The 72089-nt window shown below is 39.9% G+C and overlaps 2 protein-coding genes and 1 long non-coding RNA gene across 5 annotated transcripts; 1 reads left to right on the top strand and 2 right to left on the bottom strand.

Annotated features, from left to right (window-relative positions):
• Positions 1 to 19782: 19782 nt before the first annotated feature.
• Positions 19783 to 26701, bottom strand: ATP23 (ATP23 metallopeptidase and ATP synthase assembly factor homolog; the record flags this gene model as incomplete). Of its 3 annotated transcripts, none has more annotated exons than XM_080392318.1 (6): positions 19783 to 20332; positions 21303 to 21386; positions 25115 to 25252; positions 25542 to 25623; positions 25730 to 25817; positions 26506 to 26701. In XM_080392318.1, 6 exons carry the CDS (start codon positions 26699 to 26701, stop codon positions 20129 to 20131), a joined length of 792 nt encoding a protein of 263 aa, XP_080248444.1. In that variant the 3' UTR covers positions 19783 to 20128. The 3 variants fall into 3 exon arrangements, with proteins under 3 accessions (XP_080248444.1, XP_080248442.1, XP_080248443.1); XM_080392316.1 differs by having other exon boundaries at positions 25730 to 25775; XM_080392317.1 differs by having other exon boundaries at positions 25730 to 25828; positions 26506 to 26646.
• Positions 21681 to 25107, bottom strand: LOC308065819. The gene is made up of 2 exons (XR_013928935.1): positions 24225 to 25107; positions 21681 to 24193 (listed from the first exon to the last, which is right to left on the bottom strand). It is a non-coding gene; the product is annotated as an uncharacterized lncRNA (long non-coding RNA).
• RPAP3 (RNA polymerase II associated protein 3) lies at positions 26700 to 46420 on the top strand (the record flags this gene model as incomplete). The annotated part of the gene is given in 18 exon segments (XM_080392310.1): positions 26700 to 26923; positions 26925 to 27012; positions 29231 to 29389; positions 29981 to 30121; positions 30610 to 30732; positions 32594 to 32721; positions 33288 to 33409; positions 33771 to 33841; positions 34777 to 34908; positions 36260 to 36387; positions 38026 to 38147; positions 38582 to 38652; positions 38801 to 38917; positions 40957 to 41168; positions 42365 to 42560; positions 43222 to 43319; positions 44728 to 44828; positions 45931 to 46420. Coding segments are annotated over 18 exon segments (2325 nt in total). The 3' UTR covers positions 46023 to 46420.
• Between the last annotated feature and the right edge of the window lie 25669 nt (positions 46421 to 72089).

Below are 72089 nucleotides of genomic sequence, written 5' to 3'. Positions count from 1 at the left end.
AAGCTGGTAGGAGAGCAGGAGGTGAGACATGAAAGCAATCAGCTAATGCCAAAAGCAGTAACATTAGCAGGTGTGTATTCCCTCATCTGCTCCTGAGGTAACCTGGATAGGATCGTTGTAAAGTTGCAGACAGGACACACTATGAAGACGCCGCACAGTAATTATTGTGCAATACAAAATCTTGTATTCAGTCATGGTCTGAAGCTGCTGTGGTTCTCACTATAGAGTAAAAAAGTAGTTAGAAGTTGAAGTAGGTAGGAGAAACATTGCCATCAGTTCTGCTCTGTGGCAAAATTACCACATAACATCTAGCTAAAGCTCTTCATGGCTGTCTAAGAGAAGAATTTGGCCTATTATGGCTCTCACAAGTATTTGTCTTATGCTTTCCATGCTTATCGTTTCACCATTTCAGATTGATTTTATCATTTTATTTACTGTTCACTCTTAGTAACAAACAACCACCTGGCACAGTATGGCCATAAAATATTTCTCAGCATTTGCTTTGTTAGGTTAATCATTAAGATCATTATGATGATTCCTATTTTCTTTATCAGAAGCAGAACTGGGATGGCAAGCTCCATAACACAATAGTATACATGACCTAGGTATTTATGTGAAAATATACATGTTGTCCAAATAAATTACACATACTGAAAAGAATTAAAGAACACACAAAATATGGTAATATACTAAAAGACATAGTATCTGTTTTTTAAAGCATGCAAATTGCATGTTTGTCTCAATAGGTTACAAACAGATGGAGTGTTGTGTTCAGCACATTTCTTCAGTTTCTAAACCTGCCTGATGGGAATTGCAGTACCTGCACCAGCTGTACAGGTGACCTCTTTGACTTCCACTTGCCAGGCTCTGAATATATGAGGCAGTGCTGGCATGATTTTAAAACAAAGTATATGCAAATACGGACATATTTGACACATTGCTGTAGTGCTTATTTAAAATGTATGCCGTTTGGTTTAACCCTTGCACCCATAATTACAAAGTATTCCAAACTGTCTGTGCAATAAAATGTTTTTATATCTTTTTCTTGATTAATCTACTTTACTTTTTTTTCCTTAATCAGAAGCAATTAAGATTTCTTTTCACCTGTAATTGTGAGTCTTTTTTGTTTGATTTCACTGTGAAAAGTTACTACTGTATTCCTAAGAAGGCTGAATTTTCCAGACACTGAATGTCTACTTCCCACCCTAGGTGCAAATGCCTAGGAAAATCTTGAAAGCCTTCCCTATTGGGAGCCTTATTACACAGGAATTAGGATACATTTCTTGTTTTCATATAAACATAGCACATAAAATACTCCTCCTTTGGTTTCTGCCTCATTTATTCCAAAATACCAGAGTTAATGCATCCATTATAGAGTGTTTCAAAGGCATCCTAAAGCCAGTATTGAAAAATGACTAGTAGTTGTGTTGGTCTATAGTAATTTTCTGGCTGAGAGTGACCACACACTCAAGACATTCACCCTATTACACAAAAGGCAAAATACTGTTTTCCTAGGAGTATGAATAACCTGCATAAGACAATAAGCCTCATTCTAAGAAAGCATGCACCTAAATCCAGATATTTCCTTGAGCTTCAGGTGCTCGGATGAGTATGGTTTTGAATGAGGATGTATGGCCCCAGTGAGGTTATGGCTGATTAATACAGTACATGTTAATGAAAGTGTAGTGTGCCCCAGAAAATGGACCAACCCTCGAAAAAGATCTCTGTACCTCTACTTTGAGCTGGTCTGTAGAAGGGCTTCTGAAAGTTTAGCAAGCTATAGGAATACGGGGACAAAATCTCTTTAGTTCCTTGAATTCTGCCTATGATCTTTTTCCATTTCCAGCAATTAGTGTTGCAATGCTCAAAATTTTGTCTACAAGCAAAGGGAAAACATAACTTATATGTCAAGCCAAAAATTTACTCAAAACTGTAACAGTATAATCGAAGAAATACTATTGGATTTAGATCTAATTATTGCAGAAACAGAAAGACTTTTTTCTGTTGGGAAAATTAACTGTAATAAATAATAATAATAATAGTAATAGTAATAATATTAATAACAACAAAAACAACAACAACAATACTAACACTACTAATACTATACACAAAGTTTTTACTCCTTTTCCTAGTGGTATACACACTCTGTCACTCCTGCAGGTCCTGAGATCAGTGGTTTCAGCCTGGTGGCAGAAGTGGATGTTATGATAAATGTCAGTATCTGGAGTCCTTCACCAGGATGAATATGATGTTCACAGTGGTGGTGTCTTCTTCCTCACACTATGATATACCTGGGGACATTTTTATCATTTATTAAGACATTTTCATGCTTTGTTCTTTCTCCACTGATCTGAAGCTCCATGTTACAGCCAAATTTACTATACACAGTCCCTTTTACCTATATTAGATACTACTTATTTTTTCTCTTTGTTATCCCTAAAAGCAGTTTTGTCCAGCTCCAGTCCTTCCCTTCTTTAGCTGACCACTGGTGAGTTGTTTATAGGCCAGGGGTCTCCAGTGCCAGCCTGTGCCCATCACTTAACATCCCATGCCTGCCCTCTTCCATGGCACATCCTGTGTTCTCACTTCTCAATGCCGCTGGTGTTCTACCAGGCTGGTATTTCTGAATACTTCATCATTATGGCAGTCATAAATACCTCATTCTACATAGAAGAGCTGCTTGTTATTGTTATCTCAATAAAACTATGATCATACTCTACAAAGATAAAGAGGAAAAAGTCCAGTCTTGTTCAACTAATTTGTCAATGACTTGGATGAAGGGACAGAGTGTACCCTCAGCAAGTTTGCCAATGATGCAAAACTGGGAGCAGTGGCTGATACACCCAAAGGCTGCGCTGCCATTCAGCGAGACCTGGACAGGCTGGAGGGTTGGGCAGAGAAGAACCTAATGAAGTTCAACAAAGGCAACTGTAATGTCCTGCACCTGGGGAGGAACAGCCCCAGGCACCAGCACAGGCTGGGGGCTGACCTGCTGGGAGGCAGCTCTGCAGAGAAGGACCTGGGACTTCTGGTGGGCAGCAAATTGCCCACGAGCCAGCAGTGTGCCCTGTTGGCCAAGAAGGCCAATGGGATCCTGGGGTGCATTAGGGGAAGCATGGCCAGCAGGCTGGGGGAGGCGATCCTCCCTCTCTGTTCCACCCTGGTGAGGCCGCATCTGGAGTGCTGTGTCCAGTTCTGGGCTCCCACATTTAAGAGAGATAATGCATACAAATAGCATAAAGGCAGGTGTCAAGAGGATGGGACCAGGCTTTTTTCAGTGATGCCCAGCAACAGGACAAGGAGCAACAGGCTCAAATGGAAACACAGGAAGTTCCATCTGAATATGTAAAGTAAAAACTTTTTTACTTCGAGTGTGACAGAGCACTGAAACAGGCTGCCTGGAGAGATCGTGGAGTCTCCTTCTCTGCAGATATTCAAAACCCACGTGGATGTGACCCTGTACAACCTGCTCTGGGTGAACCTGCTCTAGGAGCAGGGGGGTTGGACTAGGTGATCTCCAAAGGTCCCTTCCAACCCCAACCATTCTAATGATACTGTGAAGGTAGAGCAGATTAGTGACAATCACAGCCATTAGGAAAATTGCTGTTAAAGCTAACCCAGGTAAAACAAAAACAGTTCAGACAGGGCAGGCCTGACACACCTCTGTCCTGGGCCTTGCAAACTCAGTTCAAAGCCTGCTGCCAGATAGTAGCAATGTCAATACCCTACTGCAGGTCTCAAGGTCACAGAGTTAAGTGTACATTTTGTAACCATAACCATATCTCATGAAAACCCACCAGAGCTTATTTTCATTTTGTGTCATTGCAGTTGCTTAAGATCGCTCTGCATTGTATCAAATTGACCTGCTGAATTGTCCCCTGGCAAACGTTCATGGTCTGGATTTTAACAGAGCTCTTCTGATCAGTGTGCAAAATGCATCCTGACCTAATACACCCCATTGCTACCCAGAGTCCTTTTCTATCTCCAATACACAGTCTGTGAGAGACCTTGCCTCCCTGCTGCGGCATCAGCTGGGACTAGAAATTTGCACAGTAAAGTGAAGACAGATACTCCAGGCAACCTTAGAAAAGAATTAAAAAGGAACTGATGTGGGGCATAAATATGACAGAAAAAGGGAGAAGGGATTAAACATGTTTTAGGAATGGGATGGTGGGAAGAACAAGAGGTGGCAGAGCCTGAGCTCTCAGGAGAGGAAGAGACATGATCAGCAAGAAAGCAGCTCGATGTCTGCTACATGCAAGGAACAGAACTCATAAATGCAGAATTAGCAGATGTTCACTTTCAGCTTCACAAACAACATTACTGTGAGAAGTATAGGGTTAATTCAAACACCAGGTGCCTAATAATCTCAATGAAATGACTAGGTGAAATGTCAGATTTATCATCTAAACTATACTGCAACAAGCTTTACAGATCCACCCAAGACCTGAAACATAATAGATTTCCTCTGGCTAGAACTAACCCTCTCTTTATATTTCTAAGCACCAGTGAACTTTAAAAATGTATTTGCTTTCAATCTTAAAGCTGTAAAGTAGTAATAATTCTAATCTAAATTTACAAGGATCAAATAAGTACTTATGGAAAGTGTTCTATAAGTATTGCAGAAACTATTCATAGTTTACAATGGTCCAACAAATGCAACAAGAGGCTACACTTGCAGACCATCAAAATGAAGTAAAAACTTAGATTGCTATTATGAATTTAAAATATTGATATAAAATCAATCTTTAGCCTAGCACCATCTAGGAAAGTGATTGTAACATTTTTGTTATGAAGTCTAGATATAGCAAGACTTTTGCAGTTTCTATAGTTTGATATCTGAAAGTGAAAACCATAATTCTTTAATTGCCTTTGGAAAATATTTTTATTTTCCATCAAAAAACAGCTGAAATGTGCAAGGATTTATCTGTCTTTAAAAGTAGCTTTGAGCAACAGCAGTAATCCCTTTTTGGAGAACATGGAAGCTACCTGTAAACCAAATTGCATTTTTCACAGATGACAAGGCAACTCAGTATAATGGAACGCAGGTGTTAGACTAATTTCTAATTTAACCATAAATGAAGAGAAGAGAAATATTAATCCTCAATGCAACTTGTTGTGGTATTACAGAATCCATCATAATGAAGAAATGACCCCACTTTGCACAAAGGTTAACTGTACAAATGGTACTGCATCGACAAAAATGTTAATGAGTTTGTGTGGCAGCAGGTAAGCAAGATCTGGCAGAGGAAGCTATTGTGATAGGCAGATAATTACAATGGAAGTCATGTCTTTGGTAATGACTAGGATTCACATCACATATCTTTTCAGTCACAGTACAATTTCGCTAGCTCTGTTTATGGTAATCTATGGGATTATTTGACAGCAAGGTGACACTTTGACTTTGGAACAAATTTCTTTCATAGACAGCACAATTACTGATACTGTGACATTCAATTAGATACATCACTGTTGTATAATTTTGATTTTAGGAACTATAGAAACATAAGGTATATTTTTCATTAGTACATGAAGTTTTTTGGTTCTCAGTTTGGGTTTCATCATGCTAAATGCTTTGACTTTACTAATGTGTGGGAATCAGGAGAAATGTAACAGCGCTGAGTTTCTAACCATCCAACTGCAGGATTAATAATGAAAAAGGAAAAATTATGCATTTCAAATATGTAATTGCCTTAAAAAAAAGGAAAACACATTTTCAGGCAAAGTTAATCTGTGTTATAAACTCTACAACATAACAAATATGTAATATGCTTTTCAAAAGGGATTTCTGACAGTTATACATATTACATTCTAGGCCAAATCCGCAGCTAATCTATTTACCTTAATCTCACAAAACAGCTACAAATAGGAAAATATTCAGATGAAAAGTCAAATCTGTGTTAACCATTCCTCCCTTTATGGAAGGAATGTGAAATAACAGGGAGAGGACAAGACTGACAACAAATGTGGTAAGCAGCTCCTGAAATTCCACCATATCTTTCATCCACAGCAATAAGCAGGGTCTTACTGTGAGTATTTCACTGCAAGACCAGAGACTAGTCAGTAGTCTCCCACCACTACCTGGATGTAAGTAAAAAGTGTTCTACCCTTACAAATGATAAAAAATGTACTTTGGCAAACAGTAGTTTTTAAGAAAAATATATTCTGTTTGAAATTCTTCAAGAAATGCTTTGTTCAAACAAACTCTGTTTTCTGGGATGCTCATCAATATTTTCTCCATGTGTTTCATGTGCATGTTTCAGTGCCTGAACCTGTGTGTCTGGTCACCTAAAGCACATTTTGTTACCTCAGTTCTTTCAGTAGCTGACCTAATATCCCACAACTTGCCTCACTTAAAATCTCTTGTTTCATAAAGTTATATCTCCACAGATACAGCATTATAAATATTAATTTTATGAAAAAAAAATAAAAAGGAGAATAGAAGAAGGTGTATGAATATATTAGAAGCAAAAACTTGCTTAGAAGACAAAAGAATTTCTACAAATACATTGCCTTACTGTTAGCATGGCTTTTGTCCTGCTACTGATTTCCCCCCTCTTTGATGTAGGTTTTACAATCTAAAGTCTATTTATCTGCCTTCTTTGTAACTGAATCTGTGTGAAATGTTTCTTATTTTAAGATACTTTAAGGTATGGGATCTAAGTACTAAACAAAGAACAGCATTAAGGAACAATAGCCACTCTTACTCTGCATGATGTCTGCATCATTCCTTCCATCAAACTTAGGTGTAAACTTTTATACTGAAATTGGATTGGATAAATTGGCTTAGGTAATTTGCTTATAGTCATGATGTGGAAAAAAACAATTTGCTATCAGTATCCTATTATTTCCACTTCTGCTTAGAAATTTGTGACTTCAATGAACAAACCCTAAGGCTTTATTGGGATGAGGATGCTGCTAAGATTTGTTAGAGCAGCTAAATTTTTTCTCTTTCCAAGGAGACAAGTCACAGTCATAATGATCTTAGATTTTTAGAGTGGTTTTCAGGACAAAGGATGCCCAAATGTTTTTAAAAATTGACAAATTACATATGTGAATCTTACCATTCACCACTGAATTTCAGCAGCCTCGGTTGTGAAAGGTTTTTAACAACACACAGTAAAGTCTAGTTCACTTTAGGACAAGATATGACTAGTATAAAGCAGGAAAAGTCTCAGCAGGCAGACAATAACCCTTCAAATGGAAATGCAAAGAGACCAGGGAAGTTAACATACTACTTGGGAAGTGTGTCACATCAATTTAACGACCTTCCTTTTGTGTATTGAGAGGACCATACATCCAATAACTCATTGAGTAAGTTCAAGTGCACTTGATGCACTTAAAGCACAGTTCTTCAAGGTGCTGAGTACTGTGGTTCACAAGACAACAAATGGTAAGTCTCTAAAAATGACATGATTAAATGTAAGTAAGTGCTTAAGTGCTTTACTGATCAGAACTTCCAGAGCTGTATAAAAGAGCCTGTGTCCCTGAGAGCCTGACATTCACATCTTGAAAGCAGGATTCCTGAAGGAGAGAAACAGAAGCAGTGAGAGGGGCTGGTATTTTTCACTGGCACAGTTTAAACAAACAGAAATAGATAATTCCCCTCAAAAACCTTTCTCTCACCCATTCCTTGAGAATTTGCTTTATAAGGCTAGAGTTGAAGAGAACAAGGATTCTGTTTAAAAAAAAAATAGGGTGGGATGGGGATGGGGACTAAAATATTTCAGAAGAAATTTAGACATAAACCTAGATCTCTAAAAAAACCCTATTTCTATAAACATCTCCAGTGCTGTGCTGCAGCAAAGACTGTGCAAGAGGGAGGTCTACCATATGCACTAGTTTGAGTTTCTTGGATGGAGGCAAATGTGCCTGAGGACTAATAACTTCTGAAGGTCCATGAGGATGGAAAGAGCAGGGAATGGTATGATGAGATGCCAGGAGATAAGGAGCACATCCAAGAGTCTTGAAGAAGCAAGAAGGAGGGCTGTCACATCGAAGGGTGATTTTGAATAGCAAAATCTATTATCCTAGTGTTTTCCTAAAGTTCATTCACAAATGCCTCAGTCATCCTTGGGCAACTTGAGACCACCCGTCCTCAGATAGCCAACCTCTGGGACCACAGCTGCTGTCTTTTATGTCAGCATTTGGATTGGAGTTAAGTTGCTTATATTAAACAAGTCACAAAAGGTGGTAGTTGTGTGTCCCAAAAAGTATCTACAGCACGACAAGACAAAAGAAACCTAAGCTCATAATACTTCCTAAAGTCAAATCTAAAAGAAATGTTAAAGGAAGTGTTGACTTTTTTTTTTTTTTTTTCAGGTAAACACACATTCTTTAAGACTGTAGCACTGCACATGCAGTAGATGCCTTACTTCACAGTGATCTATGCAATGTACAAATTACATGCCCAGCCTCTCTGGGAGAGGTTAGTGGATTTCTAGAAAACGTCTTCAGAAAAGCCCATTTTCGACATGAGACAAGCAATCAAAAAGGACTGTGAACAGTATGATTTGTAAAAACCTAACCACGTCAAGCACTCAGCTACCCTGGACTTATTGACTGAACCCAGGAAAGCTTCTTGAGCCCATATGTCTAAAATAGCGAGCGTTTTTTCCTTCCTAAGTAAAAGTCTGAAGGGGTTTGAACCCAGATTCTCACCGCTTGGGGAATGTCCTATTAGACTACTGGTACTCTGAAGAGAAGGCAGGGGACACTCTTGTTATCTTTTTTTGCATGGGGTAAGTGTATGAGAGCCAGAAAGAGTTGAAATAATAGCCAGTCCTCTTCAGTTAGTGGCTGGCAGTCAAATTCACTCTATTGGAGGCATCCAAAGAGCAGGAGGAGAGGACTGTTATATTAGAGCTGGCCTTTTAAGTCTGCTTTTACGCAGCATTTCTGAAAAAAATGCATGAAGATGGAAATGTGTACCTGTGACCTTCTTTTCTTGTATTCCCAGTCCTATGGGTAATTAGTCCCCTACTCCTCGTACCAGATCTAAAGCAGCAGGCATGAACCCTGAGGGTAATATATATTCTGTGATACCCAGGAACGCTTCTCAGTTCCCATGAATGAATATTCAGCCCTGCCATAAGTTCAGGTCAGTATCGGCATGAGGTCTGACTGATAATCCCCATTCCCTGCCATGGTTCCATGTGTAAAGAAACATATGCCCAGATGGTTTCCTGAATGAATTCCATTAAAGCATCAAATCAAGAGACTAAAGCCTGGTGGACCTTCAGCTAGCACCAACAACAGTTTAGCATGGGTGCAAGGAGCACGAGGGCAGCTGAGGAATAGAGGAGGACAGCTGCAGGAGCTGGGGCATGCGAGGAGTGGGCGATACGCAGTCGGGACGCATACACATAAGCATATGACCAGAGGTGAGAAAGAAGCTCTGTAAAAATAGCACTGTGGGGAAGGGGATTCACCTTCTCATTCACAGTCTTTTGCTGGGAATCCCCAGTTTGCTCCCACCAGACCAGACTGAAGCGATCAGAGTAAAATCCACTGCTATAGGATTAGGAGGTGGAAACTGAAAGAGGACACTGGCATGAAATACCCCTCATTCTCATACATGTAATATAGCAGATCAGTTCCCCAGTTATAATTTCATTTCCCTTTTCCCTTGTGCGTGTTTGAGATGCACAGTGGGAGGAGAAGGAGGTAAGTAGTAATGAAAGAAAAAGAAGAAAGGGCATGCTTTACTTGCACACACACGGGAGGAAGCTGAGAAGAGAGGGACAGTGTAATGTGTTCATTGAGAAGAAACTCCTTCAAACAAGGAGAAAACAGCAGGACAAAAATGGAGATGAAGGAAAACCATTCAGCTGTGAAGCATTTTGGGGAGAGGGAAAGGTGTCCCTGAAGCTGCTCCACTTTGCACTGAGAAGGAGGGAGAGGAAATAATCAAAGTTACTGGGTACCAAAGGCTTTCTGCTCCCTCTGCAGCCACCGCTCTGCCCAGCTGTCACCCAGCCCTGCCTTGGTTACAGCCTTTTCCCCAGCTGATGCCTGCGAGTGGGGAGCATAGGTGTAAATCCAGAGAGCACTTCAATACTTTTTGCTTAGTGCTCAATAGAGCAAGAGCTGAAACCAAGTTCCCTTTTCATATATTTGGTTAAACCATGACACTTACCCACCAGCACATAGAGTCATTTGTGCATGCCCTTCTCCTTTTTCTTCTTTCCATCGTCTTTTCAAGGAAACTGAGAACAATGGTTTCACTCCTCCCAAGCTCTGAATGAATTTCTCATATCCCATTAAAAGGCTACAACAAAAACCCCTATTGAATAAAAAGATGATGTCAATCTTTATTTCCTAGTTTTCTTTTTGATCAGGCTTACAGGCAAGCTAGAGGATGAATGCTTGTTAGTGAATTTGGGTGGAATTCTGATGGATAATAACCTCTTGGTGCTGAACTCTTCAGTTCTAGCAAAAGGTAAGACTCCCTGCACATGCCCTGAAAACTTCTGAACTTTTCATTATATCAGAGTTGGATTTTTCTGATTACTGATGATTTTTGTTGTTTGCACTTATAATTGCTACTGTTCTCTAAAACTGTTTTGTAAAACGACAATCAACACATGAAGGCTCCTGTGGTATTGGCATGCATCCAGGCAACTGAGAGCTAGGTACTACAAAATTTAAAAACACTTCAGCCAAGAAACTATTCAGTAAGGTATGTCATGGCTAGTGCTTCTTCTCTAGGAAAAAAGAAAATCCCTAAAGACTCTATATTAAATTACTCTTCTTTGTAAAATTATAGCTCTTGGATATATTGTTTGGACAATGATGCTCTTTTTTTCTTTCTATTTGGTTTCATCAAAGCTTCAATATCTTTCAGGTATAAGAGATAAAATGATAGACTAGTGGAAATTCAGGCACAAGGAATAAGGAATTGAGCTAATACAATCTGTATGATTCTGATTACTGATGATGGGGCTTTACAGCTGGATGTTTTGGTCTGCCACATGCACCCCAGCATTTACCTAACTGTTGCTGCAACCACAGTCACACTCCAAAACAGCACAGATGTCAAAAACATTTCCATAAATGTTTTGGGGTGGTCTTCTAAAGGAAGCAAATATTATGCAGAATCAGAATAATGCAATTGAAATATGATTAATTTTTACCCTATTTTAACATTGGAGTTATGCAAATTTGATTAAAACAGAGATTTAAACCAAACTGAAGTGCACATAGAGCAACAGCTGTGCACGGTCTGCAGCTGGCTTTCCAAGCAGCACGCTGTTCCACAGTCCTGCAGCTCCCTCTGCTGCTTAATCAATTCCCATATTTTTCATATTTGCAGTTAGCTTTTACTCATTTTTTTTAACCTCTGTTTTGATGAGAAAACATGATGCAGATTAAAATTTCACCTAAAGCAATGAAATGATTGATTGAATTGATAAACAGTGTGTGCAAAGTTTCATGTAATTATTGTCCCTCCTTTCCTCAGGGAATGGCAAGAAGCCCATTCGACTCTTCCGATTGCTTTCTGGTGACTTGTAGTGCCATTCTGCCATTACAATTTGACTTGGTGAAACTGAAATGTATCTGCTGCTTAAGCTGACATTTCCTGGTTACATGATTTTATTTAATAGAATCGTAGAATCATTTAGATTGGAAATGACCTTTGAGATCATCAAGTCCAACCGTTAATGTAGAACTGCCAAGTCCACCACTAAACCATGTCCCTAAGCCCACATCTACACAGCTTTTAAATACCTCCAGGGATGGTGACTCCACCGCTTCCCTGGGCAGCCTGTGCCAATGCTTGACCACCCTTTTGGGAAAGAAATTTTTCCTAATATCCGGTCTAAACCTCCCTGGCACAACTTGAGGCCATTTCCTCCTGTTCTATCGCTTGTTACTTGGGAGGAGAGACCCAACCCCCAGCTTGCTACAACCTCCTTGCAGGTAGTTATAGAGAGTAATAAGGTCCCCCTGAGTCCCCTTTTCTCCAGACTAAACACCCCCAGTTCCCACAGCTGTTCCTCATAAGACTTGTGCTCCAGATCCTTTACCAGCTTTGTTGCCTGTCTCTGGACACGCTCCAGCACCTCAACATCCCTCTTGTAGTGAGGGGCCCAAAACTGAACACAGGATTCGAGGTACAGCCTCACCACCCTCAGGCAGGAAGGCTCTGCAGAGGAATCTGGACAGGCTGGAGCAATGGGCCAAGGCCAACTGTATGAGGTTCAACAAGGAGAAGTGCCAGGTCCTGCACCTGGGTCACAGCAACCCCACCACCACCACCCAGCTTGGTGTTGTCTGCAAACTTAGTAAGGGCACACGTAATCCCCTCTTCCAGATCACTGATAGAAATATTAAACAGAACTGGCCCCAGTACTGAGCCCTGGGGACACCACTTATGACTGGTTGCCAGCTGGATGTAACCCCATTCACTACCACTCTTTGGGCTAAACCAGCCAGCCAGATTTTTGCCCAACAAACAGTACACCTGTCCCAGCCATGAGCAGCCAGTTTCTCCAGGAGAATGCTGTGGGAAATGGTGTCAAAGGCTTTACTAAAGTCTAGGCAGACAGCATGCACAGCCGCATCCACTAAGTGGGTCACCTTGTCACAGAAGATCAGGTTACTCAAGCAGGACTTGCCTTTCACAAACCCATGCTGACCGGGCCTGGTCACCTGGTTGTCCTGTACATGTCTGTCACGTGGAAGGAGCTGGAGGCAAGGGGGAAATATTTTCCTAACCCTGGATTTTTGATCTATCAGCACCCCAGCAAAGCCGAGACCCTTGTGCCCGACCAGCCCGTCAGTGTCCCATTACAGGGACCCTTCACTGAACAGTCCCACTGGATCAGAGGATGATTTGACTGCCTTGTTCAGGGAAACACGCCAACAGCATTAGGGGACCCCTCAGAGGGTCTCCCCGCTTTGTTTAAATGTGTTACCCACTGCAGGCAACTGCTAGCGCCCGCAAAGGGCTCACACTAACAGTTTATGGACTAACACTCTTATTATAAAATTGTGACAAGTTAGGATTCATGACTGCTGGTGAAAGGGACTGTCTGCGAAAACAAGCTTGAAATTATATACTACCAAATTATATGCAACCAAAACTAATCACTAATACCAGCTAGCGTGATAAGCATAAGCATGCGTAAGACAAAGTTCTTACCCAATACAAGTCGCTAGAGGGAGAGAGGACAGGTTCAGCCCATCAGCTGATCCCAGAAGTTATAATAGTGTCTTCCCCAGCTTCACCCCTCATTCCTTCACTTTTTATACTTTTCTTGAGTGACTCTAGTCATACATTCTTTCATTAGACTGGTTAAAATTCTCTTGCTTTTCATTTAAAAACATAGTTGATAAATGTAAAGCGCATGCTTGGTGAGGGGTAGTCATACCTTGGAGGTGGGTAGCTTTGGGATGGAGGTGTGTGTACTATTATAATGAGATTATAATTCCACCATGGTTGTTGGCTCAGCATTGGACATCTATCTCTCATTTGACGGCTGCTATGCAGCTTGCCAGTTGTACGGTACCATCAAGTTCCCAGTCCTGCAGGAAGTACAGCAGAGCCTGGACACAGGGTCTCCACGCTGCTCCGCCCTCCAGTGCTCCCCTAGAACAGCAGGTTGTGCTGCCTAGGGAACCATGGCAGAGTATAGTCCGTGCATGCCAACCGTCCTGAAAGTGGCAACTGTATTTTACCCTAAAAAGGCTGTTACAATGCCACTTCTGTTAGGTCCCAGTTTTCTCCAATTCCCCCCTCCAAGTGATTTTTGCACAATATTGCATGATGACACTCAAGATGATCTCCTCCATAACCTTCCCTGGCACCGAGGTCAGACCTTTCTGGATCCTCTTTCTAGCCCTTCTTGTAGACAGCTGTCACATTTGCTAACCTCTTGTCAACTGGGACCAATGGTAAGCACTTCTGCCAGCTCCCTCAGTACCCTGGTGTGGGTCCCATCTAGCCCCATAGACCTGTGTATGTCTAAGTGATGTGGCAGGTTGATGACCATTTATCTTTGGACTATGGGGGCTTCATTCTGGTCCCGGTCCCCATCTTCCAGTTGAGTGGCCTGGTCACCCACAGAACAACTGATCTCACTCAGGCAAAGGCATTAAGTACCTCATCCTTTTCCTCATACTTTTTGTCACTGTTTCCCCCTGCATCCAAAAAAAGGATGGAGATTCTCCTTAGTCCTCCTTTTGTTACTCATGTATTTATAGAAACATTTTTTATTGTCTTTTACAGCAGTAGCCATATTAGGTTCTAGCTGAGCTTTGGTGCTTCTAATTTTCCCCCTGCATAACCTCATGACATCCTTGTAGTTCTCCTGAATGGCCTGCCCCTTCTTCCAAAGGTCATAAATTCCTTGGTTTTCCCTGAGTTCCAGCCAAAGCTCTCTGTTCAGCCAGGCTGGTCTTCTTCCCCACCGGCTCACCTTTTGGCACATGGGGAAAACCTGTTCCTGCACCTTTAAGATTTCGTTCCTGAAGAATGTCCAGCCTTCCTGGACTCCTTTGCCCTTCAGGACTGCCTCCCAAGGGACTCTGTCAACCAGTCTCCTGAACAGGACAAAGTCTGCCCTCCAGAAGTCCAAGGTGGCCGTTCTGCTGAACCCCTCCTTACTTGTCCAAGAATCCAAAACTCTACTATTTCGTGACTCCTATGCCCGAGATGGCCTCCAACCATCACATCACATTTTGTAGTTTTAGGTTTTGGTGTTGTTTTATTATTTTTTTTAATTATTTTTAAACTATATCTTCATATAGGTCAATGCACTTTTTATTACCCACGTCTCTGGAATACTTTTTTTCCTTGATGTTGTTCACGTATCTTGATAGTGTTCACCTATCAAAATGCTAAACAAAAAAAAGAAGTCACTTGTATGTTTGCATATTCTACTCTTTATGGCTGTATCTTCCATTTCTACAGAGATTTGACAAAGCTTTCTCAGCAGACAACTATATATATTCAAACAACGTGTTGGTCAAAAAGCAATTTAAATGCAAACCACACACACACACACACACACACATTCATTAAAGTAGAACTTTGGTTAATAAGGTATAATGAAGGGATAGAAATATCTGCCAGAATATATGTGAGAAGTGTCATAAAAAATTCAGCATCATACATCATACTGACTAAAACAGGGATTTGAAAAACAGCAAAGGTTAAGGGAATATTAACACACAAGATTATGCTGGTCCAAGGCATCTCTGATCCTCAAGGATTTTAGAAAACCCAGAAGGTCTATCTAGATTACATCAAAGAAGGGAAGCTTAGAATTCAGTGATGTGTAATTTTCTCCATAGGTATGTAGGGTATTATATCCATCTTTTTTCTGTTTGGATATTCAGCCATGCGGTTATGTTGGTCATTCATGGAATTACCCCAAGAAAATAAAATTACTAAATCTCCATTTGAAATTCTGCAAAACTGTTGAAAGCACAGGTTTGGGCAATCTTGGCCAAGATGTTACTTCCTCCAAGACAACTAGGATGACTTTCTGGGGAATCTGCATTAATTCTTGGCCCCGGAAGCAATGGTACTTGCGGGTATGAAAATGCAGCCCACCCATAATCCAACATGAGCAGAACAACTCGGACAAGTCAGGCTTGATCAGATCTTTCAGGCGCTGCTTGGATACATTGCTTTGCCTTTTGTGAGGACAGTGCTTACGTTTGAATCTCTTTAAAGTGTTTGCTGCTGTTCAGGAAATGGTGACACACTGCTGCTGGCTCTGCACAGGGGACAGGGGAAGCAGCTGTCTTTCCTACTACTTGCTTCATGCAGCATGTTCTTGAGTGGCACCTTAGGAACAGGCCCATTGGGTTGGAGACTAATTACGTGACTGAATTCTTCTCAGGAGGAAATTACAGAATGACTGTCAGATCCAAAAGGTTCTAGGCACGTGAAACAAATAGGTGGACTGCAGAAGCCCAAAGGTGCAGTCAAACAAGAGCCCCTTCAGAGGCTGCTTAATTCTGGAGGTGCTCAGGAGGATCTTTGCCTTCCAGCCTGAGCATCTGTCAGACACTTGAAATCCGTGCATGTCCTGACCTTCCCTTACCTGAACAACTCAGTGCCTCACTCCTACTCAAATCTCACCAAGGAGTCTGCTGCCCCACTGCAGCCAAATCTTGCAGTTTACGTATTGCCTGTAAAAGCTTCATACAATGACAGTCCCATTGCCAGAAAATATATAGGGACACAGAACAGGAGAAGGCAACACTGATCATTATACCCAGTCCTTCACCACCAGAGACAACCAGAACATGCTCAGCAATTCATAGTGTAAAGGACTCAAGTGACAAAAGCTTTCCCATTGCTGCCAAATGTCAGGCCTACAGTCAAAAGGCCAACATCCCAGCTGGGATATACCAGTCGGGAAAGAGAAAGCCTTTGAGGTCCCTCCAATGAGTTTCATCCTTGCAACAAGAAAGACCGTCACTCAACATTAAATTCTCAGGTGATTCAGATGGCTGCTCCTTCCAGGTCTGCCTTTCTCACTGGCCACTCTGTCCCAGTGGTCACTGTAGGCTCAGGAAGCCTAACTCCCTGCTAACACCCCAGTGTGCAGGGTAGCTCATACTACACAGGCATAATCATCTGCTTCAGATCTCACTTCTGAGGACCAGACACCCAGCCTTGCCACTGTCATCGCAGCTCAGCTCAGCACTGGACTTGGCACACAGGACTCCTCATTCAGAGGCTGCAAATGTAAAGCTATCCACTAGCACCTGAACAGCATGAAATAGCATCCAGCTGCTCACAGAAATGCCAGTCATCCCTACCAAATTAAGCAAGGAAAATTTCATTTCTGATCCCAAATTTGGTGATTAGTTTAACCTTGAACATGCGAGTAAAACACACCAAGGTGGTACTATAAGGGTTTAAAGATCTCAATTTCATCAGCTTGTCCTAACTCAGCCTTACTCAGCTGATCACTACGCCACCCCCATCCCACCCACCCCCCAGTGCTGCAGGGAAGACAAGTGAGAACTAGAATCCAGAGTTAGACATCTTTGGGGGTAGACAGCATAAAAGAGGCAGAATAGCCCTTTCCTTTACAGACTTTGCCAATGACCAGAAGAAATCCTGAAATACAAGATTACTACACTGAAATAAAATACAAAAAAAGTGATCACACAACAACCTAGTTTCAGTTCACCCTTTTTGGAATCCTAAAGGACTTAACTTTTCTCATTTTGGGATGAAGCTTTTTCGTAAACTTTTCAGCCCCAGTATAAAGAATGCCTATTCCTTGTTTGTTTATTTACTCTTCAGCTGTTTATATACCAACTTCTAATTTCCTATTTAAATTAACCATGACCATTTCATAACTGTTCAACCTTGTACCATAACTTAAATTCCCTTTCCCAATATATTTATGGAGTCATCACTTCCACTCTCATCCAGTTTTTCTCACTTTCTTTCCAAACCTCGTTGACAAAGAGAACTGAAGAAAGCAAATTGCACAGCACCAAGGAAAGCAAGAGCCGAACCACAAAACTGTGGTCCTGTGATGGGAATATTCTTTGGGGAGTGCCTGCATAATAACCTGGGCTGCAGGATCTGGGTGTTCAGGTCTCCAAGGACTGCTTTTGCATTTTACAATAAACAAAGAATAAAATACCTGTATGAACACAGCTATTCTTCTAAGTCATTAAGCCTGAGCTCCAGGTTTTAACTGCAAACTTGCATGGTGACCTTACATGCTGTCTAAGACGATCCAGGTAGCAGGCAGCATTCTATTGCTCTTTCCAGGTAGGTTTAACTCAACAAGTAGCAGAGCAGAGTGTCTTTTGTTCAATGTGAACAAAACTTGATTGGCAGATTCTTTTGCTTAGGATCCAAGTTCCAGGCACTTGACCTATTGATACACCCGCAGCAATAAATAAAACATGCCTAGAATGGTTTTCTGACACTTAAGGTAAGCGAGCAGAACAATTCACATGGAGATTTTCAAACTTCTAAAAAGTACATGTATGCAAACCATCTGGCTGAGATGTTCCCAAGTTCATATTAAATTATTTAAACATGTCTGGGGCTTAGTCACAATAAGGCCAGACATTAGTGACATGCCCCAGGTATTGCTATGAGAGCCAATACTGTTTAACCTCTTCATTTACAACCTGGAAGATAGGAGTAGTGCAACTTCTGCAAGTTTATGGACAATACAACACTAAGTGGGGTGGCTGATAGACCAGAGGTTTGTGCTACTAATCAGAAAGAACTTGACATGGCAGAGAGGAACCTCATCAAGTTCAAAGGGATATGCCAACTGCTGCACCTGGGGAAGAATAACCACAGGCACCAACACACAATATGATCAGCTAGCTGGTGAACACCAGTTTGTATGCAAGCAACACAGCTTTGCAGTAAACAAGGCCTGCTGAGCTGCACTAGGAAGGGTGCATTGCCAGCTGGTTGAGGGAGGTGATTTTCCACTCTGCTCAGCACTGGTGAGTGAGATACCTGGAGTGCTGGGTCCAGTTCTGGGCTTCCCAGTACAACAGAGACATGGACATGGTAGAGTAGTTCAGCAAATTGCCATGATGATAAACGGATCAGAACATCTGACCTACAAAATGGGACCCAGAGCTGGGATCCTTCAGCTTGGAGAAAAAGTTCAGTGAGATCTTACCAATGTGCATAAATACCTGCTGGAGCAAGGGTGGAAGCAGAGAAGACTGACTCAGTCTTTTTAGTGGTGCCAAAGGAAAAGACGAGGAAATTGGCACAAAAAGTGAAATACAGGAAACTCCATTTACATGTAAGGAGAAAAAAACCCCAAACCAACCAACCTGCAAGGGTGATCCAATGCTGGAACAGGTTACCCTGAGAGACTGCAGAGTCTCTGCCCTTAGAGATATTCAAAACCCAACTAGACACGCTCCTCAGCAACATGCTTTAGTTGACCCTGCTCTGTGCAGCGTGGTTGAAAGAGCAGTGTCTCCAGAAGTCCCTTTCAACCTCAGCAATTGTATGCTTCTGCAGTTATGAAGAACTTTACACAGTGAAACTGACACCACTACCACTACTCAGACTTGACATCCTATGAAATTGAAAGCCCGTCTAAAATGTCTTGCACATATGAAACAGTAACAACCAGGCCACTGTTTCATCTTCTCTGAAACCAAATTTCCCACTCAAGTCTGAATCCAGTAACTGTAACAGCAGCTATGCCCACAAACCTTTGACTGGGGACTCACATCTCCATTACATCAGTGAACCCCACCAGTAGATGACTTGCACCTTCAATTTCAAGAGAGAGAAGAAAATGTGGTTCTCTTGCACCCATGACAATGATTATAATACTTTACATTCGGAAATAATGGAGGAATGAGATAGCTTCTCTCAGACTTAGGATGAAGCTAGGAGCTTCTTGCTTTCCTCAGATGGACTTACCCACCTAACAAGCATAACAAGAAGACCAAAAACTACACCCACATATTGAGCAAAGCTCAATCTGGTGAGAAGACTTTCACCAATGCTTATCCAGTTTGTAGTTTTGATTTGGTAAGCAGTACTGTTGGCCAAATTCCTAAAAAGACAAAGGGTTTTATCTACCTGTGAAGTTAACATTAGATGAGCTGGAATTCCAAAAATTTCAGGTGGTGCTCATAAACAAATGTGGCAGTCTATTGAATTGTGGGTTTAGCATTTAACAAAAAAAATGTAATTTTAAAATGTTATTAAAGCTAGAGCTGTAGTTTCATTGTCCATCTTTTGAAATGGAGTGATGAAGATCATGAAGTTTATGACTTCATAAATCAAAGATGGTGGAAATGTAAAGATTTTATGAAAAGATTTATTCAGTAACAACAAAACTTTCAGAAACCAAGTCCCAGTCAGTCCCAGAGCAGAATTAAATGTGCGTTGAAATGTGCAGATCCTTATTTGACAAGTCACTTGGTCTACTAACTTATCTTGCTGGAATAACAGATGAGGAAAGACAAGTTTTTAGTCTTGTTCATTTACTTTGTTTACTTCCGTGGAAGTTGGCTCCTGGAAAAAGCTTACAAAACTAACTGACACATTTGATAGAACTGCCCTTTCCACCAGCACTGTGAGCATAGACTGTAACTTGTTACAGAACAATCAGATATTAATATCATTTTCCATGGTTTTTTTCCTTCACAAATTAGCATTATAGCGATCTCTGTTCTGAAAGTCTCTATAAGCACGTTTTGCATCTGTTTTACTGTGCGGGATTCTTCCAAAAGGTTCCAGATCATTGAAGCAGGCATCAAAAACTTCATCCACAGCTTTTTCTGCTGTTTCTTTGCTAACTTTTCTAACAGCCAGAATGGAACGAATTGCTCTGTCTCGCACACAAGTCTAAAGTGGGAATTAGATAAAGGAAAATCTGTCATTATTAGTATAAATAACTTTTTTCCAGGTTTTGGCAAGTATTAACTCCTACTACACATGCAATAATATTTTGTATCACAGAAGAGTCAAACATTGCAATGTAATAAGCATTAAAGTACATTTTTATTCCATCACACGTCGACTATGTGTTCTAGTTTTCCATGTGCAAATAAACCATCAGATAAGTAAAAGACATTCCATAGAAAGGAATTAAAATATAGTTTGGCAATTTTTTAGGCATCAAGTATTTGTACAAATTGACGCAGACACAAGAAAATACGTCAGAAAGAAATAGACATAAATACCAGTTAGTATTTTTCCAACTGAAATATGCTGTAAAACATACAGGAATGACTCCTTTACTGGCCATCATTTTGATACCTCTATGGCAACTTTTGCTTACAGAATTTGTCTACTAAAAGATTTTTAAAAATGTAAACAACCCAAGCTACAAGCTAACTGCCACTCTAACATGAGCAACTCCTTGGAACTCAACCTATAGTCTTTGTTAATATTAAAAAAAATTAATTCCTGTACGACTTAACATACATGGTTATTTAGCACCTCTGCCAATCTCCTTCCTCCAGTTTTCAAAGACTTTTTAGAGTTTTACCCATTTAAAGTGGTTAAGGTATTCCCACTACATCCCCTGCAAAACCTTTTTTTTTGCTTTGTTATTAACTATCCCTTGTCAGCAGTAATGGTCTATGATTTGAGTAAGTACTCAGGAATCTCACTCCAACAAAAATAACAAGGTGAAAAAAAAAATTATCGTGCACTGTTGAAGGTTATTAAGGTTAACTAAGAGAAAGCAGCAAGTCCATGTCATCTACTTCTTTCTCTGATGCTTTCAGCTATGAAAGTGTAAAAGACAGAGATCAAGTAGGTAAAGATGGCTCATAACAAATCACTAGACTTTAACATCTACAGTCTTTACCTGATGGTGTCCTTTTAAACCAAATTTAAACCTGGCTATTTCATTCATCAGTGTGCAGTCTCCACTGAGATTAGCAGCTCGAATCTATTGAGGAAAAAAGTGCCACATGATCAGAGAAATACACAGAAATACAAAGTCAAAAAAGCTTTAACAAATTACTTTCTTCAATATCTTTATGGTGACTGCTGGTACAGAATATTCCCAGGGCCACTTCTACTTATTAAAAGTACCTATTACCGTTTATATCCACCCTTTCAGCCTCAATGAACTGCAAAGTATCGCTATAGAACCTCTAAGTTTCTCCAGGGACCATCTCACATATTCCCAAAGCTTAAATGAATGATCAGAAGAGATCCTAAGTATGTTTTTATTTATATATATATATATATATACACATATATGTGAACTGCTGAAAGAACATGGAAAGTCATATTCTCCCCAACCTGTATCAGAAGGTGTTAGAAGAGCCAGAAAGAAAGGCAAATACCTTTCAAAGACTACACGCAACATCCAGAAGAGCAGTAACCCACCTGCTTTAGGAAAAGCCACATTTAAATGAGTATGTGTGGTAGGTGGATGCCAGGTGCCCACCAAGCCATTCTACCACTCCCTTCCTCAGCAGAACAAGTTTGGGGAGAAAATAAGATGGAGAAAAAACTTGTGGGTCAAGATAAAGGCCAAAAGATAAAATAAAGCAATAGCAAAAGTCATGCACACAGAAGTCAAGGAAAACAGAAGATGTTATTCTCTACTTCCCATCAGCAGGCGATGTTCGGCCACTTCCCAGGAAGCACGGCTTCAGTACGTCCAGTGGTTGCTCCAGAAGACAAGTGTCATAAATAACTAATGCCCCCCTGCCCCTTTCCTCGTTCTTTCTTTTACCTTTTCTATCTGAGCAGACATCACATGGTATGGAACATGCCACTGGTCACTTTGGGTCAGCTGCCCTGGCTGTGTCCCCTCCCAAGACCTTGCCCACCCCCAGCCTGCTGGTGACGGGGGATGTTGCAGAGACAGCCCTGATGCTGTGTGAGCGCTGCTCAGCAGCAGCCAAAGCGCTGGGGTGTTGTCAACACCTTCTAGCCACCAATGATAGCACAGCGCTGTGGGAGCTGCTCTGTGGTTCAGCCAAACCCAATACAGTTTGGATGTTTTATCTTGTTAGCTGTCTTGTCCTGTGCACTATAAGTTCTTTTGTCTGCCAGCTGTTCCACACTCTACCCCATCAGTTAGGAAACAGAACTAAAACTAGACTTCCCATAATTAAAATGTGTGTGAAATATGTGAAATGAGTGAAAATAAATGCATGGAAAGTATGAACTGTAAGAATTAAGAAGCTGACAATAAAGACTGTAAATATCATATAATAAAATAAGTATCGAAAGACCTGAACCAAACATATAATCTCAAGAAGAGCAAGAACATGCACAATCTAGATTTGTACATCTTCCCTAATTTTATGTTTGAAGTTTACACACTTAGAGGGGGAAGAAAAAAAAAAAAAGATAGTTAATAATTCAGCATTATTGTATTGGGTTTACATGGCAAGATGTTGGGGCAGAACTGCTGGGATGGTTTCTGTGCAACAAGAAAAAGGGCTGCCCCCATGTTGGACAGAGCCAGTTTCAGCTGGCTCTAGAGCTGACTCACCACTGATCAAAGCTGAGTCCATCAGCAGTGCCTGAGATACCTCTGTGATGATATATTTAAGAAAGGATAAAGAACACTACAAGGCAGCTGTGAGAAACAGGAGTGAGAAAAAGATTAGATAAACAGCCTCAGATACCAAGATCAGTGAAGAAGGATGGGAGGAGGTGCTCCAGGCACCAGAGTAAAGGTTCTCCTGCCACCTGTGGGAATGACCACAGTGACACAGATTGTCCCCTTCCAGCCTGAGAAGCAGACAGCAGAGCAGATATTCACACTGCAGTTCGGGGAAGGCCCATGGCAGAGCAGATGGCCATGCCCTGAAAGAAGCTGCAGCCCATGGAGGGTTTTATGGCAGAACTGTGGCCTGTGGGGGAGTGACAGTAGAGCAGTCCATTCCTGGAAGACTGTACGCTGTGAAACAACACAGGCTGGAGCAGGTCTTGAAAAACAGCAGCCCATGGGAAAGATCCACATTGGAGCAGTTCATGAAGGCCTGTATCCCATGGGAAGGACCTCACACTGGGGCAGGGAAACAGTGTGAGTAGGAAGGAGCAGTAGAGGCAAAGTGTTATGAACTGATTGCAGCCCCCATTCCCAACCCCCCTGTGCTGCTTGAAAGGGAAGGAGAGGAATAAACAACAGTCAGGAATGAAAGAGCAAAGTTGAGCCTGGGAAGAAAGGGAGGTGGGGAGAAAGGTATTTTTAGTTTTATGTCTCACTATTGCACTCTGTCGTTAATTGGCAATAAATTAAATTAATCTTCCCCAAGTTGAGTATATTTTGCTCGTGACGGTAACTGGTGAGTGACCTCCACATGCTTATCTTGATCCACGAGCTTTTTAGTCTTTTTTTCTCCCATCCTACTGAGGTGTGGGAGTCAGAGAATGATTTGATAGGTGCCTGGCAGCCAGCCAAGGTTAACCCTCCAGTTATACAGAATGGCTTTAATGATACTGCATAAGGTTACTTCACTAAGTTTTATCTATAAAAAGATAAAGGTAATATGTGACTTCAACTCTCTTCCACAGCAAATATGAATTCAATTAATGAATTAAAATTATTTTTTTTGAAATCTTATTTTTTCTGTACCAAAATAATCATTTTGGTTCTCTTACATACTGGTTATAGGTGAAACCTGTGCACATCTTAAGTCTGGAATCAAATAAATTCTCATTAAAAACAAGCAAACAAACAAAACCTAAAAGCAAAAAGAAACCCCAAAATAAAGCCACTATAATATTCTTACATATTTCTAAAAGCCCCCCCATTCACAGAGTCACAAGAATGTCACTTCATAATATTCATCATAAAGCTAAGTCTTTCTGTGGTCAAGTGATACCAATTACATCAGAAATCAACTAAAAGCATGTGAATACACCTGACTCGTGTACACAAGAGGAATCCTTAATGGTCTGTGCTCAGTTTAATTTTACCTCCTAACGCATGAATTTTTAAGGCCTTTCAAGCAGCAAATTCCTACGTCCTTCAAGATGGACATGGAGTCATAACTAAAGCGTACTATTGGCAACACCACACCTAATCGAAAAATATGTGTTATAGCAGGGGTCCTCAAACTTTGTAAACCGGGGGCTGGCGCGTGGATTAAGTGGCAGGCAGTCATCTGCAGCTGCTTGGTTTTCCCCCCCAACCCCGGCGGGGGGGTTCTGTAAATACTGGGGGCCGGATTGAGGACCCTGGGGGGCCGTATCCGGCCTGCAGGCCGTAGTTTGAGGACCCCTGTGTTATAGGAAATTATAAGTTTGTTGTTAACAAAAAAAATCTAAACAAAAATCAAGTTACCACAGTGTTGTAGAAACTACTCAACATACCAAGATTTGCAGGGGAGAAAAAGAACCCTATAAACATTTGATTTAATGTGTGAACATACTTTCATCTCTAACTACTCTCATTTGTTAATAACCACTTCCTGTAACAGTTACACTCACAGTCATCACATTCTACTTTCACTGACTTATTAATATCTGTGAAAACTACATATTTGTTTTCTGAATTATATTATTTAGGTTGACCTGACAGAAAGCACAAAATGTATTAACAGGATCAAACTAAATTAAATCTGTGTAACAGCCTACCTATTTAAACACAAATCCCTAATAACCAGCAGTAATTAATATAATGACAGTAGAAGCATTTTCTCTTACCTCTGAACATGCTAAGTGTTTGACATTTCTAAACCAGTCAACATGTGCACGGCAGTGATCAAAAGCATGAATCAATTCATGTGTAACCACCCGATTCATATGGGATTGGTGGCGAATGTTGTTCTGACACAGAACAATCTGTAGAAGAGAAGATGTAGATAATCTTTTCAGCAAGTTTCAGCATTTCCCTTACTTCTCAGAGATCCAGCGCACACCACCCACAATAATTAGATTCTTTAGATCAGTGTTTTTCAACAGTAACAGCCTCATCATTTCGCAGCGTACTAGCTCAGATACCATGGAACACCTTTCATTTATCTTGCTTTCATGACTAGCTCTAATATCAGCATTAGTAGATTTAAACCTAGTAACACAACACTAAAAGAAGTGTGTAGTCTTTTTAAAGAGGAGAATGTCCAGCACCTACCTGAGATGTGGCAGAATCAAAACCTCCACTGACACAGCCATCACAGTTTTCACAAGAAAAGTGCCGGTCATTGAAGACAGTGCTGAAAGGCCAAACAAAGAAAGTTATAGGGAAAACTTTGAAAAAGACCAGTAACTTCATGTAATAGCGATGTTACTACACAAAACAAGATTAATTAGTTTACATACCAACCAGATTGCTTCATAGCCTCAAGAAGAAGTTGCGCATATGGATCTAGAAAAACATTGCTGCAATCAATTTCTCCAGACAAAAGTTCTGAAAATCATCTATAATCAAAGTACAAAGATAGTATAAAAAAACCCAAAACACTACACATGCAAATTCATACTCTGCAGTGTTTAAATTCATACTCTGCAGTATTTAGCCCTAATGAAATGCAACTGGCAGCTGTTAAGAGCTCTATCACTATGTAAAGTGATATAGAATCACGATAGATACAAAACTATTCAGGAATCATGTTACAATGTCTGTTAGTAATACACGTAAGCAGATTGGCCTCTTAGTGACCATTGTTTTCAATAACATTCACGGTCAATATTACGTAGTGAAAAGGGTACAAATGAACAAATCAACCAATCCTTTCAAGTTTTCACGAGAAAGAAGTAGAGAAAGGCTTTCTGAGAGGGAAAAAAACCCCAACATAGCCACTTCTGCAGTTGTATTTTCTTTATTTTCACCAAAATCAGCGCGTTCATCGAGCAGCAGCGCCGCCCCACGAACCACTCAGGCCCTGTCCGGCCGCCGCAGGCCGGGGAGGGGCCGGGCCGGGCCAGCGGCAGCGGGGAGCGAGCAGTCCCCGCCCCGAGACCCTGCGGCCCAAGGCCACCGCGCAAGCCACGGCGGGCGGTATCTGCAGAGAACAAGGGCGTCCCCGGTTCCACCCGGCGCGCCTGCCACTGCGCCAAACCCAGGCCCGGCCCGGGCCCCCCGGGGAAGCGCTTACTCGTCTCCAGGGTCATCCTCAGCATCAGCTGGCACCTGTTGTGGAAGGTGAAGAGGCTGCGGACCAGGAAGCTCTGCGGCTTCTTGTTCCGGTCTGGAAAAAGCCGGTAGCCGAAGTCCTCCTCCTCCTCCTCTCCCTCCTGTCTCCCCACCTTCTCCTCCGCCGGCGGCGGCGAGGCGGCCCCCTCCTGCTCCATGGCCCAGTCCCGCCGCCCGCCGCACCCGCCGGCCACCGTCCCCGGCGGCACCAATCACGGGGGCCGCTCCGCACCACGTGACCGGGAGGGCGTGGCCAGGCAGCGCGGAGGGGCGCGGGCCGCGAGAGGAAGCGTGTCGGGCCGCGGGCGCATGCGCTGTTCGCTCCGGCTCTGCCTCCCCCTGCCGCCGGGGGGGCGGCGGGGCGCGGGGCCTGTCCCGCTGGGGGGCCGCGCTGCATTCTGGGAGGAGGCTCGGCCGCGCGGGGAGGGCGTCCGGCGGCGGCGGTAGAAAGAGGCAGGACCTGGTGCAGGTGAGGTTGCGGCGGGACCGGGCTTATCGTGTCCGGCCTGGCCGCGCGGGATGGGGAGGCTCGGGGGAGCCCACCCTGAAGGAGCCGGAGCTTCGTTTGTAACTCCGGGGTGGTGTGGAGCGAGCGTTGCCTTGGGGGCCTCCTCGGCGGGAGGCCGGGCCTCCTGCGGCGTGGCCTCGGCGCCCGCTGCCGGGTGGGCCTGCGGTGCCGCTGGGTGCCGGCCTGCTCCGCTGGGTGCCGGCCAGGCCTCTGGGGCGGGGCGGCTGCTGCCCGGTGGAGTCGCTGGAACAAGGCAGCCCTGAGGTGCTGTGTAAGGTAAAGGAAGGCTCTAGTGCTGGGGGTCTCAATAAAATTGCCTTAAAGGGCGTAAGAGCTGTACAGTAAATGAGTCTGCTGGCAACGCGTGGGTTAAAGCCGTCGTTGCTAAGCTGTATGCAGCAAACAGCGTTAAGCTAGTGGGTGATGGAGCAAGTTTGCATTAAACACTTGTGCAAGACGCTCTAGAACACGAGAAAAGAAACTGCTAAACCTATTGTTAGATGTATAAGAATATTATTTTAGTCAGTGATAGCAAAAAGAAAAGTTAACAGATCACAGTGTATTTTATTGCATCTTTTAAAGTATCTTGTTCTAGCTGCAGTTGGCCAGAGTGTACTAGGCTGTATGGAATATTTGGTGTGGCCATGCCCAGGTTTCATGGAATTAACTGGCTGAATATTGCAGGGACAGTTCAGTATAGGTCATCAGTTGTAGGTGGAAAAAAATACAGTAAACACCTACATTGGAAATATGATGAAAAATATGCATTTTTTAACTTCATCTAAGGGTTTTTTTCCACTTTGTTTCAATGTGACAAATTCAGAAGATTTTAGGAAAAACATGGTGCTAGGGTGTTAAGTGTGTAACCACCTATGTATAAAGTAGGGAGAAGCACAACTGCTGCAGCAGGACATCTGCTCGGTGGCTTAGTCCTGAGCATGGAATAACATTTCTGCTTTGGTAGTGTTAATTCACTAGTAATCGTGCAGTGTATTTTTCCATCTTTCATGAGATTCTTGTCCGTCATTACAGCACATTGTATTGCAGAAATCATTAGCTTTGTTTGGCCCATAATTTTTTTATATTTTTATGCTGTTAGATTATTATCTTACCAGATGTTAATAATAAATAAATTTAAAAATCTAATCTCTTTTTTCTTCTCTCCTAAAAATATATCTCTATAGAAAGCTTCTTTGTCCTTAATGTGAGGATTGTAACTGATGCTGAAGCATTCAGTCACGAGGTTATAGTTACCATTAGTAACTTAACAAAGTAGCTTACTTTGTCTATGTTTTTATTTAGTTCCTTATGATTTACTTAATAACGATTATTTTCAGATTGTTTGCTTTATCCTTTCAGCATTTTATACTATGGGCTGTACAAATGTGCAGGTTTGTGTTTGAATTGTAACCAAGAATTCTTTTAAAGTTATTTTTCACTTGTGACTTGATACTTACATGATAATACGTCTTTCATTTAAGACGCTAAAAATAAGACAACAAAATTGATGAAGACTATTAAGTATTAATAATTATCAAACAGTGTTTCAGGTACTTGGAGGGGTAATGATGTGTACAAAGAGCACATTCAAAGAATATTTTTGACTTTGAATTCACTAGACTTCATAATAAAATGCCTCATGTGTTTACTTATTTCTGTGCTAAAAACACATGCATATTTGAGCGTCCTTACTTGTAGAAGTCAAAAGTGCTGTTTGGGGTTGGTTCTTCATACGCCTTGTTTCTGTTCAGATACAAGGCAGCAGGTATATCTTAATTAGTTGTTGGGGGTTTTTTAGTTAAAACTTAACATGTTAAAGTGTTTTACATTCTTTCATCTGGGAAACACTGCAGAAATTGCGTTAAACTAAGACCACCTTCTTACCACTTTCAGGATTTTCATTGACTTGTTGGGTGTTTTACCTTACACTTGGTGAGGAAAGCATGAATAGTTGTTTATTATGTTATACTTTGTTTTATCTGAGTAACTTCCCTTAATTTTTTTCAAAGACATTTTACAACTGTTTCTTCTTAGTCTATTAGTATTTAACATTCCTACTATGCTGTTGGGAAGCCTGTCTTGCATTGTAAGTCAGACTTAGTTATTTTGAAGTAGCTATTTTCCTTTGATACATACTTCCAAGTTTTCTTTAGAAAGTTTTTTCCTTGGAATTTCGCAGAGTACAATGAGTGCACCAAGTAAAGCACTAGAGCTACAGCTGCAAATGAAGCAAAATGCTGAAGAGCTGCAAGATTTTATGAGAGAATTGGAGAGCTGGGAAAAAGATATTAAAGAAGTGGATTCTGAACTAAGGAAACAGAGCGGTGTCCCAGAAGAGGTAAAAAAAAAATCATAAGTCCAGTGTCAATATTAACTCAGCTATTCATAATGTGTTAATGTTTATAATTACTTTTTGCTTCAGCAAAATTACACATGTTGATTTAAAATACCTGAACAGAAGGTGTGAGCTAACCCAACTGACTTGTTCTTCATCTGAAGTAGCCCAAAGATTCCTCTGTAGACTTTCACCAACAGAGCTGTGGGGCAGTAGCCTCTGGAGGCGATGAAGCCAGTAAATTTTTAGTCACTTCCAGGTAGATCGGGGAGAATACTTCTATTTGTAGCATCAGTATTACTTATTTACTGCTGACTTTTACTGTATTGATGTTATTCTTCAGTGATACTCTGCAGAGGGTTGCCTTCTAAAACTTAGCTTTGTGTCATACATGTAATATTTCCTATTAAGTACTGAAAGATTTACACTTGCTGTCCTTAGTGGTTTTGTAGAGCTCCTGAGAACAGCTTGCTGGATGGATTTCCAGAATTAGCCAGTAGGTAGATACTATACCTAGATATGGGTACTAGAAATTCTTCAATACAAGTGACTTTCACACATCTGTTTTATAATAAATTGCTTATCTCAATTTAGAATTTGCCACCAATTCGAAACAAGGCTTTTAAGAAGAAGAAGAAAAGCAAAACTAAAGTTCCTTCAAAGATAACCACTGAGGAAAACAAGAAAAATAAGATCAAGTCGTATGATTATGAAGCATGGGGAAAACTTGATGTGGTGAGTCAGAATGTTTGCTTGTTAACTGAGTCTTTTCCCCGGTTGATTCTTTTAAGTAAGATTTTCTTATGATGCTGAGAGTTCGGTCCACGAATCAGTATCTTACTGTGCTGGGTGCTGTATAAACACAGCAGCTTTCTCCCCAAAACATTTACAGGTAGTTACACATTTAAAAACTGGAATATTTAGAAATACTTGAGTTTTCTATTGACTGTGCTCTCATCCAGCAGATTGATTTGACTTTAAGCCATTTTTTTTCGTGAGAATAGGTCTATTAAAAGGTCATAATTATTACAGAATATAAGACTAAACACAGCTGGCAGTATGAGAGGATAGATTTCTCACTTTTGAAGTGTGGAGTACTCCTTAGTAAAGAAGACTTAAGCTTAGAGATTTTTAAAACCACACTACTAATTCTCTTGAAGTCTTGTATTATTTTATGTTGATAAATTATAATTAAGGTAATAGTTTATTTTGTGTGATTTCAGGATAAAATACTTGAAGAACTTGATAAAGAAGATAGTACTCATGATTCTGTATCTCCAGAATCGGACTCTGAAGAAGATGGAATTCGTATAGATGCAGAAAAGGCTCTTGCAGAGAAGGAAAAGGTTATAGTATTATAAATGTTTGTTATTTGCAAAGTAGCAATTTAAGTCATAGAATCATTTAGGTTGGAAAAGAAGTTTGAGATCAAGTCCAGCCACTAACCTAGGACTGCCAAGTCCATCACTAAACCATGTCACTGAGCACTGCTTCTGTATGTTTAAAAAACACCTCCAGGGGTGGCGATTCCACCACCTCCCTGGGCAGCTGGTTTCAATGCTTAAACACCCTTTCAGTGAAGAAATGTTTCCTAATATCCAACCTAAACCTCCCCGGGTGCAACTTGAGGCCATTTCCTCTTGTCCTGTTGCTTGTTACTTGGGAGGAGAGACCTACTGTCACCTTGCTACAACCTCCGTGCAGGTAGTTGTAGAGAGCAATAATGTCCCACCCCAAGTCTCCTTTTCTCCAGACTAAACAACCCCAGTTCCCTTGGCCACTCCTCATCAGACTTGTGCTCCAGACCCTTTAGCAGCCTCATTGCCTATCTCTGGACACGCTCCAGCACCTCTGTGTCCCTCTTGAGGTAAGGGGCCCAAAACTGAACCCAGTATTTGAGGTGCAGCTTCATCAGTGTGGAGTACAGGGGGACAACCACTTATTGTCCTGCTGGCCACACTGTTTTGGGTACAGTCCAGGATGCTATTGGCTTTCTGGGCCACCTGGGCACACTGCTGGCTCATATTCAGCTAGTTGTCAACCGGCATCTCCAAGTCCTTTGCTGCCAGGCAGCTTTCCAGCCACTCCGCCCCAAGCCTGTAGTGTTGTGTAGGGTTTTTGTGACTGAAGGGCAGGACCTGGCACTTGAAGTTTCTTTTAAAAGATTGTCCACTGAGATGACACCTCTGGTAGAAGAATTGCCCATTTGGAATTTATGTCTGTTTTCCTTGTTATTCCGAAATAGAAAATTCTCACTGCATTTCTGTTTCTTCTCATCACCAATTGCAGCAAAGCCTGTCAGGCTTGCTTTGAGAGGTTGGATTGCTATATAGAATTACCATATGGATCAAACTGGTGTTTACCTGAACAAAGGGTCTGAATGCCGCAAGCTAAATCCCCAGGAATTTAAGATTAGTCCCCTTGTGAGGCCAGTACATCTAGGAATGATGGGTGAGCTTGTGTCTTCCTTGCCTTGGTAATGGCAAGTTCATACCAGTTTAGTTTTACCTTATTTTCAGAGTAGAATACAGCAAGACCTATCTCATGATTCAATGCCATATGAGAGAGATAGGTTAAGTTGCATACAACTTCTGTGCTTCTGAGAAACTTGTTTGCAGGCACTATGTGTCAGTTCATGCTTTTCTTCAGTTTTTTTTTTAATATTGTCTGCATAGGTGACATCTGTGTTGTTTCCCTGCTGCTGTGGAAATTCTTTGATGTGTAAGCTGCAGTCTACACTGAGAAATTGAGATGTCTTTGACCATTATTGTATTGGCTACAGTGAAGCAGTTGAGGGCACATGAGATAAAAGTTGTGTCCCAAAGGAGGCAGAAATGAGAATAGTCACCTTGGAAAGCAAAGGTGACAAATCTAGTTAAAACTAAACTCAAAAAGACGTCAGTAATTTTCTATGCCAATTTAACCGGCTATGTATGTGCTTGTTACAGGTTTCTGGAAATTACTTTACAGATGTTGAAAATCAGTAAATAATAAAACCATGTTACTGCATAAATAATGAGAAATATTTAATATAGGATACTTAGAATATTGTAGTCAAAAGAAACTTTTCACAGTAAAGCAGTACTTTGTGAAAAATGTTAAGCAAAAATGTTTGAGCATTCTGGAATATTAGCTTTGAATTCTTTCACCAAAAATTAGCAATGCAAATGTACAGTAATTTGCTAAAAAGACTTTTTCTGTTCATAGGGTAATAACTATTTTAAACAAGGGAACTTTGATGAAGCTATAAAATGCTACACTAGAGGGATGCATTCTGATCCATACAATCCAGTATTGCCCACAAACAGAGCATCGGCTTTCTGTAGAATGAAGAAGTAAGACTTACATTGTTAAATCCATAGTATTTTCTTATTTGAAATGCTACCTTCAGATTTTTTTTGTCTGATTTTCAGTCTTGATTATAGTATTTATCATTTTGCGATACAGTTTACGTAAGACGGCTGTTGCAGCCCACTGCAGTTTCGAAGTATAATAGGAATTGCCAGGTTAAGGAATCTGGTAGTCTCGCTCATCTTTTTATACTGTGCTTTCACACTAGAAGTTCACCATCTTCTCTGTCAGTGTAAGACTTCAAAACAAGAAAAAAGAGAAGGTTCAGTGAGCTCTACTTCTAAGGCTTTGATTTGTTTTGGGGGAGGTAAGGGTACAGGGGAGCTGGTTATTCTTTCTGTTGCAGTAGAGATTGTTGACCTCTGTTTTCCTTTCCTGTTTTGATGTATTAAAAATTTGAGAGACGTTTAAATGCTTGTTCTGTGCCCCTGCTGAAACATGTAAGATTTCCACTTTAGAGAGAACCTGTACAGCTTCAGAGTAAGCTAAATAGCTGAAGCTTTGGGTTTTGTTACCTAGATGTGTCCAAACTCATTCCTATATTTGACAGGTTTTCTGTTGCGGAATCTGACTGCAATTTAGCACTTGCTTTAGACAAAAATTACACAAAAGCTTATGCCAGAAGAGGGGCTGCTCGCTTTGCTTTGAAAAATTTTCAAGGTGCAAAAGAAGGTGGGTGGTCTTAAAATTCTTTCTTTGAAATACATACAAACTGTCTGCTTGAATAAATCTTGTGTGACTTGTTTATTTTGTGTAAGAACTGAATTTTAGTTTCCTGTAAACAAAGAAACTAAATACCACATTGCATATTCTGGCAAGGTAAAATTCATGCAGCAAGTCCAAATGATTGCTGTAGGTATTAGTACTTGTAGGATAATGCAGCTTTGAATGTCTTAGAATACTGTGTTCCTTGCAATATCTGAGGCTTCTTAGATAACTACAAAAAAGGGTTATCTCAAAAGAATGCTCTTTATACTCTGTTTACTAGCCTGTAGTTCCTACCTGAAACATTTGTTTTCTGATCTTCTGATAGATTATGAAAAAGTTTTAGAACTGGATGCAAACAACTTTGAAGCAAAAAATGAACTGAAGAAAATTGATCAGGTAATAAGAGTAATAGGCCCTAATGTAAATTAATGCACCCTGTTCAGTTTCTATCTGTATCAACTTATAACAAGAACTGAATTCAATACTCATGCTTTTTCGGGCATTTCAAGTTCACTAAGGGCAAAATCTGTAATCGAGTTTCTTCTCAATTAATTCATGTGTGCAAACATCAGTGTAACAGTGGATTGGTAGACTAAGACTGAATGTGTGCACTAGCATAGAGTGGCTTGGGGTTTTGTTTGAATGTTCGTTCAGATGTGTTTTCTGCCTCCTGTGTTGATGTTTTTTCAAGTCATGGTTAGTATTTTGGTACAAGGTAGCACTGTGTAAGAGAGAACCTGTGTGTGCTCTTGGCCATAAAGCTGAACTGCTAGCTTGCTTGTAGTTCCAGGAGTCCCACTGCTTGTTGTGGTTTGCCAGACCAGAAAGTGGGTTTAAGCCTAGCAGAATATAATACTCTGCTGCAAGTGTGATCCTTTTCATGGCAGGGAGAGAACGTTGATTATGATAAGCTTAGTAAATATAAACCCACTTGTCATTACTGTGTGAATATGCTTATAGGTTTTCAATTGTAGTTTTGAAAGTGCTTGAAAAATTGATTTTCAGAATGAAAACCAAAGTCTCCAGTAATTGAAGAGATAAGTGATTTGTGAATTGGAATATATATAGACAGGTTCTGTGGGTAATTTTACGTTGTGCTTCAGAAATTATGTACTTTTTATTCACCAAGTACTTGCAGACCCTCATAGAAATAAATTTTCAAGAACATTTTAGAATGATCTCTTCAGTTTGTATTCAACTTAAACACAGGCACTTCCGTTAAGATGCAAAAGTCTGCCAAGCATTTTAAAAGTTCAGAATATATCATAATCTTCTGAAAATGTGTAAGTGGGGGAATTAATTCCTGAGGAAAAAAAATTGCATCTTTGCAGGCTTTGTCATCAAAAGAAAGTTCAGAACAGAAAGAGTTTGAAGATGTGGTCAGACCAGAATTAACAGAAGAAGAGAAGAAGCGCATTGAAGATCAGCAGCTCAAGCAGAAGGCTGTTACAGAAAAAGATTTGGTAAGTCACAAGCTCTGGTGGAACAGGAGAGAGCTAGCAAAGAGAAACATTGTGTTGTGCTATTAGCTGTACAAATGTGTAAATTAAACCTGAACTTCTTAAATACAATGTTTGTGATATAACCTTAACTGGTTCCCGTTTTGGGCTCTATAGAGAGAGGGACAGTGAGTTCTGTCTGGGCTTTTAGCCCAAATTGTATATGATAAATTTCAAACATGTTGTAAGATAAGTAGAAGTTGAACTGTATTTTTACAAAGATCCCGTTTCTCCAGTATTAGATGCATCTTGACTCCTGCTTGTACAAGTAGAGTTGTGGGCTCTGTTTTGTGTTTGCAAACCTCTGATTACATAGTGAAAAAATAGACTTCATGGAGTGCAGGCAACCATGACAACAAAAATATATTTCTGGATACATTGTCTTGACTTGGTTGGCTGTTTGATTTACCTCTCTCCCAGTTGTTGCTGTTACGAAATAACATCAGCAACTAAAACATGATTTTCTTACCTAGCTAGTAACCTCTGATATTTTTATCAATGTTCAGGTTTCCTATACTAGTAGTTGTAAGAGGTAGTTAGTAGGAAAAGAATGAATGCATGCATGAAGTAGGTAAAGGGAACAAAAGCTTGAAGAGGCCACAGAAAAGATACTTCAGCCCAGCGCAGTACTTTCTTGGTAGCAGAGTTGACTAACAAGGGGGCCTGATCCTGAAAACATGGATCCAGGCAAGTATGAGCTGTGATATTTGCTTTTTTGGTAGTAAGCAGAATAGTAGTGGAGAAGATAATACATGGCTTTATATTAGTACTGAGAAGCAAAAGACAATTTTAGTCTCTTGGAAACAAAAAAAAGTAGTGTAATTTTGTTTTATGGAGCATTAATTAGAAAATAATGCAACATTTAGGCCCCAGTCATAATTGAGGATAACAATTGCATGGATGTAGCAGGATAAAGATGGATTTCTGTAGTGCAAAAAGTCATTCTGAAAAGGGAATTATAAAGGTTCAGCTTAGTTCAGCTTGTATTTAAATTCAGGAGGTACAGGGTGGCTTATCCTGCACTTCGAACGTAAAGATAAATCACAAGTTATAGACTTAAAAGTTTGCACTTAAACTATGCATGTAGCAGGATTTTTTATATCCTCAAAGTACCAGAAGAAATTAAGATACTTTTTGTGGTTTGCCTCCCAAGCTTAGATAAAAATAAATATACCATAAATATCTGCCCTGATGTGGGTGTTCTTTGTGATCCATCTTCGTGATATTGTGACCCTGTCTACTGAAAAGGAGAGAAGTTCATTGCTATAGATCTTTCTGAACGTCGGGTTTTTTTTTTCTAATCTAAATATTAAAGGGTAATGGGTATTTCAAAGAAGGAAAGTATGAGGCTGCAATCGAGTGTTACACCCGTGGTATAGCAGCAGATGGCACCAATGCCCTACTGCCAGCTAACAGGGCCATGGCCTATCTCAAGATTGAAAAGTAAGTACGATTGCATGTGCTATACTGTTTCTTTCTTCGTGGTGAACGAGACAAAAGAATGATCTAGTAGATTTTCACTCAAGTTTAGTTAATGTCACTCCTAATTCTTTTTAGAATTCAGTATAGAATAAATCATATTGAAAACAGTAAGGGAGAGAGAACAACTTGATATGTGTGATCTTTTAATGCATTTCATAGGAAGGAAGTTCAGAGAGAATAAAATAGCATCAGTATGAAATTAGTTTCTAAAGTTTGAATTTCATTCTTTTATGTGAGTAAAATTCTAGATACTCACCTTTCTCAAAGGACCAGCCCAAAGCTTTATGTCTTTTTTTTTTTTCTTTACTATAAAACCCAGTCAGCTACTAAATATTGCACTGTAAAAAGAAGTGGATTATAAATTCGGACTTCAAAGGGAATGGATAGGAGCTTTTTCTGGAAATTATCATCTTCTACAATATTTTTCTTTAACTCCACTAATGGAGACATGTATGTGTAGTTAGTTTATTTTTAATTAAACTTTATTCAAATGATCAGTAACAGTAGGAAATGCATGCTTTCTAGCAAATGAGAGAAATTCCATTTAACCACTTTTGAAGTCTGAATTTTTTTGACTTCCTGTTGGTGTGGTAGTTTAAAACTTTTGGACTGTTAGCATGAGAAGCAGAGAGCTGACAGTTGTGTTGGTCATTTGTTCTAACATGACATGTTTAGGTATCTGTAGAAACAATACATTGATTTCATAATTTGAGATTATAAAATAGATTATACAGCTAGTATTTCTGACAGAACATCTGTAATTTAGTACTAAAGCCATAGAGGACATTGTAATGCAAATAATGTTCTCGGAGAATTAGAGAAAGTGATACTTTGATTGAATGACCAAGCAAGAAAATTGATTCTGTATGATAAAACTGTGTATCACAGGTCTTTACATGTCAAAGATGGCCAAACAGAAAATGCAACAAAAGTTCATTGTATTCTTATAAACCTCTAGAACTGATGAGAACTGCAAAGAGAAAAAATACTGTTTCCATAAATTTAATGATAGATAAAAGAGAAATGAATGGAAATACTTTAATGTACACATAGTGGAATTATGACCTAGTATAACTGTGATGAGGAAATTTGATCTTACAATGAAGCTTATGGCTTTAATGCAAGGATGTACTTCTGGTTTTGAAATAGTTAAGAATTCAGATACAGAGAAATTTATTCTCATATATGCTTGCTTATCCTTTCTTGAGTGTGTGTGTAATGGTATTTCTGGTTTTCAAAAGTAAGAAGCTTTGATGCTGGCTTTCATTTCAAGGCTATTTAATGTTTAAAGTGGACTCTGCTCTGACAAGCTTTAAGCATTTATTTTCACAGAGGAAGTGAGTTTCTCTGTGATGATAAAAAGAAAATCAGCAGTGTGTCATGAGATACCAAAAGATTTGGCTGAAATTTCAAGGTGCTGAGAAATCATATTTTATATGTTTACTTTTATTTTACATTTTAGCTCAGTGGTGTGTATTTATATGTATATAGGTAATTAAGATCTGATTTCATATTTTAATTGTTTTGGATAGATCTGTCTTTTCAGTTGAAACTGCCTCTTGAAAATGATTATTAATTTTGTACTGTTCTTTTGCTGAGATATGAAGAGGCAGAAGATGACTGTACAAAAGCTCTGCTTTTAGATGCCTCTTATTCTAAAGCCTTTGCTAGAAGAGGAGCTGCCAGAGTTGCTCTTGGAAAGCTAAAAGAAGCTATGCAAGGTATGACTTTGAATTAGTCTAAATGATAAGTAAGAGATGAGTGTAAAGACATCCTGATTTCTTTTATAATAGCATTTCAATAAATTGCTGACTAATTGAGGTTAGAAGTGCAAAAGTTAAGGATGATAGAGTTTTGTTGTGTGTCATTGAATATGTATAAAACATTTTGTGCTGGTATCCATGCAATCAGTGAATCGCAGGGGACAGTTTTGCGCAAAGTTACAGCTATTGTTGCTTATGATAAGTAGTAAGAAATACTTTGAAAAATGTGTTTAAAAACTAGGTCGTGACGTAAGCATTAGGATGACTTGCCTACCTTTAATGATATTGTGACTATGAAGGGAAAAATAGAAGGCTTAAAAATTTGCAAGGAGTACTTTGTAACTTGAAATTGTAAATTGAAATACAGTTGTTGCATGCTGTTTCTTCCTCAGATTTTGAAGATGTTCTGAAGTTGGAACCTGGAAATAAACAAGCAATGAATGAACTCACTAAAATAAGGAATGTATGTATACTTGTGGTTTTTGTTGTGTGTTTGTTTTTTTGTAAGCCTATAGTAATAGAATATTTTCATTCTTTATGCTGTAATTTTTAACATCTCTTGTAATTATTCATCAAACTTTGAACTTTTGGAAAACTTACCTTTTTTTCAGGAATTAGCTGAGAAAGAACAGTGGAGTAATCAAGAATATCCTGCAGTATTGATAAAAGAAACAGAAATAAAAAATATAGTGAAACTGATTGATAATCCATTACACCTGAAATCAACAGTAAGTTATTTTTTGTGAGTTGCTTTCTATAATGATGGGAAAAATAGAGCTTAAAGTTAAAAACCACTTACAGCTTATTTATGTAGGCTAACTCCTGGTGGGTACATCTTGCCTGTGGAAAGCCCAAAATTTACAGATATACTGTTTTGATATTCTGCAAGAACATAACTTCAGCATTTCCACAAGTGTGTAACAATAGCTATGGTGTAAGCGTTCAACCTGCAGTACCACACTTTGGGAAATATGGTGTAAAATGTTTTCACAAAAATGTGAAAAATGCGAAGGCAACCTCACAACCCTGGCCTGGATCCATGGCTAATATTACAGTTGAGAGTAAAGGGGAGGCAGCTGAATCTCTGTGTTTAATTGCAGACTTGAGAAACCTTCTTTACATCTGCTGTTTGCAGTTTTTATAGCTGCAGTGATAACAGGACACGTTGTCTACCCATGTCATATGCTGGTGTCACCTAGGGTTACTGCAAGAGATTTGAACCAGCATTTTAATCCACATAAACTGTAGATATTTGGCTTTCAAGAAGGAACATATTTGGACTGTGAATTGTCAGTCGTTATGGTCAGATTTATGAATTTACATATGACAAAATAGGATAATACAGAGAGTAATACCAGCTTTCTTTATATATTAGGCATTCCCTTTTACTACATTTAATCTTATTTAATCTTTATACATTCAGCAGTGAGTTGTATAAATACAAGGCATGCTCATGCGTTGTGTGGAGTACTGTAGTGTTTTGCTTTTGATTTCAAAATGTTTGTTTACCTCCATTAAATATATAATTCAGATGGATAGTATTAATAGAAAATGTGTGATTATTTTCATACTTTTAAGGGAGGGAAGTATTATGCACTCTCTATAACCAGATACAATATTTCTAGAAAACTAAATGAATTTGTTGTGAAGTAGCTGAAATACTGGAGATAATTATATTAAGTTTACAGTTTGGCTGCTAAATTAAGTGGAGATACTAGGTTGATTATTTTTTTTTCTTGTTATTCTGTTGAGGTAGAACAAGTATAGATGAAGCAGCTGTGCTTCTAGTGCTGCCTAAGGATTGCAGAAAGCATTTTTTTTTTTTTGCATGTCCACCAGGCATCCTCCCAGTCTTGGTCCAATGATGAGATGGTATATTGTCTAAGCAAGAGTGTATTGTCTGTCAATACACCAAGACAGGTTTTTTTTTTGGCATGGCTTAAAGCAGTTTGCAAAGTGCTGTAAAGATGATGGCATGGTGTTAGAGTTGGACAGAGAAATCTGCCATTTCTGAAAGTCTGAATTTTTGAGTATGTTTTGAATCTGTATTTCTAGAGCAGTATACACTATGTTCTTGTTCAGGAAACAAAATTCCAAAGCAAAAGGTGATGAATGGTTTTTTTTTTTCTTCCTCTGCCCCCACTATATGGTGCTCTCTTGTAAGACCTGGGAAAGTGATACTAGGTGATGGCCAAAAATAACAGTGGTCATGCAAAATTAAACAACCTGAAACATTTTTGTTAGCATATCATCTAGGGTGGAATGAATTACCTTATATTGTATGCAACTTGGTCAACCAACAGGGCTGAGTTACAGATGTTTATTATCTCAAAAGTTTAAGTTGGCGGTCAAGGCCTATGTTGCTGGATACTCACTTGTTCAGCTAAATTACAAAGCTTGACTGGGTCATATGGTAGTCCTTGCCCATTCAACCTTAGTAGGAAGGAAAAAATAATATTTTTTTATTATTATTACAGGGGAAACAGGATGCAGATTCTGAGAATCTTTAGTGTAAGGATTCAGTGGTTTACGAGGATAAGGCAATAACATGATCACATGGTAACAGATATAAGGCATCCTGTACAATGTCATGAAGTTTCCTTTTTTGCCATTTATCTCACATGGAAGTATCTTCCATGTGCACCATTAAAGATGAAACTGGTTAAAATGAGATTATTTTAAATTAAACACAGCTGCTTATCTGGGGCCTGTATGTATGTATGTATGTTGAGGGACACACATGACATGATGAATGTGTTCCGTTTAGAAGCCTTTGCAAAGAATAGCCATTGAAGAAATTGATGATGACACACCTGATACTGATTTGCCCAGCACTACTACTTTAGTCAATAACTGGAGGAATTCAGTGAGTGTTGAAACAACAGAGAATCTAGATCAGGATGATCAGTTGACTACAACGGACATTCCAAAAGCAAAGCACTTGAAAATAGAAGAAATCAGTGATACATCACCATTACAGTAAGTATAAAAATTCTGATCCTCCCTTTAAAAGGTAAATGTAGTTGAAATGTAATCTTCATTTTCAGGTTAGTGCGTATGATGAGGTATCAAACATATTTTGGAGAATTTGAATTAAAAAGAAAATACTGAAAAAGAAACCCCAGCAGTTCTTACACATCTGCATTTTTGATCATGCAGTGGTTGAGACAAATAAGATCTGTTTAGTTTCAGATGGAAAATTAGTATCTTTCTTTACATTTGAAATATAAAGAAATTAATAAAATTTTCCTGCATGCCATACCCTTTTGCTTGTGCTCTCGTCTTCCCTAGCTGTGATTTTTATTTGTAATGTTTTATGAGCAGAGCTCAAACATTCTTTGCACACCAGTTCTGCGAGAGAAAAGGAGCATATGAGAGGGTCCCCAGTCTTTCCTCTGCTGAGCAGACAGCTGATAACTTTGGGTTTGCTCAAAGTTCCCGAGCTCTGTTGTGTTAGCAAGGGAAACTCAAGCGTGGCTGGCTGAAGCTAGGCTGAAGTATAGAAACCACTATCCTAACTTTATTTCTGCTAGGTGTTGGAACTCTGCTTATTGTCTGATGCATCGGCATAATCTCAGTCTGTTAATAGTAAATACTTTTTATGGAATTCTGATAGAAGAATTTCTAAGAAACGCCTTCCCACACCTACCTTTTCCAGCTCAGATGAATTTACTGTGATGTGTTGAAAAAATAAATGTATTTCTTAGCCTTTTTATAACTTCTGAAAAGTAAATGGACTTAACTGACCAGTTACAGGACAAAAAATACCCCCACTGTAATCATTGTTACAAAGTTTGTTAATTTGACATGGTTATTGTTGTACGTCATGAAATTGCAGAAAAAATCCTTTTTTTTTTTTTTTTCAGCTATGTATCGTAGACATCTGTAACATAAAATGCAACTATTTCTAGAAACAAAGTAGAGAAAGGCTGAGTATATTTGTAAGTGTTTGCAGATGTTTGGTTAGGGTTTCTTTAGGAAAAAGTGAATCAAGTGTAAAGCTTCCATAATTTGAAGGGATTTTTTTTAGATACCTGCTTAAAGTAAAATACATTATTTTAAAAATAATTTGGTAGTAGTTTAGCTTTTAATGAATTGAAAGGTTTCCACTTAGGTCTCAGTATAGGATTTCCTTGAATGTTGTCTTGATTATGTGTTTCAAAATCTCTCTGCAGGCTTTCTGCTAGTGTGAAAGGGATTTCATCAATGTTGCATCCATCTTTCCCTGTGAACAAACAGAGAGAAAAAGAAATCAAAAGGTCATTTAGTTCTGCTTCTACAGTCCCTGCCATTCCTGCAAATTCCTTCCAGCTAGAGTCTGACTTCAGGAAGCTGAAAGACTGCCCAGAAAATATGTATTTGTACCTGAAGGTAAGAAACGTAGTATTGGTTGACAGTGCTTGGACAGTTTCTTCAACTGACATTGAAGAAATAATGGAAACTTTGGTGGAAAGGGTGGCTATGTGTAGGGTGCCTTAACAGTGTACAATAGTTACTTTTCTGAAGTGCCTTCCCTTAATACTAAGTAGTTTGATCCACATCTGAGTATTTCTCCTCTTGTGCCTGACTTCACTTACTTTGCTTTGAGTACACTCTGCATAATCAGTTTCTGCAAAATCAGGGACTATGTCTGAAAAAGATTATGTAAAGGCTTAAATGCAGTAGTAACCATGTTAAATTCTAATTTTCAAATGAATGCTTCTAGGGTAATTAGACATAGCAACTCTCTTATCTCTCTAAACTGAGGAAGTGCTTGAAATGCATCAATCTACTTAATATATACTTCTGCTTATACATATTTCACAATAAAAATCCTTAGAATCCTTTTAAAAGAAGTTAGCCATCACCATCATCACAAAAAAAACCCCCCAGATTTGTTCAATGTGAAATAGTGCAAGTGATTTGATTTTTTTTTTTTGCTTTCATGTTACGTCAGCATTATCAAAGACATTCTAATAACTTATTTCTAATTCTTGTGACTCAACTGTATTTTTTTGCCTAAAAATAACACTTTTTAAAATTTTTTCCAAAGCAAATAGAGCCTTCGCTTTATCCAAAACTGTTCCAGAAATCCTTAGATCCAGACTTGTTTAACCAGATACTGAAAATTCTACATGATTTCTACATTGAGTAAGTTTAACTCCACCTTTTGTTTTACATGCTGTTCTGGTTTTTTGGTTGGGATTTTTTATTTGGTTGGTTGGTTTTGGTTGTAGCTTTGGGTTTGTTTTTTGTTTTTGTTTCTTTTCCCCTCCCTAGCCCCATCCTTGGGCTTACAAAATTATTTCCAGCATGCAGCATTACATGAGCATGATGCAACAATTGGAATGATTCAATTGTTGCTTCTTAAAAATTAAGCATATCTTGAAGAGTAAGATAGGAAACAGGTAAAGAAATAAATGGCCTTTACTGTATGTTGTTGAATTCAGTTCTACTAAATAACATCAGAAACTGAGTATTAGACTGCATGAAATATTTTTTTTTGTATTACTCTGTATGTCATCACGTATAATTGTACATTATTAGCTTTCTATATTAACTTTCTAAGGCTGAGAAATACAGAGGGTTTGATATTTGTGCAATGCTTACTGTGATGCATTCCGATTTTTTTTCTTTTTTTTTTTTTTTTATTACCTGCTAGCATTTTACATTAGCCTGTGGTAAATGTGTATTGGAGCTAGAAGTTCTGATAAGACAGGACCTGACAATTACTTTTGAAATCTCTATGCATGCTACCAGTTGAGTCTTAAAGTTCATTTTGCCTGTCAGAGACAGTGTATTGCTTCTCTGAATTACTCTGAGAGCACACGCTCAGAATGTTTTTAGGGTGCTGTTTTTATGGAGAAAAGCAAGAGTAAATCAATGTTTGCCCTTCCTTCAGTTTCTTTAAAAGAAAATATCCATCATGTGGATGAATCATGACATCTTAAGAGATACAGTCCTACATTTGGTGGTATTACATGCAAAGGCTAGGAAGTTGAAATTATTTGCAGTAAGGTAAAAGACATTTCTTCTGGAGGGAGGACAAGTCGGGAAGGAAAAATAACTATTTCTTGTTAGTATTGTAACAAAGACAGTGGCTGTTTACTGTTGAACAGGAATGTAAAATGAATACAATTAGAAATTTTCTGGATAAAAACGATGGTAACTGTAATGCGGTGCTCTTTGAGCTTCCTATGACCACAGGTGCTACTTCACACACCCAAATATGTATAGAAACAATGATGTTACAGCAAGGTGTAAGCATTAGATCATATAATTGCTATTCTGTATGTGAACAGCAGTCAGTTTGCATCAGTCTAGGTTTTTATATTTCTTCACTCTTGCTCTGTATCAGAATGATACTTGTACAAAGATTTCTGGATGATGACTTTTTGCTTCATGGGTGGAAGAATGAACAGAAAAAATGAGAAAGGCAGGAAATATGAGAATTCCATTGGTTCTTAAAGACTTCAGGAGAAAGAAATTAAATATTGCTTGGAGCTACTGAATCTTTCTAATCAACAGTAGTTATTTTTATATTTCTAATAATCCTCAGGAAAGAGGAGCCATCGCTCATCCTTGAAATCCTCCAGAGGCTATCTGAATTAAAAAGATTTGATATGGCAGTGATGTTTATGTCAGGCTCAGAGAAACAAAGTAAGTAATTTTGTAGTGTCCTTTTAAGCTTCATTTGTGATGCTGTAGAATCTAGCAAGAAGTACGTAAAATTTAGTGCTGTTGTTGTTTATTCCAGGTAATAATCAGTTAAGATCTGCTAGTTGTCTAGCTTTTTGATTGTTTTAGAAGTTAATATGAATTTCATGTTATTTTTCTTATGTTTTGATTTATTATTAATTGTTAAGACTTGAAAACTACACCTGAATCCTTGTGGGTTTTATCAGTAGTGCTGCATTTTAGTCTGACGAAATAAGCTTCGCTGGCATTTCAGTTTGGAGCTGCTAATGTTACAATTTTACGAAGCTGTATGAAATCTTGTATCTGAAAAGCAAAGTATCCAAGTTACACAGTTTCCATAACTTATTACTAGGCAATCCTGACCTTACTGTTCACAAAAAGAATGCAGATGTTTCTAAACCTCTCGGCCTGGTCATCTTTCCTGTTCTTGCAGCATCACTTATATCAACCTAATATTCAAACTAATAGTGGTTTGAATTCATGGCTTTTAAAAGTGGAGTTTGTCTCAAACATTTTCTTTATTTAGCACACCAGACAGTGTAACAGTGAGGCACTTAAAAGCAAAACATTTCTCTGGGACCAAGTAATATCCAATTTACTATTTACAGCTGAGTTTCACTGATAAACATTATACTTCCAAAATTTTGATATCTGAATCTCCTTAAAAAAAAATGACTTGTTTGACTTACTGAAGTGCAAGCTAATTCCTCTCAAGAAATGCAATCATGCCTTTAACTTGATGAAAGCTTTTTCTGCCATCTGGCATTAACTTTTGTGTTCTGTATTTAATGGCATAATGTCAAAATAGTAAACAAAACTGTTTATGTTGTCAGGATTATATACCTGTTTAAGTAAATGTTGTTAGGTGGCTCATGGGCTTCAAAACAAAGTAAGAGCTTCCCTTTGCTACTGTTTTTTGATCTTTTCCGTAGTTTTAAAAATTTACTCCTATTTCAGCTGTATAATCCAACCTGTACTCTGACTGAGGAAAGAACTGGACTAATTTACCTTAAGAGCATGAACCACAAAAGTTAACAGTTGATGTTGGGTTTTTCTTTAACAGTTACACAGGCATTGTTCAGTCACGTGAACCACATGGGATTGAAAGGTACTTCTGTTGAAGAATTGGAGAAGAAATACGGCATTTTCTCTTAGGGAGATGACTGACACGTAAATTACTGTTGCCATACTTCTTTCATGTGGAAGTCAGCTGAAGAAGCCCGTAAAGACTGGAATTTTGTTGCTTTTGTATAAGAATGAAACTCTTAAACTTGGTTTGGTCAAATGGCAAGTGCCTGAAGAGACAATTCAGGTTCTTCAGGTACACTTGCTTTCCAGCACCTGAAACAGTACAGATCTACATTGTCTTCAGCAGAATCTGTTTGCCTAAAAAACAGTTGGGCAGATTGGCATTCAGGATTTGGACTGCAGATGGAGATACTTATTAAAAAGAAAAAAAATATTTATAAACATGTCTTCGGTAAGAATGAAATGATGTATATTACAAATGTGCATGGTTTTTTATTTTAGAAAATAAACTAAATGTTGAATTAGAGATACTAAATTTTTAAGGATTTTTTTATTAATATATATATGCCTAAACAGTTTTTCTCTAAGGATGCACACATCAGAACATAAAACGTGCAAAGTAAACTTGAGGTATGATGGCCAAAAAATTCCAGAAGTATTTTCCTTGATTTTACTCAAAAGCTGAGTTTTAGCATTGACAGCCGGATAATTCCCGTGAACCTCAACTGTAATTACAGAATAGAAGGAAGACAAATACTATAGAATTCAACTAAAAGTATAGGGGAAAACACTTTTTGACTTCTGTCAAGAGTACTTCTAAATAATCTGATGAAATATTATCTTTTGGGTCAGTTGTACTTGAAAAGTAAAGCCCTTAAGAACCCTCAGGAAGCTAAGAGGAATACCTTTCCACTATGAAGAGGACAAAGGCATGAATTCACCTGAAGTTCCTAGATGAGATAAGAAATAATGTTAGGCATAATAAACTACTTACATTGTTCACATGACCAGAAGAAGGAAATAACAGCACTCGTCAACTATACTGTGAGATTTAACTGTAGTAGTTTAGTGATGTCTAAAAATTTGCCTGTGTCGCTACACTCGACTGCTGGCTTTCGGCCTACTGATGCTGATGTTCTGTCAGTTTGCTTTCACCCTGCTCCAGTCCCTGTGCTTTACTGAAGCTTCTCTGACTACGGAAGCCTTCTGACATTAATGCTTTTGGTTTAGTAGTTGTGCTCTATTTCAGGGGGATGATTAGACAGCTGTAGCATTCAAAATTCCTTAAAACTTCTGGGATGGGTTAATAGAAGATACGTTATCTTCTACATAGCTGGTGTTAGAAAACTAATTTTAAAACGGTTGCAGCTGTGTGATGGCCTACACAAAGATGTAACGGAGCCGTGTCCTTGAGCTGGGTAGCAACTGACACGAATGGAGAGCACTAGATCCCCAAGGTAGCTTCCGGTTAGCCCTGGAGCTGAGCACTGGGAGAATACCCAGTGTTACTGGGGAAATAGAAGAGCCTTTATATAACACTGCCTGCAGCTTACCTGCAATGTGAACTGTTATTACTAGTTGTGTCCCGAGTTTCTTGGTAGCTGGCTATTTCTTCCCCTTATTGTAAAGCACTTCTGACGACCTGTCACGGATATTGCTGTAACTGGTAGAAAGGGGGGGGGGGTGGGTGGGGTGGGGGAGCATTACTGAAGTAATTTTATAGATAGAGTTTTTGCAGATACAGTGTACCTTCTTATGGACTGTTACCAGTTGTTTAGCGTAGCACAGAGGTGTGTACCTGACTAGGTTATAATAATAGAGCATTTGGTACATTCTCAGAAGATGCCCCTTGAAGGTTGTTGGATGAAAAGAGGTGGCTGTAACATGGGTCCTTGACAGTAAAAGCAAGCTGATAGCAGAAAGATTTGAAAGCAGTAGGCCAGGAGTCACCTACAACTCCACTTCATCCAGTCTGCTGTGCTTTTAACGAAAATAAGCTCCTGTATTTGGTTTCTGGTCACAGTCCTGCATTTATGGAGATTTCTGTTCAGGATTTGTAGGTGCTAAGGAGGGCTGATTGAAAGGAAACTTGTTCATGCATGTAGAATTGGTTGGGGTGGGTGGGTAGGCCTGATTCACGTTTCTACTAAACCTAAGCCGCCAAGATTTATCTTGCCAAGTGGTAGGCTACCGTAGCCTTTTGTTTGTATTTCCAAACACAACATCTGATGGTGACTGAGGTCACTTTTCAGTGCATAGAAAGCGATGCAAGATGGAGAGCAGAACAGAGGCATTCAGGGGACTGCTAGTTTCGCTTGCTCCAGGAGGTGGCAGTGTTCTTCCCTGCTAACGGTTGCCAAATCTCTAAATTGAAGTTTCATAAAAAGATTTGTAGACTTGAAGTAAGTCAAGAATTCTTTTTGGGAAGAGAAAGAGATTTTTTTTTTCTTTTTACACAATTTCAATGGTTATATCCCTATTGTGTCAGGGGAAAAAAACTAAGGTAAATAGTGAGGCAATTAAACAGGAATACTTTATTTTCCTTTGCTATGTTACGGCATTCAAGGTGTCAGAAATCTGAGGTCTTGTTTGCTGCAGTGACTGATTCAGACTTGAGTTTTGAATGATTCCTTTTGTTATTAGTATTAAAGATTTTTCTAGACAACTTTTTTTAACTTGTCAAGATAATTTTTTCCTTTGCCTGTTGTCCTCTAGTAGATCTGGGAGACGCTTAAACTCTATATTGTGTATTGATTTACATCTAGGTTATTAGGATGTAATTGGAAATGATCCTAGGACATCTGCAGAACATCCTTGCAGCTTTCTGTTTTGACAGTCAACTGATTTTATTTTTTTTTTCTGATAACTCTAGCTCTGCATTCATAAAGTAATAGTTTCATCTGAACTGTATTAGTCTTGCTTATGAGACTATCTTGTGATAGATGTCAAGATAAAGATCCTTCATTTACTGCTTTTTCATTACACTAATGTGGAAGAAAGGATTTTAACATAACTTGTTCTTGTCTGACCTGTCAGTTACTGTGGAAAGCGTTAAAAGAGTATAGTTTGAGATCTTGTTCCAAAATATTTTTTAGAATTAGAAATTAACGGTCTTGACTCTGGTCAAGAAGGTTTTGCTGCTTCTCTTCTTCCTTGTCTTTCTGTTTACAAATAGGCATTTCAACTTGCCAGTTCTCAAATACAACTACTATTACTACTGGGGTTGAGGGTACTTTTTTACCGTATTTTTGTGTGGTAAAAAATTTACATATCAATTTTTAACATAACGTATATGGAGAAGCCTTTGGGGCCCAGAGAACCTGTGGACACTGAAGTTCAGGACACATTCTAACCCATTCTTTCCTTTTACTAGGCAGAGATCTTTCTTTGTCAATGTGAATGCAGTTGCTTAGAGTTGCCATCACTAGGGAATACTGAAGTGAGAACAGCCATTGACAAGTTCATTTCTAATGTCATTAGCTGTCAGTTGTTTTTCTTCCATCTTGTGTAACTAATGCTTCCTGGTTGTCGGTTTGTTGGGTTTTTTTCTTCTGATGCAGGCGTACTTACAGAGCAATCTCATATTGTCAACTGCAACTTTTTTTTCATCTTTTGGTTCTAATATAGTCCCTGTGTTCTCTTGTTGCTCCTACCTAATAATTCTTAAATAATCTGTCCTGCTTTACTTATATGCTTTTTCCTTCTGATATCATTGAAGAGCTCTTTGTTGGTCAGGTTGGTTGCTTTTTACACTTGCTGTCCTTTCTTTCCATTGGCATAATTTGAACCTGTTGTCATGACATAATTTATTTGGGAACTGCCAGGTCTCCTGTACCTTTTTCCACCCTCAGATTTTCCTCCCATGAAACCTCACTGAGCAGTGTTAGAACAGCAGCAGTAGTAGAGAGCAGACTACTAAGTGCCTGAAGCTTTCAGAGTTGCATTTAGGTGCTGTCATGTCTAGGCAGCTCGAGATTGCTCTGCTGTCAGTATTAGAAACTTAAGATTTGGGGCATTCAATATACATCTTTTCTCTTTTTCACTGATGTCCCATATGATGGCAACTGTAAGCAAATTTTTATTTTTCTTTTTTTTTCAGTGAATTAGTGACTTCCTAGGGGTAGCAAGAAGGGCCTTGATAAAAGAGTAGGGCTGCACATTTGTTGATTCTCACTTCTCCCCAAGTACGATTCACCTTGTAGCTTTTCGTTTGTAGCAGCTGTCAATCACTATATTTTTCTTTCTCAGATCTTACAGAACCAGTTGTATAATATATACATATATACTAACTGTGTTGTATCATGGCTGCCTTTGCATGACACTAGTAACTTCCTTAAGGTTTATTTCTAAGGGTTGTGTTATTCAGAAGACAAAATTACCCTGTAAAATCCTTTGTTACCTATTATCCTTGAGAGAGCAGGAAACTACTACTCTGATGTCTCAGGAACACATCCGAAGTTTGAATCTAGTCGTCTTGTGATATTGGCAGGTGCAAGTCTGCCAGATGACCTGGAATTGCATTAGTGATTAATCTGAGCTTATCTGCTTTGCCCATTAGGACTAGGGAAAATACAGCTTTTGGAATAAACGGTGAAATTGTGTTTTTCACTGTTGCCGCAACTCTCTAAGTATGCAGTTCAGCCTGATTGCAGCTGTGAAGTTGTGTGGGTTTTATGCATGTCTGTTCCTTTTTCTTTGTACTATTTCACATGAACCATTTGTATCAGATCTTTCTCATTACATCTGTCACCATGTGCTGATTCCCTCTCTCTGAGTTCAGTCTTCCTTTTCACTGTGCCCTTTCTGTTTTCCATCAGGTTCAAAACTTTATGTTCTCCATTGCCTACCCTCTCCTGTCATTAGTTGCAAGCAGCTCAGCCTCTAAAGGTGTCATCTGAAGGCCTCTTTCAGTTTTCTAAAAATTTCTGCTCAAGGCTTTGTTTCTAGAAGTTCCTTCCAACAGTTCTGCTTCTTCAGGCTCCATTTTGTAGGAATATTCCACTCTAATGTCTGTCTTTATAAACTGAAGCAAGTACAGTGTAGAAACCAATTCCTTTTTTTTTTCCTCTTTTTTTTTTTTTTTTTCTTCTTTTGTTCTCCTTGCTTCCTGTTCAAGTGATTGGTGAGTTCAGTTGTGGTTGGATACACTGGAATCTTTTGCTTTCTTAATAGTAGCAGAAGGTAGTGTTTGCTTTCCAGACTTCATCTTCAAACTTCAGACCATCCAGTCTGTCTTCCCACAGCTGTTAAATCAATAAGGTTTAAGGTGGTAGGGTAAAAGATAAATTTGATTACTTGTTTCTTCATACCAAATAAGTCTGCCTGGGTTTTAAACCAAGAAACATACCATTAAGTACAAATACTGATTACGTTAACGAACAATTGAGTATATGGAAGTCTTCCTTGTCCTGATGCCTGATGAGATAGGGCAGATTAATGTTCTGTATAAAGTCCTGTTTTGTGGCTACATACTTGGGCAGGTCTTCCACAATGAGCTAAGCAGCAGATCAGTGTAAGTGAGGAAATGCACAAAAACCCCTAAATAAACAAAAAGCAAACAACAACAACAACAACAAAAAATCCCCAGATATTTTGCTTTTATATGTATGACAGGAATGACTGCTTGTACTTCAGGTTGCAAGAGCATATGCTCAGAGGCAGCTTCCTCCCTGAAGGATGAGCAGTCTATACAGATATCACCAGAAAGCAGAGAAGAATGAAATGGTTGATTTGCCTGGTTGTGGTTGCGATGGGACAGTAGTATCTGCCCTAAGTCGTAATCTGGTGCCTTTCTGGCTATACCAGGCTGACTACTCGGTTTGACAAATGGTGCTTGAGCTTGTTTTATAATGAACTGGTATCAATTTTGGAAAAATCGGGAATACTTTGCTGACTTCAGAGAAGTGTACTCCAGAGTCTTCGTTGGGAAGTGGAAAGACTGCCAACTTTTTCTAAAATAGCCTTGAAGTTCAGATGGCTGAGGTAAGAAGTAATGAGCTACTGCTGTGTGCTGATGCCTGTGTGTAACACTGTGTAGCACATGCACCTTGAGCACTCCAGTTCTGTCCTTGGTGTTAAGATTTCTTTGCATTTTGTGATTGGGTTCTGGTGGTTATGAAAATTAGCAAGCACATACAGGGTTACATCTTACTAAATGCAATATTTAAGAGAAAATGCGTGTGTGTTTTCAACAGATGGGTAAAACATTTTAGGGAATATTTTCCGTACAATCTGTAACAAAGGAAGAACCTGAAATAAATACTTAAGAATTTGTCAGATCTCTGAGATTTTCTTCTGCTTTCTGTTCCATTCTTCTGTGGACAAGCTTCTCTCATCAATTGGTAAGTCTCTCACCCAAAAATCTACAAGCATTAGTTGAGCTTAAGAACAATGTCACATTTGTTTAAATTTGTGTCATCCCTAGACTTCAAAATTAAAGCAAGAGAGTGAAGTAGATTCAGTCCTTGCACTGGTTTGCAACTGGCAAGCTTTGGTTTGATCTTCTGACCTTGAGAGAGCCCTTGTCCTGCATCCCACCTCTAGTTGTACTTGAAATACTGCTGCGAGTGACTTGATGCTGGCTGAAAATATGTTCAGACCACAGCAAGTGGGCTCACGTGTGGCTGGAGCCTTTCTGAGAAGCTGAGGAGCAGCCTCTACTTCATTTCTACCTGAAATTTCAAGGATGATGTCTGGATAAAACAAATGCTTTGCAGCTTGTTTTGCCTGCTTTGCTCAAACTGTAACTATGTTGTGCAGTTTGAAATACAGAGGCCTGGCAGTTCCTGGGGCTGGTTGGAGTAAGTCCTTCTCCTAGGGCTTTGCGATCTAGACGGCCAATGGGTAGCATAGCCTCCCCACTGTTAAGAGATGTGGGACTCGAGAGGCTGGAGGGAGACTTCCCTTTCTGGGGTAACACCATTTCTGTGGGTGGTCTGAACTAACTCAATGATTTTCCCTGAAGGGGAGCGGGAAGGACTGGGCTGCCCAGCGGTGAGGGGTGGTACATCTCCTTGAGCTATGGTGGGGGCAGAGGCATCAGCTGACACATCACATCATCTGGGAAAGCTAGCTGAAGTTACTAAAACAGACCTAGGGCTCAAAAAGGGCCAGTGGGGTTTGTTCAGATCCTAGCTTCTCCAATTCTCATGTTAAAATTATTCATTAATGTTTAGATTTTACTGAATTAAAATGTTGAAAACACTGAATATTGAAACTGAGACTGGGAGGGGGGTATTTTTTAATTTTTTTTAGCTCTAGGTCTCTTTTAGTAACTTCAGCTAATTTTCTGAGAATTACATTTTGTCCTTGTCTTTGTCCTTTCATGCTTCTGCACCAGGTTTATGTGAAGCCAGCTGTACTAAGGACGGATTCCTGTGGTCAGTGTTCCAATTATCAGATTTTGTCAGAACAGCTCTGCTGGTTCAGAAACAATGAAGAAATGTGGCTTGATCAGGATACCCATGTGCTGCATATATTAAAAAAAAAAACAAAAAACAAAAAAAAAAAAAACAAAAAAACAAAAAAAAAACCAACGGAGAGTCTTCAGCTGTATTCCTACCCGGCTTGTGCTGGTAGGAACAGGAAGGTGCTGTTACCACACCGCCAGAGCTCCGTTCTCAAGTCATTTTGTAACGTTTCTTTCTCCAACTACTGTAATGCCAATGTAAAATAACATTATAGGGATCAGCTGCTGTGTTCAAAGGCTGACTGGGGGTCTTGTTTGTTCCTGTTTGGCAACCTGGGGTAACAACATAGGGCTCTTCATCTTAAGACTCTCAAACCTTAGAGCTCGATAAAGGAAGTTTATCATTCCCAGTTGCTTAATGCATAGAACAGAGCTTGTTCTAATCTTTGTTCTCTTCTTCCCTTGCTGATTCCCTCTAGGCTGGTACTTGCCATCCTTCAGCCTGCCTGTGCTCTGTCATTGCTGGTTCCTGGCTGAATATAGCCCATGCATTTGTCAGAGCAAGACTGACATTTTGAATGGGTCAAATGAAATTGGAACAATAGACCAAAGCAGTATTTTCAAGTGCCTCAATGTATTTGACCTCCCTGTGTACAGGATTCCCCCAGGTACAGTACTCCACACTGACAGATTTCAATTCTTAACAAGATGGCTATTTCCAAACTGATGAGTGCCTGTTGGGAGGCTGCCAAAGACACAAGTGACAATTAAATGCCCATATGCCTCTGAATCTCAGGAAAAAACAGCAGCATTGTACAGCCTATGGAAGCAGTGCTAGGTCCAGCGTTGTTACAGACCGCAGGGACGCTTGGACTAGTCAGTGCTTGGGTAAAGGAGGGAAATCAGGTGATGAAGTGAGCGACAAGACCAAGCCCCTCCATCGTTATCTTCCATTATTATAATGAATTGCCCTGTGTTGATATTTGCCCCACTTCTGTCCACAGCCCCATGCCTCAGACAAGTTCCTTCCTGGAAATTAGTTGTCATCCCCGAAGTTCAAGATTCAGAAAACTTCTTTGTTTCCAACTTTATTGGTAAGACATGGTTGTGCTATTTTATCCTTCTGTCTAAGCTTTTGGTCCTTTAACTTGTTAGGTTCAAGGACCAGAGCACGTTTGATTAGTTTGAAAGTCATGTGGAAAATTGAAAAGACACAATCACAGAAGGTCTCTCAACAGAAATCAGCTGTGTCACCCTGCTAACTATAAAACCTTTCTCAAAGAACTAATTTACAAGTGTTGATAGTTTGGGGGGGGGGGGTTGTATTATTGAAAGCATTCTGCGTTTCCCAGCCCAGTGTCTCAGGCCAAAAATTATTAGCAGAGCTTCCATCTCAAGTCATCTGCGACTTGAGACATTTAGAGAGATAATTCTGCCTGAAGATAGACTGCTATGTAACTTCTTTGTGTGCTTTTTTCCCCTAGATTCTTATAAATACTCTCTTCCCTGGAGAAAAGAGAATATTTCCAATAAATACTCTCCCATAATTGCTCTTTTCTTTTTTAGCCTATCCCTTCTTCCCCATCCTGCGTTCTGCCTTTCTGTGCAGGAGCTCTGCTATGAGTCTCCTGTGTAACCAAGCCAGCTCCTGTTACAGCCAGCCACCTGTCTTCCAGAACATCAAGGTGGTTTCTACCTGTGCTTGCCAGATGCTGTCCTTAAAGGCTTGCCAGTCTCCTGAGATCTTTTCAGAGCTGCTCCATGACGTCCCACCTACCAGTCCTCGCTGGCCTCTCCTCTGATTGCGAGCCATGAGCTTGCACCCAGCCCACCACCTGTCCCATGGCAATGCTCTGCACCACCAAGCTGCTGCTTTGCACAGAGGGCATTTCCTTTCCTCTTCCCCACTGCCCATCTCACCTGCAGAGCTGGCACCCACCCACGTGGGCGGTCACAGCAGCTCTCCAGTCCTGCAGCATGCCGCAGCCTTGTGACCCTGTGGAGTGCTTGTCCCTCTGGATTGTTTCCCAGGCTGTGCACATGTGTCCACTTGCATGCCAGATGGGGAACACCTCCGTTCACCCTCTTCCCGATGCCTCTTTTTTCATCACCCTGCACGCCTCTCTTTCTTGAGCATGTCAGTTTTGACACTGGGCTTGGTTTTAAAAACCTACAAAACTATATTACTTTTACAGACCTCCAATGTCTGTTTATCTGCAAGCCCACGTTTAAGTCTCTCTCCAGGTTAAGTTTCTCACCTAGGTCCATAGCTGCTGGCACTTAGAAAGATAAACACAAGGTTTAAACAGTGAGGGCTGGGGCAGCGGGGGCATCAAGCTGATGCGAATCTTCTGTCATGTCACTGTACCCGTATCTCTCACTAGTGTGCTGTCACTGCTGCCTAAGAACAAATTGTCAGCGTGTGAAATTGCAGCGTGATGGTGGAGCTGGATCTCCTGTTACACAGGAGGTGGAGCATCTGACGCTTTCAGACATAATTAGGAAGACTGTTGCCTGAGCGTAAAGATGAGTTTTTCTTCATTGGCAGAAGGTAAAAATGTTATCTCCTGATGGGGAAGGCAGCTTTAGGTCTGTGGGAGAGTCAGGACAGAGGGAGATGTGCTGAACCCCTCAGTGGGGCTGGAGATTCTCACAGGAGCTAGAGTTAAAATGAGAATTAGGAGGGAAAAACCTCAGAGCAACTTTTGGGCTCATGTTAAGCTAGGAGTGCTACTCATTGAAGATTGTATTTGATGAAATTTGCATGAAATTTGCATGAGATATCCTTTTCCCTTCCTAATTATAGAGCTGGCATAATGATTCAAGAATATCCACAGACTATTTATGAAGTGAATTTTGTGCAGGGAAAGCTATGAACTATATTTGTTTTGTTTAATTTATTTCACAAGATTTGAGTCTGATTCAGCTTGGGAGCAAAGAAATGCTGGCAGGGAAAGAGAGCACAGGGCCATTCTCTTCACCAAATTATTTCTGCCAGCAAAGAAAACCTTTGGCTCTTCAATTATTTCAGTCCCAGCCTGATGTTTATTACCTATCACCCAGCCCTGGTTCATCTGACTTGTCATACAGGATCATGGTTGCTTTTTTTCTCTTCTACCTAATGCTAAAAATGAGAATCTTGATTCCCCTCCTTACCCAACAGCCTATGAACAAGGTGTATTTTGACAGGAAATTTTGGAACTGCACAAAATTGCCATAAAATGCAATACTGGGGGAAATGATCACCTCTGACAGCTAGGGCACAAACTGTAAATAGATCTTCCAGGCTAGTATGTCTTGGGACATCGCTGTTGCTATTAAAGAGTAGCACAAGATGGTTAGGCACATAGGGAGGGTGTGAGAGCCAGCATAAACAAATAGATAGAAAGAGACAGTAGTGGCCAACCCTTGGCTCCTGGGCAGCTTTTCTTCCCTGAAATGACTTGCTGGCATTAATCAGAGTCAAAGGAAATAAAAAAGTTAGAAAATAACCACAGCTTTCTACTCTGACAGGAAACACAAAGTTTGACACAACTTGCTCTTTCTGTCCTGATTTATCCCGGAATTGTTGTGATGCCATGATAGCTGATGTAGATTTCTTCTGGTCACTGATTCATTCTCTTAGACAATGTAAAGTGTGTGTATTGATCGATGGATAAATAGGATACATTGGCTGTACTGAGCCTATTGATCGTGCTAGCAGACAATCACGAAAACAATGGTCCTTCTTAAGAGTATGAGTAGAATTGCAAAGTCAAGCACTCAAGAGGCTCAAAATGTCAGTTATGCCCAAAGTGATACTTAGCCTTTATTCAGCCCATCTGTGTATTTTTCATACCATGGTACAATCTTTAACTACCTGCTACACCCAATTTCTTACCTTCTAGCAGTAGGACTCAAAGTATGTATTGTCCTGTAGTCAGTAGATTGTTTGAAAGACTGTACTTTTTTTCCAGGAAGATTTTTGGTGCCTGTATTTAGCTGTCGAGAGGGCAGCCTGTCACTTCTGCAGCACAGTTCATGCCTCTAAGCTTTTCATAATACAGTTGTTAAAAAAAAATATCTAACAATGAGTTGCAGCCACAGAGAGGAAGGTAAAGTGAGACTAGTGGCCCTTGTTCAGCTGGTTATTAAAAATTTCACAATAGCATCAATCACACACCCAAAAACAGAGTTACTCTGGTTTCCCTGTTGAAGTACTCTCCTGCTTCCTAGCTGTTTGCATGAAAGGCACCTGTCTGACAGACAGACATACCTCTGTGTGTTCGCTGGTTCAGCTGTACTATACACCAGGGTATTTGCTCTACGTTAGGCAGACTGGGTATGAAAAATCACTGTAAAACCTACAGCATCAATATTATTTTTATGAATTTTAGAGTGCTTTGCTTTTACAGACCTACATTGTTTTTCTTTCAGTTCATTTTTGTTGTTCTTCTTACTCTAATTTTCCTTCCTACTTTTTTTTTTATTTTATTCATAAGTGCTAATTAACTGTGCCTGTGAGCTGTAACACTTTCCTAAAGAACAAGCCACGAGCTTTGTGAAAGTACCTCAAAAGACATGGATAGAACTGCTTCCAGCTAAGCCAAACCCAGCACATCTCATGTTGGCCAGATGGGGAGAGAGTGGCTCTGTTTAAGATCCTTTTGGATAGCTGCCAATGCTGTGCAATTAAAAGAAAGCCTGTGAGCAGCAAGAGCATCGGTGCTCAGCCATGGCAGCAGTGAGGGGGTGAGTGCCTTGCCGTGTGCTTGGCAGGTAAGAGTGTGCCAGGAGGAGAAGCGCTTTCCAGGAGCCTGCTGAAGCTGCCCTGACTCCAAATCATGACATCATCCCTAGACCTAGACTGAAAATGCACCATATTCCAGAAAAAAGAAGAATGTCTCAGGATGGAGTGAAAGAAAAATGTTGCAGGAAGAGCCAGCTCAGCAGGAAGATGTGGGGTTAGTGTAACTGGAGGTACATGGGGGTACCTTCAAATGAAGAGGGCAGTAAATAGAGAGGAAGGATTAGTCCTTTCTGGGAAAAGGCAAAATGGGAAAAATGGGGCGATTTACTGCCTTCACAATAACAGCAAATGAAATGGGTCTGTATTTCCATCTCTTCTTTTGCAGGCAAAGTCAAAAACGAGGTAGCTCTTCAGAGCTTTTACATTCTGCAACATAATAGCCAAAAGATGGCACTGGGAAGAAATCATCTAATTCACACTCTTTTCTTATTTTTTTATGCATTTTTGATGAAAGGCCCTGTGCTGAACTGTCTTTGCGGTGCTAACATAAATGCAAGTAATGGGAAAAAGAGAATAGAAATGGACTTCCATTCGGAGAAATTAAAATCTTTTAATATAATACCAAAAGAAATTGTTGTTGTGAATCATTGTGTAACAGAGAAAGAATGAATGTTTGATTTGCAGAAGTTCCTGCTTATCATTCATGTCAAATGAAGCAAATGCAGTTTTATTGCATGAAGAAACAATCTTCAACTGGCTCAAACTATTGTGCACTCCATTTAGCCCAGAGGCTAAATAAGACATGTAGCAAGAATGAAAGTTATGTAAAATAGGCACAGGTTGAGGGAAAGCTGCAAGAATGAAGCTACATGGGGCTGAAAAATGTCTTTCCTAAATTTCTCCATTTCTTCCACTTTGCCCATAGGGCCTGGAAAAAAACCAGAAACAGCATCTCTCGGGCTGAGCTGGCTCTTCTGTGTGGAGAGCATCAGCTGTGCCATGCGGCAGCAAGGAGGGAAAGGGAGAGCTGACGGGGTATAAAGGAGCACCAGGACCCCCTCTTTGGCTGTCAGACCAGTGTCTGACTTTTTGTACACCTACACTTGCTGAAATCACAGCAACTGTTCCTGTGGAAAAGTGAGTTTGCTAAATACAAAGAATGAATGAAAAACACTGCTTTCAGGCACAGAGCTGGATGTCACATTCCCCTCACCAGTGACAATATCCAACAACATATGCAACACAGGTATTTCCCTTCTGTGGTTTCAAAATCACTTTTCCTCATTCATATCCACCTTGTCAAAACATGACAAACATGAATCTTTCATGATTCTTTGGTGCTTCTTCGGCCTTTACACGACAGTCTTGTTCACGACATAAAGCAAAACAAGGTTGGAGCAACACTGAATTTTCCTCATAATGCTTTTTTATCTGTGAACATAAATGTAAGAAAAGCAAAGCAATAACTAGCTTTATAGAATAGCTTCCACCGAAAGGGTCTTTATGCCAAAGTAAAGAAGAAAGATGAGGAAGAGTGTGTGGTCACACCACAAATTACATTGTGACTTTCTGTTTGGTTGGTAGGCTGTACAGCAGAAGCCAGCATTAAACCTGATTTAGAAAAGAAACACACAGGAAGGAATAACCTGACTGCCAGCTTCATGATTACACTTGTAGAATGTAATTTTTTTCTAAATGACCTCTAAGAAAAAAAATAGACAAAAAGTATTATTAAATAAAATAAAAAGAGGGAAAAAGCACCACAGAAAAACTGACATAACAAAACCAGCAACAGAAATAATAAATCAGACTAAGCACAGTTCAGCGTGTCCAAAACCCCTGGCTTTGAAAGTAAATTAGGATAAAAGCAAAGTCTGGCTTTTTCCTTTTCAAATTGTTCTCAGCCTTCTTGACTTGTACAGCTTGCACTTGTGAGCGAAACTATTGCTGTTTTACATTCTTGTTTAAGGGCTTTTTATCCTAAGTCATTAAAATCACAATATTTCTGCTGGAGTCTTTCAAGTTGTTTAATAATTCTGTGGTTTAATTATTGAGATGATTGCAATCTATATTCAGTGAGTGCAGCAGCATGTTGGTGATTTGAAGGCTATGATATATATGTATTCTCAGTGGTAGAGGAAACATAAACAGTCATCAGTCATGTTAGCTGCTCCACATAAAACAGTGATGGGGGGAGAGGGGTTTTGGAGGTCTAACAACCCAAAGAGGATTTGGGACCCCCATTACTGTATCAGATCCAATTCTTCTCTCACCCACCCCCCCCACCCCCCATGAGGTAAAATTTCTTCAGCACATGAATTTCCACCACTAAATTTTCACAATCATCTAAAGTTCCTCGCAATAAGCACATGCAGACACCAAAGCACCAAAGAGTTGCACAAGACTTACCTGATGCTGAAACGAGTCTGGGATATTCCTTTATCTCCCCTACCAATAGGGCCTGATCCTTTAGTTTAACCGTACCTCAAGGGAAAACTTGATGCCCCTATGTCCTCCCTAAGATCACACTGGATGAGCCTCAAAATGGGAAATCCTGTTCAAGTTCCTTTCCTTACAGCACAAGCCAGTGCCCTAGACTGCCCTGGGACTGTGGGTCCTAAATCCCTCTGAAAATTCCACTTTGTATGACCTAATCAGAGGTCATGTTTTTCAATAAAACTCCTGGTTTGTATTAAAATAGGAATTGAAATGCCCCAAATCTCTTCTTTACCATTTGGTAAAAGGAATTTCTCTTACATTTTTGCATGCAAAGAGCAGCACTTTCAATAGACAATGCTGTTGAAGCCACGTTTTTCCTCCTGCCATCTGAACATTACTGTAAGTCTGGTGGGGTATAGCAGAAACTTGAGCTGATGGAAAACCTGAATTCAGCTTTATACCATCCAAGGTATGTTTGCCCTGACTATTGGCATATTTACTATGTATGTCAAACAGAAGATGTCCTACTTTGACATCTTTTTAGCATGAGAAAGAACCCCTGTAAAGGTGTTTTAAAGGCACTGAGCGTTAGCAGGCAACTAATGATTGCAAATCCCAGGCAGAGACAGGAATCTCAACCAAGTGAAGTGTTAGGTGGTGCCGTCCTCAAGGAAGTAGAGCTTGGTGTGTGCCTCTTTCCACACTTTTTAATAATTGTTTGAGAAGTTTCTCTTCTCTCGCTGCCCAGACAGGACACATACTGGTAAATACTCATCTAGCAGACAACACAGAAATACTGTCTGCATGGGGAAACTGTGCATTACAATTAAGATTTGTAAGAAGACAGGACTACCAGTCACCTCAAGCACTTGTGGGGCATAGATCATTGCGTATTTTGAAAAGATGTGGAATAACATGGCAGAATACAAAGACACAAAACTTGATCTCTCTCCAGCTGCTGAGATCAACTTTCATAGCTAGCTCATATCTGCGTAAATACTGGATTGATGGCTACAGCAGTCTCCACCGTGTGTGCCACATGTCATGTATAAAGTCGTGTGCTAAAACTGAGGCTGCTGATTGAAAACAAAACATGGTGTTATCTGCAGGACGTCCTCTTGCCCAATATTAGCAGTACCTGTAGTGGCTGATCCTGGTGTGCATGCTGGCTTTCTGGCGTGGGTGTGTATCACACTCTTTCCCTCCCATCTCACTTCTTTCTGTGGAAATAAAACCCAGATTCAGGGGAAAAGGAAGATACAGCAGCTTCCAGGAAGATCTCCAGTCCGGATGGTCAAATCCCAAACTGTCAGGTTGTGGTGGTTCTCTGCCAGAGAGCCTGTTAAAACAGTTTTTCTTAGGAAAATCACTGAGGTCTCCACTCGTGTTGTAGCATAAAGTCCACATTCCCTGGGTAGATTCCTACAACTATCTCTGGTAACAGAGAAGGAAGAGGGTTGATAGAAAATTGACAGTGTACTGAGGACAAGAGTATGCATTGCCCAATGTGTTTTTAGGCACAGTAGGAGTACATAAATTATCAGAGAGAGAAAATGCCTCAGCATCAAAGCCACGTTCAATGAGTGGGAGAGCCTCAATGCCAGCTCAAATATAGCACAGTGAGCAGATGTCTTTACTACAGTAGGCATACGGAGATCTCCCTGGATTCACAGCAACAACCCAGAATTGCAGTCTCTTTCATTCAAAAATTATAGCAAAAATCTATGTTGCCACTCACCTTTTTTATAAACATGGGAGGCTACAACACTCACCCATAGTGAGACATCTACAGCAACAATGGAAAGGAACAGGAGAAGTCAAAGGAGGAAGGAAGCAGTTTCCATTCTTCCTCTTGAAGCCAGGCTTCCTTGTGTGGAAGGATACAAAATTCCTTGTAGCCAAACTGAGGAGGTGTAGACTGGATGGAGAAGCTACAAGATGGGTAAATAACTGGATGGGCCTTCAGGTTTCACAAGTAATGATAAATCACTTGAAGTCTACTGAGTGGTTGGTAATGATTGGCGTTCCTCGGTGGCTGATACTGGGGCAAATACTGTTGTCTTCAACTGGACACTGTGGTGGAAGGCACAATCAACAAGACAATGAATGGCATGAAATGGGGATAACAGCTGACACACCAAAGGGCAAAGCTGCTATTTGAGATGCCTCAACAAGATGGAAGAATGGACTGGCAGAAACCTCTTGAAGTTCAGCAACGACAAATGTAAAGACCCTGGAAAGGAATAAACCTATGCAATGTACAGACTCTACCTTGGATGGCTAGAAAGCATTTTGCAGAAAAGGACCTGTCCCCTGATGGACAACAAGTTGAACCTTGAGTCAGCAGTGTGCCCTTGTGGTGAAGAAAGTCAGCTTCATAAGGTATTAGCAAGAATGCAGCCAGCAGGTTGAGGGAATGACTCTTCATCTCTATTCAGCAGTTACAGGGCTGCTTCTGTCCTATAGAGTTCATTTGTGGGCTGTGAAGTATAAGAAACATCAACAAACTGGAGCAAGTTCAATAGAAGGCTCCCAGGCTGGTTGAGGCTGGAGCACTTGGCCTGTGAGGAGAGGCTGAGGGACCTGGGCTGGTTCAGCCTGGAGGAGAGGCGGCTTCAGGAACACCTAATTTCTGCCTTCAGCTGCCTGAAAGGTAGAGCCATACTCATCTCATAGCTGCACAAAGGTGTCTTCCCTGATAGGGTAAGAGGCAAGGGACACAAGTTGTAACAAGAGAAACTTCAGCTGCATGTATTGAAAAACATGTTCACAATGAAGGTGGTTAAACACCAAAGCCAGTTTCCCAGAGAGGCTGTGAAAGCTCTACCCTAAAAGATACTCAAAATCTGACCAGACATGGCCTTAAGGAACCTGACCTAGCTTAAAAGCTGGCCTGGGTTTGAGACCTTCAGAGCTCCCTTACAACCTGATATATTGCTATGATTTTATGATTCACAGAACTCAAGAGAGAAAGCAGGCGACAGAAAACCTGCATACTTAATGTAATGCTCAAAACTTTCCATGAGAGAGGCAGTTTCTGGTAGATGGAGAGCCCTGGTGTCTGTTTCCACACCTGATGGCAGAAGGGTCCATGCCTGAACCTCACGAGTTTAATACCAGCCCTGCACATTCCAGCATAGCTCCTGTTCCCAGCCTTTGAGTGATAGTGTCCTGCCCACACAAATCTCACAGCTATGGGGAAACGCTTTGGGTGTCTGTGAGGGTGACTGTCAGTTAATCCTCACCTTACCAGATATATGAGGATATGTTAAAATTCTTGCTCCCTTTTTACTGGAGAGATTTTCACAGCCCATTTCACAACGTTTGTTTCTTTAAGCCACGAACTACAAATACCACGTCAAGTTTCTGGAAGATATTGCTCCACACCTACCCCTCTGGCTTTGAAACAGCTCCCCAGAGAGAGTCATGGAAAATGGGTAGGTAAATGAACTAATAAATACATAGCAACAGCAATTACTATGAATACAAAACAAAGCAGCAGGAGCAGTAACTATCACATTTAATCCCTCCTAGCACCCTCCCTCTCATACACGTTGTAGGAGAAGCTGTTTAAAACTAAGCATCGAGTTCTGTTGAAAGTATTATATAAAACCTCACAGAGTATAACTACTGTGGACACACTGGCCTTTTTTTCACTTTACCTCAGTCAAGTGGAATACAGGATGGACAACCTTAATGGAAAACTTAATTTCAAATAAAACTCATTGGTGATTTGAGAAGCTACTATTAACGAACTCTTAAGAACAGGACACTAATTTAGATTCTTTATTGGGCTGTTGTTATTGAAAACAACTCTCTTTCCTATTTTAAAGCTGAATTACTGGAAAACAATATTGAAGTATGGAATGTTCCTGTTTTTATGAGGATTCTGTAGTTATAAAGTTATATTGTTCTGACAGATTTACTCTTTCCAATTAGAATCAAAAGTGCAGACTAAAGTTGTAACAAAATCTTAAATTTGCATTAATATTTTAATAGAGGCATTTGAAACAGTCATTTTGCCCAGGTCAACTTTCTGAATATTTGATTCCAAAACCCAAGTATAACTAAAAATATTGACTTAAAGTGTTCAGTATATCAGCCAGGCACTACTGCCTTGAAGAAATAGACTAGTGTGGGACAGCAGCAAAACAAAAGAAGCAGGTTTTTTTATTAGACTGCTAGCAACAAATATATGGGGTTTAACTGAGTGCCTGCAGTCAAGCCTCAGATAATTTCTTTTTGTAACGCAAATGAAAATCAATGATTAATGTAGCATTTCCTGAATGGATACTAAAACTACTTCATCTTTTTGATTAATCTCTTAGACATACACTGTAGTTTGCATTAAAAAGAAAATCAGATACGAATTTACTGAGCCAAGAATACAGCCGTCTCCTACTTAAAATGCATGTTCTGTGTGCATCCATTGCTTGTATCACATTGTGAAGAGAGAACAGTTCTGAGCTGCACTGGTAGTGAAGGTTTCCAGCCTCTTTCACCCCTTGTCCACCACTACTTGTCCTACCTCTAAAAATACATACACAGTTGTGGGTGAAATTAAGTCTGTCAACCGAATATGAAAAATAATCAGAGGACTTTCACTTGTTGCTGCATGAATTGTTTTTCCAGTCTCTATTCTCATGTCATAAACTATATAAATTCAAACTTAGTCCAGGGTTTTTTTTTTTAAGTGTAGAGGGAATTTGAAGACTTTTCTAGAGAATCCAATCACCAGGTAAATGAGTACAGCACAGCCCAAAAAGTGCTACTTTGACCCTTGCAACGATGTATGGCACTGTGACGCAGGCAGCCGGAGGCAACTGCCAACTTTCTCAGCAAGGCTGAGCGTTGGCTTGAGTACCTCTGCGTTGTGCACGTTACACAGCCATACCTATCATCACACCTGACTACAGCTGGCTTGTCACGGTTTCCGCCCAAGGCTGCACCACACTCCAGACAACTGAAGCCACCGAGGCTGCTACTGTCTGGCTCAGGACCACTGTTTTTTCCCATCTCCCCATGAGAAACCCCATATACAACAAACTAGATTTCTCTTTCAGGTCCCTGTATTGAGACCAATAATTGTATTCAGACAGAGCAGATCACAGGAAGCCATCTAGATGTGACCTGGAGATGTCAAGAGAAGGAGAAATGCCTCCTCTTTGGTTCTGGTTTCTGAATTCCAGTTCATCACTGAAAGGGGCAGCACCTAAGTTCTAGCTGGATTTGGGCTTAACTTCCAGATGTTCACTTTTGTTCTGGTAGGTTAATAAGCCTCTTAGTATCTCCGATTTACTTCTCTCCAAAATGCCCATTGGTTAATGTTTAAACTGTCTTGGCAAGACTGATGACCTTGACAGATTTCCATATTGTCTCCCAGTACATCTGTTTCACCACAACCTTTTTATATTTAACATATTGATTTAATTATCAGGGAACATAGAATCATTTAGGTTGGAAAAGATCTTTAAGATTATTAAGTACAACCATAAACAACAGATGAATGTAAGATGAGAATTAAAGGAAGGTGTAAAGTTTAAAGCATCTTCAATTGCATTGCCTTAAAAACCTCGGGATTAGTGTGAATCTTATCTTTGAAATGCCTTTCTCTATCCAGACAACATGCATATCAGTGTAAAGCTCAGGCCGACAGTGATCATGGGACAGTGTGCCTTTCATCTGAGCTGCGTGTTGAGCTTGTCTCCCACACCAAGAACCACCACTGTGCTTCTTCAGGTGGGGTTAGCTCCCAGCACCCCCCTCTGGCAGGTGCCCATGCTAAGTTGCAGGGCAGGACAGCGAGTCCTGTTTTAGCAGAGACTGAGCAAACACCAGAAGTGTGTAGCACTGGCTCTGAATCCTGGACCATCGACTTTACTGGCAAGAATAGCTAGGTGGCACAGACACAGCTTTCCAGCTGAAATCTGACTGCACAGGGCCACGTGGATGTGTATGTGTTGAGCTGGGCTGGTGCTGCCTGGGGTGTTACTGAGTAGATGCTCCTGAGTTTAGGAGATGGTCCAAGAAGGAACAGCTGTGCTCAGTCAAGAGCTTGGTTTGGAGTGCTCTTGACAAGTGGAAGTGTAAGTTGCTACAAGTAATGCATTATCATCCTTGACTTGTTTGGCTTCTTTCTGTATCTTCCTTGGGAGCAATGCAAAAGCCAACGCTGTATTCACACAGCTCTCTTCCTCCTTGGCAATTTCCTTATCTTTTTGAAAACTAAGTGAGGCAGGAAAACTGCACACTGCAGGCACATTTCTAGTAACCCTAACTTTGCCTATTCATAAAACAAGCGGCAGTTTTCCCTGCAGCTTCTCTGTTTGAAAGAAGTACTGGGAAGGCACACACATTCTGTATCAATTGAACAACATACAGATGCCATGAACCAACCCAGAAAAAGACAGCACTTTACTGAGCCCTGTGCTAGCATCAGAAAAACCTACAGCTTGTTTCTAATCAGGGTTTGTTGTGCAGTGCCTGGAAAAGGATGGATGGGACAGACAGGATTTGTAGGGAGCCTCATGACCCACAGAAAAGACCAAGAAGAGTTTTCCCTTTTGAATTCTTCTCCTCCATTCAAAGGTTTGGGTTCATCACCATGAGCCTCTTTCAGACCCAGGTGCCTATGGCAGTTTTCCCAGAAGACATGCCAAAAGCAAACACCCAATCTTTTAATGGCTGAAGCAGCTTAACAAGGAGTAGGTAAGTTCACACCTTTCCTTTGGCTAGGGAGGCATGGATTGAAAGTCATATCTCATCCATCCCAGGCCAATGTTGTGGTTGCTGTCTAACTGTTCTCTCTTCCTTTTATTTAATAAAGCTTCATTTACTCTGTTTGAAATGGGACGCGGTTAACAAAAGAGGCTAGGACCCTTTTCTCTCCCAGTTTGTCAAGGTGGTTCATAGTTTAGTGATCAGGTGAGACAGGGAAACAATTTCCTCAGAGAAAAGAGGGACTAGTCTAGAGATTTCATGTGCTGGGTGACTCCTTTCGTTACAGTGCTATTGAATAATAATAATAAAAAAAAAGGTAAGGTTCATTTTTGCATAGTTCCCAACCTGACTGGAGCGTTTCTCCAGTCAGATGTCCCACTACACCCTGACCAGACACGAACACTGAATGTGTTTGTCTGTCTCCTTCACAAGAGCAAATTTATCACTAAGACATCTCCACATGGTGTTACGGTATAGTAATGACCAAAAAAATCTCACTAAAGAAAAATCATTCGTGAGAGCATTTTCAAAAAACATCCTGCTATCCTCAGTTATTTTAGGTCTGATGTTTGTGACCCTCTGTTTTCTGGCAGAACAGCTATGCTTAATTAAAATAACAATTTGGAACAGCAGACACAGATCAAGCAATAAATGGCATATAAATAAACAAGATCACAAAACAAGAGAAAAGGCTCATATTTTGTCCCAAAATCTGGTTCCTACATCTTTCCCTTCCACTGGTGACATGTAGTTTATCCATTTTAAGTGTTTGCATTGCTGTGATGTGTTACGATATCTAGATCACTTCATAAGCAATTTTCACATTGCACAGTGGAATAAACAGCTCCCAAAACGTATCAGAAAAACACCTCCTCTGTATAATATTTTCAAGACAAAATTAATTTTTGCAAAAATAAATTGTGAAGGGAACCTTACAGAAATTATTCCGAAATAATGTGCTGTGAAAACTGAAACCTTGTTACATAATTCCTTAAACTATCAGCAAGGTTTGAAAAATATTGGTGTTTTCTAGACGGAGAATCTGCAACATTGGCCCAAAACACCTAAGCGATGCCGTAGCCCTTTCTTTGACTTTGTAGAAGTTATCTTCATCCCTCTTATTACAATTTCTTTAACCTATTCTTGAAGAAGTAAATGTCATTCCTAGTTATTTCCCCACACCTCAGAATTTTTAATGGTCTCAGGGGGAACATGTTTGCTCTGAAGTAACGTGTAGCTGTGCCAACATGAAATATATTTGGGTTACACTCCTGTAAAGTGTGAGAAATGAGACCAGAAAGCCTCATCTGTGATACCAAACTTCTTCCAGTCGGATCATCAGACCTGTCAAACTACTAAACTCTTGGTTCAAATGCATGAAGCCAACATTCATCAGCAATGAAAGGATGGAGAAATTAGTTTTAAGGTCTTCAGTTAATGACAGGAGAGGCTCAAATCTGTCCAGAAGCCAGACTAGACTGTCTAGAGGCTAGACTAAGCTGTCTTGCAGTGGAAGCATTTCATCACACACAAAGCAGTTCCTGAACCTCTTCATCCTACAGCATGGCACATTCATACACCCCAGAAGATTTGATCTAGTTGCGTGGGCTGACAGTCAGAAGCTACACACATGGTTACACAGTTCACTTGTTGCCACAGAGGGGGTGGCACGACCATGGGGGGCGTGGGGTAGGTACACAGGCACAGTACACAGCCAATTCATTTTAATCTGCCTCCGTGTGTGCAAATTGCCACCCACAGCCACACAGTGAAGGGAAAAAGAAGAAGATTTATACTTTTAGAGTGAGATCCATAGTTATTTACCATCTGGTAGGACATACCTAGCACCATGCAAGACTTGATGGCAACAGAGGAGGCAGCCCTCCACGCCTACCTATACAACTTGCTGGTTGCTCTTACTGTGAGCTAAATCAGCACGTGGGCTGAATTGCATCTATTCTGGTAGGTCATGACATAAACTCAGCTAAAAAAGCAATCAAGAGCCATTATTTAGCAGATGGATTAATCTAATGGAAGAGGGTTTGCCTAAAATTATGGTTACTTATTTTTGCACCCTACTATGTGTATCAGCTCTGCAAGGTGTGTCTTCAAAATCCCAACCCCATCCAGACAGAGACATGCTCATCTCTTTGGTTGTGATTTATTTTTACTGTTTTGTGTCAGTATTAAACAAGCTCCTTAATGTTTTTGGAGCAAATGGGGATGTGATAAAGAGAATGGCAGTTTTCCCCTAATAAGCTGTCATTACCTAAATAACTGTAAATGTTGTGCTGTTGCTTTCATGCAACTTAAGATACTGCAATATACACATTATGTCACTATGAGATTTTAAAATCTTCCTCTAGCTTTTATAAGAGCATCTGCCAGGTCACAATTTACAAATTATGTTTGCTGTGAAGAAAGCAAATTCATTACACCTCACTGAGATCTTTAAATTGATCGGGTCCCTTTTCTGAAACTGTTAATTTACAAGTTACTTGTCTTTATTCACGAAGCCTGTGGATACCTGGGTAATTTTATTTTTTAAACGTTCAAATTCTGAAAATGAGTCTTTTCATACACCCTCTTCTGTCTCATGTAACATCTATTAGCTTCTTAAGACAATCATCATGGTAAGAATATCTCATTGTAAGACCCAGAATACATTTCCTACATTTGTTTATGCCAGTTTTGGGGAAATTAAATTTTTAACATAACAAGTCTAAACATGACTAAGAAATGGCACACATATAAACACAAGGTATATAAGGCATTTCCTCTTTGACACAAGAAATAAGCCTGAGAAAAGAACACCATGAAATACTAAATACAAATTTACAGACCCCAAAATTAGATAGCTACGTTGCTATTGTGAAAGAGTTGGTTAAGTTAGCCAGCAATGAAAAGTTACCCTTGTGCTGACAGCTGCAAGTCAGTACAAAACTAACATTGTTTTCCTTTTTTTTTTTTTTTTTTTTTTTTTTAGAAAAGAGACAAGATTAAGCTCTCTCTTTTGCTCTCTGGACCCTTAGAAATAGCAGCTGTTATATGAGCTGGCTTCTGTTGTAAGAGCTCCCATTAGGTACTTCTCGCACTCAAAAGGGAAAGCATCTGCCCTCCCATCTACCTTCCTGCAAGTCCAGGGAGGGTTATCAAGTGCAGCTTTTCCAAAGTTGGGTGGGTTTTTTTCTTTTCCTTCACAGATTTTGATTTTTCCTTTCAGAATTGGATACCTTTTTAGGTGAAAATAAAACAAAATTCCCTTTGCTGTGCCAGAGGGGTCATGTAGTATAGGAGAAGTCTGTTTACGTTGTGGGATTCAGTAGAATGCACACAGAATCAGATGAGTGGGATTCAGAAGCCTGAACAGAAGCTGGGCAGAGCCTATGGGTTTAAAACTCCAGGCATATGCCATAGGTGAAAGTTACAGCAATGTTACTAAATAATATAGGCTGGAGACTGTTCTCTGCAATGCAGCCGGATACTAGAGCCTGACAGCTACATTCTCTTCCCCTCCCAAACAGCTGGGCTACGTGCAGGCTGCTGCTGCCAGGTCTATTTGGTGCTGTCTTGGAACGATATAAGTTACCATGCCTGCTCCAAACCCGTACCAGGAGCAATGTTTGCTGTCTATCCATGCCTACCCCTTGCTGCTATTTCACTAAAGCACATTTATAGATATAGTCCTACGGAACCAAGCTACAGGACAGGCCCCAAGTTCTTCTCACGGCCATTTAACTCCCACTGCCATAAATGAACATAACATCTTACTGGGAATTTCACTAGGTGTCAGGATGGATAAATGTCAAGTAACCAGGGTGGTTGTCAGATCTTTTTGTTTTCTTTTAATTTGTCTTTCAACTAAAATTCTTATTTCGACAAACAAATCACCTGTCCTGCCTAGCATGCATAAGAATCACTCCATAAAAGAAGGATGGCGTGTAACTGGAGAAGTTATTTCTGCCTTTGAACTGTAAGAATTTGGAGAGGGCTGGCTTATTCAGAAGCTTGGGGGTTTTCCTCTTTTTTTTTTTTACATCCTATCTCAGTCCATAATTCCAGTTGCTAGCAAAAGCTGCATCAATGATACTGCACCAAAAAAAAAGGAAATTGACTTTCAATTGCTATTTCTTTTGTGGCTTAGGAACAATGTATTTCTTTTAAAGGATGCTTATTTTCACTTGAGTTTCTTGAATTACACAAATTGCTTTCTTATAAAGGAAACCACTATTGATCATAAAAGATGGTTATTTGTGTGAAGATCTCTGTAAACTAAAGGTTACATTTTGAGATGTCCAGGCTATAACTATTGTCAGGAGTCTGCTGGAAGCAATTTGGGTAAATGCAGAAAATGTTTCTACACACTTACTGAAGAAGTGTTGCTGCATGGTGTTCTGAAGGGCTGCTGCAAGGAGAATGACAGTGAGAATTAGCTATTCTGAAAAGTGTTGCAGAATATGAACTGGCAATATGCACTGGACAAACAACTCAGTTCTATGAAATTTTGATGTACCAATGCAGTCTACATCAAAATTTCATAGAACTGAGTTGAGTTTAATTAAAGGGTAGGAAAAAAACTGTTTTTTAAAAAACCAAACCATTATATTCAATATTTTTGATGCTGCATTTTAAAACACATGTTTAGTTGAATCTAATTAACTACAACTATAAAAAATTTAAAAGACATTTCAATTATTCCACCATGGATAATTCATTTTCATCCTGATCATTATTTTCCAGGGGGCAGAGAGAAGAAAGATGTTTCATAAGAAAAAGAGAAGAAATCTCTTTATGGTAAAGGACTTTTCTTTCTTCTGTTTTGCCACTGATTAAAAAAAAAATAATAATTTCACAATACTGATAATGAGCTTAAGCCTGTCACCCATAGTCAGGTTAT

This window comes from Falco punctatus (assembly GCF_963210335.1).
Source record: "Falco punctatus genome assembly, chromosome: 6".
Lineage (NCBI taxonomy): Eukaryota > Metazoa > Chordata > Aves > Falconiformes > Falconidae > Falco > Falco punctatus.
The sequence above is the reverse complement of the archived record's forward strand: the minus strand, read 5'-3'. Positions and strand labels throughout refer to the sequence as shown.